Source organism: Salmo salar, chromosome 16, assembly GCF_965601325.2.
Source record: "Salmo salar chromosome 16, fSalSal1, whole genome shotgun sequence".
Lineage (NCBI taxonomy): Eukaryota > Metazoa > Chordata > Actinopteri > Salmoniformes > Salmonidae > Salmo > Salmo salar.
In genome coordinates, this window is record NC_138306.1 from 23929130 (window position 1) to 24001218 (window position 72089).

The window sequence follows — 72089 nt, forward strand, 5'->3', positions numbered from 1 at the left end:
TCTATAAGAGCAGGAGTGCAGCTGTGTGGAACCTCAGTAGAGACCAGCCCAGAGATAGTCCTTCACCAAGCAGAGAGAGATTCCAAAGATGGCATGACTACTGTCACCGGTCAGTCATCCCTATAAATACAACTTGGACTAAACTCACCAATGAGTTATACTTACTCCTACTGTTTACTCACCCAGTGAGTACAGTACACAGCTGCTACTGTTACTACTAAACCCACCCAATTCCATTTATTCTGCTCTCCCTGTAGGCCATATGAATGGGCAACCCCAGGGTGACCAGTGGATCAGGGCCCAGGCAGACAGAGGCTCCATCACCCTGAAGGCACAGAGCTGGTTTGAGTCTCTGAAGCTGGGCAGCTGAGGCTTCACTCCTACACCTAGGCCCCATTCCAACACTTCCAAAAATGTCCTACCTACTTCCTGTCTACCTACTGAACTAAGTCCTCAGGGACAAGTGTAGACATAACTGTCCTTTATGTTGATAGTGACTATCTCACTGACTGTGACTGTTGGGCAGAGTCCAACCACCGTTCTTTCTCTGTTACTGCTAAGCTGACATAGGAGAGACAAAAAAAGAGAAATTTGCCAATGTGGAACTGGGAGACAGATCAGTGATATGATGAAATGAATCGCCCTTTGGGGGTCTTGACACATGCAGACGGAGAACCCCATGAGAGCAGATTTAAACAAATTCAAATCTAATTGATTTCTGTTCTCAATCAATAGTTTCATTAGTGAATATCATGATGAAGGTAAAATCACATCTGTAGCATTGACAACGGTTACTAGGCTTTATTACGTGTCTAAATGCAGTTGCAAAACATGATCACGGTTAGTAGAGGTAACTCAGTCATTATGTTTCTGCTTTAGCCAACTGTTGTCATGAGATGGCTCAAGCATAAATCTAGTGGCAGCCAGGCTAGTTCAGTCATTGGCTGTTTCTGAATAGCCGCGCTTGCATTTTAAATAAGTTTGATAGTATGTGAAATGTAAATGTTTTAGCTTTCTTTTAATGGCAGGATGTATATTCATTTTGGCTTTTCATCTAGTAGAATTCATTGCACACTATTGAGGAAGATAATTGCCTTGTTTGTTATGACAAACCAGGAGAACCTCACTCTTAAGACTTTCTGACCGTGGGGTTGAAACTGCAAAATGCACAAAATGTTTTTAGATGCTTGGTAGAAGAATGTGACCAGTGTTTGTTGTTGCCTTTATTTTAAACTATTCATGGAGGGTTCAATTTACTGTGAATAAAAAATACTGGGAAAAGTGTTGACATCAACACTGACAATGAAATCATAGAGGCAATTTTGTATTTGAATATTATTACAATGCAAAAAATATTTGCTGTATGATGTAAATTAAATAATCCATGTTGTAATGCATATAAAACATCTTTATCCTTTTTCCCACTCAGTTGAAATGTTTTGATGTAGAAGCTTTACATAAATGTATATACTGCATTGATGTTCTGATAAAAATTCAACAATATTTCCTTGCCTAAAAATAATCTGTTGTGGTTATTCGTCTTTGGTCATTCGAGTCAGGTGCTTGACATTGAGCTAGAGTTAAAGGTGCAGTGAATGGTAGGGATTTGGTTTACCTTAAATTGGTAGTTTGAATGTATGTATAAACTCTGTCCTCATGTGTTTGTTTGTCTGCATGGACTGTGTACTCATGTTGTGTAATTGTAGTCCTCTCCACAGGCCTTTATCAAATTCCTATTTTTGTTATTTACATTTACGTCATTTAGCAGACGCTCTTATCCAGAGTGACTTACAAATTGCCAGAGCGACTTATTTCTACCTGGTGCTGGCTTGTCTTCCTCCTAGGTGTTCTGGTTCTAGTCGGATCATCTGATTGGATACGGCAGTCATAGCCAAACTAGTAGGGGGCTACATTGGTACTGTGCTCCCACTGCTCAGGACTGCAGTCTCATGCCCTGGAAACATGAGTAAGGTTGTTGGGGTGTTTGACATGGCAAACTGTAATTCTACACATATACAGCAAGCTATGGAAGCATTACCTAGTCCATGATGTTGCAGCGACTGATGTCCAGAGGGAGGAGAGGAGCTGCTACTGGGCCACTCCAGACTACAATCAGACATGTTATCACAGTAAAAGGCTCTGCATGGTCAATCCAACTTCTGCATTGGACATACAGCATTCACTGCGATGCGGCCTCTGCAGAAGTCAGAGCAAACACACTTTTTGCACTTTGCAGAACTGTTGTGAAGGAAGTTGTCAAGGAAGTGAGTTTGTTTATACAGGACCTCCCGCCCCCACCTACCTTCAACCAATCAATGCGGAGCGATATGGAGCCTACGCATTGTCACAACATTTTGGAGGTGCACGGCGATGCAGTACGGAGCTCGATTTGGTTTCTTCAAGCCTCCAGAGGCTCCGCAATTGCGTCAACCTCCATGAGGAGCCTCCGGATTAGATTTTCGGAGCTCACTGCAACTAGTACAAACACATCACGCTAGTCAGTCAATGCGTGTACAGTACATGTGTGTGTATTTACTTGTATGACCTTACATTGAGCCACCCTCATGATAGATAAGTCGATGCGGCTGCAGTTGCTCAGATTCAGCTCCCTCAGTTTAGAGGCAGAGAGCCCTTAAGTCAGGTATCACTGCCCCTGTTATTCACCCTGCAACAAGCCTACACACACACACACACACACACACACACGCAGTCAGGTGATGCAACCGGATGTCATCTAAAGTAGAGAGTACACACACAAACACCTACTGCAGTGTGAGATGTTGAGGTAGACCAGGTTTTGGAGGGCGCCCATAGACTTGGCTGGCGTCAGTCATCCTGGGGCAGTCAGCAGCGTGGAGTGTAGTGAGGCCTGGAGAGCTCCGACACAGAGCTCTCCAACTGACGTCTGTCATACGACTGCTACCTACAGGAACACACAGATATACTGTCAGAACAACACACATCATAACAAACTGTGTGTGTGTTGATAATGCCCCTGAACCCTCTGTCTTGACTAATCACATCTTCAGAAACAAACTGACCATCTCCTTTGGCTGAAGAGCTATAATCATTGGCTGATCACTTAACAGTGACCTGTGCCAGATACAGCACTGTATAAGGCCAAAAATGTGTGGATTTCCAAAGTTCCAGGGTTGACCCACAACATGGCCCACAAGATGTTTCTCTCCATGCTGCTGGATGCTGCATCATGGTTTGATGTCACAGACCAATCACATATAGACCAATCACATGAAATAAGGCGTGTAGCACGTCACTCAGTCACCCAATCAGATTCCCTGTAGACATCACCCCGGCAACGAGACTCACCACAACGATATTTGCCAAGACAATCAACGAACACTTATACACAGATATGGAACATGAGTCGTGGCACACACACACTCACCATCCACTCTGAACTTGGTGAGGTTGTCTGAGAGATGGGCCGTGTCCCATAGGGAAATGGCAGACAGAGAGTGATACTTGGAGGCTAGCTCCAACAGGAGGAAACCAGACAGTGACAGGCAGAGGTCCATTCACTCACAAAATACACAGGTAGACAATGGTGGTTAAAGAAGGTGGTACTACTCCCTAGAAAGAGAACAATTATTGGCCAGAGCCTAAATGAGTTGTCTGGTAGCTCCATACATACCAGCACACAGTTGTCTGACAGAGTGGGCATGTCAATGAGGACTTCTGCTGCAGCAGAGGGCAGCCTGCTGCTATGTACCTGAAACCATCCACTGAGATCTTTAGGGACGAGAGAGAGAGAGAGAGAGAGAGCACACACACACACACACACACACACACACACACACACACACACACACACACACACACACACACACACACCACACACACACACACACACACACACACACACACACACACACACACACACACACACACACACACACACACAATTAGAGAGCAGTGGGGTGAGAGAGAGGGTGAATATGTGCATGTCGTAATTTTCAACAAACAAGTTAGCTGCAGCCTTTCTGTCTCTCTCTCGCAGCAAAGTACAACCACTTAACCAGCTGGAAAAATGCTGGCCCTGGTGAGAGTCCATGTTCATGCTGGAGTACATGTGCGTGTGGGTGTGTGTGTTGTAATTTAAAACCAGTGCGTAAGCTGTACTCTCTCTCTCTCTCTCTCTCTCTCTCTCTCTCTCTCTCTCTCTCTCTCTCTCTCTCTCTCTCTCTCTCTCAGAGCCAGAGAGAGAACCTTTTTCATTCCCCAGGGTCAACATACAGACTTGAAGAGGAGCACACAAACTGACTCTAGTGCAGCCAGGGGGCTGAGGACACAGATGTGTTGTTGGAAAACTCATGTGGATATAGTTAAAGCAGATAGAAGGAGACATATGGATCAGAGAGGACCGCAGAAACTGTCCTGAGTGCAGCCAGAGAGATTGAGGTGGATGAGCTTGTGGCAGCCCTTCCCTTTGGCCAGGTACTGTAAGCCTTTAACAGTGAATCTACCTTCCAACAGCTCCTGGACAGACAGAGGGGGTTTAAGATCAATATGTGAACAGTGCTGGGCCACATCTGGCTGTGTGTTAGCCTCATATTCATACTGGATGTTCTGAAGGCACCTCTAAAGATCTATGATTTGTAACAAGTAATTGGACAAGTAATACTCCATAGTATTTATAAAGCCAATGTGTTCTTGTATCACCTGCAGCCTGTTATCAGCCTGATTTCACTAATTCAAGTCTTCTCACTTTCTTCAATTTGTGTAGGTGTGGGTGTTGGGGTTATAACAATATATGACTGATTATTTGACTTCTGGTAGGGTTGCCCCAGGTGAACGACCAAGGTAGGATGGCAAGAAAGGGGCGAGCGGGGTGGTGGAGGGATGTGAGGTAGGCAGTTGTAAATTGGCTGTGGCATTTGATTGGGAGAAGCTTTAGACCTTGAAAATCAGGAGGAATCCCATAAGAACAGCAGAGGAAGGCTGGACAGAGAGAGAGGAGGAGAGGAGAGACTACCAGAGAAAGAAGGGAGTGTAGGTATGTGTTGACAGCAGCACTGACAGTCAGATGGTTAAAAGTCTTTGGAAATAAACTGAAGTAAGACTTTATTTCTGCAGGTTCGTTCTTAGCCAGCTCTGTGAAGCATTTTCCACAGATTTCTTCTCTGTGAGCTCATAGGGTTTAACAGAAAACAGAGCCTATGGAATTGCTTTCAAGTGTAAAATGTTTTGGAAATAAACACCTATGGAGAGGATACAAAGACACATGGTCCAGGTCCCTGTTTATCAAAGGCTGTTTTGGTCAGTAGACAGCTCATTATTTAACATCTTAATTTTGACACAAAGACCTGAACGGCCTTCCATACCTTTTGGGGTTGACACACAAAGCCTGGTTTGGTTTTTCTCTCTCTCTGTTGCTCTCATTCTTTGTTTCAGCTTGCCAGATTATCTCACTACATAACTGGGATAACAGTATTGGGCAATCGTAACTGGCGTACGGATGAAGTCGGAAGTTTACATACACCTTAGCCAAATACATTTAAACTCAGTTAGGTCAGTTAGGATCACCACTTTATTTTAAGAATGAATAACAGTAGAGAGAATCATTTAGTTCAGATTTTATTTCTTTCATCACATTCCCAGTGGGTCAGAAGTTTACATACACTCAATTAGTATTTGGTAGCATTGCCCTTAAATTGTTTAACTTGGGTCAAATGTTTTGGGTAGCCTTCCACAAGCTTCCCACAATAAGTTGGGTGAATTTTGGCCCATTCCTCCTGACAGAGCTGGTGTACCTGAGTCAGGTTTGTAGGCCTCCTTGCTCGCACAGTTCTGCCCACAACCTTTCTATAGGATTGAGGTGAGGGCTTTGTGATGGCCACTCCAATACCTTGACTTAAGCCATTTTGCCACAACTTTGGAAGTATGCTTGGGGTCATTGTCCATTTGGAAGACCCATTAGCGACCAAGCTTTAACTTCCTGACTGATGTCTTGAGATGTTGCTTCAACATATCCACATAATTTTCCTCCCTCATGATGCCATCTATTTTGTGGAGTGCACCAGTCCCTCCTACAGCAAAGCACTCCCACAACATGATGCTGCCACCCCCATGCTTCATGGTTGGGATGGTGTTTTTCGGCTTGCAAGCCTCCCCCTTTTTCCTCCAAACATAACGATGGTCATTATGGCCAAACAGTTCTATTTTTGTTTCATCAGACAAGAGGACATTTCTCCAAAAAGTACGATCTTTGTCCCCATGTGCAGTTGCAAACTTTAGTCTGGCTTTTTTTATGGCGGTTTTGGAGCAGTGGCTTCTTCCTTGCTGAGCGGCCTTTCAGGTTATGTCGATATAGGACTCGTTTTACTGTGTATATAGATACTTTTGTACCTGTTTCCTCCAGCAAGGTCCTTTGCTGTTGTTCTTGGATTGATTTGCGCTTTTCGAACCAAAGTACCAAAGAACGCGTCTCCTTCCTGAGTGGTAAGACGGCTGCGTGGCCTCATGGTGTTAATACTTGCATACTATTGTTTGTAAAGATGAACGTGGTACCTTAAGGCATTTGGAAATTGCTCCCAAGGATGAACCAGACATGTGGAGGTCTACAATCTTTTTTCTGAGGTCTTGGCTGATTTCTTTTGATTTTCCCATGATGTCAAGCAAAGAGACACTGTGTTTGAAGGTAGGCCTTGAAATACATCCACAGGTACACCTCCAATTGACTCAAATAATGTCAATAAGCCTATCAGAAGCTTCTAAAGCCATGATATCATTTTCTGGAATATTCCAAGCTGTTTAAAGGCACAGTCAACTTAGTGTATGTAAACTTCTGACCAACTGGAATTGTGACACAGTGAAATAATCTGTCTGTAAACAATTTTTGAAAGAAATGACTTGTGTCATGTGTAACAGAGTAGGTTCCATCCCTCTCTTCGCCCCAACCTGGGCTCGAACCAGGGACCCTTGCACACATCAACAACTGACACCCCACGAAGCATCGTTACCCATTGCGCCACAAAAGCCGCGGCCCTTGCAACGCAAGGGGAAACCCTACTTCAAGTCTCAGAGCGAGTGACGTCACTGATTGAAACGCTATTAGCGCACACCACCGCTAACTAACTAGCCATTTCACATCGGTTACACATGCACAAAGAAGATATCCTAACCGACTTGCCAAAACTATAGTTTGTTAACTTCTTCGGGATAGGGGGCGGTATTTTCATGTCCGGATGAAAAGCGTGCCCAAAGTAGACTGCCTGCTACTCAGGCCCAGAAGCTAGGATATGCATATAATTGGTAGATTTGGATAGAAAACACTCAAAAGTTTGTAAAACTGTTAAAATAATGTCATGTCTGTGAGTATAACAGAACTGAAATGGCAGGCGAAACCCCGAGGACAAACCATCCCCCCCCCCCCCCCCCCCCAAAAAAAAAATCATCCTACCACTGATTTCAATGGCTGGCACTTTTATAATAGGTCGAAATCGTGCCCGATTGCAGTTCCTTGGGCTTCCGCTAGATGTCAACAGTCATTAGAACAAGTTTCAGGCTGGTTTTTGGAAAAATGTGCCAGAAATTGTCGTTTTTCTAGGTGGCTCCCATTTTGGCTGCAGTGTTTCCAAGCACGTGAATGAGAGTGCGTTCTTTGGTATTTTTCTCCGGTAAAACAATAACGATTCTCCATCTTAAATTGTATCATTTATTTGCGTATTAGGCTACCTAAGATTTGATTATAAATGTTTTTTACTTGTTTGGATAAGTTTATTGGTAACGTTTGGGATTCATTTTGTATGCATTTTGAAGGAGGGAAACCGAATGGATTATTGACTGAAGCGCACCAGCTAAACTGAGTTTTTATGGATATAAAGAAAGACTTTATCGAACAAAAGGACCATTTGTAATGTAACTGGGACCTTTTGGAGTGCCAACAGAAGAAGATCTTCAAAGGTAAGGCATATATTATATCGCTATTTCTGACTTTTGTGTCGCAACTCCCTGGTTGAAAATGATTTGTTATGCATTTGTGTGCTGAGCGCTGTCGTCAGATAATCGCATGGTTTGCTTTCGCCGTAAAGCCTTTTTGAAATCTGTCAAGGCGGCTGGATTAACAACAAGTTAAGCTTTATTTTGATGTATTGCACTTGTGATTTCATGAAAGTTTAATATTTATAGTAATTTTTTATTTTAATTTGGCGCTCTGCAAGAAGTTACCAAGAAATTTGTGGAGTGGTTGAAAAACAAGTTTTAATGACTCCAACCTAAGTTTAGGTAAACTTCCGACTTCAACTGTATAAAAGCGATGGCCTGGAATTTAAGTGACTATCCTACTTTCAGTAGGGAGAGAGACAGACAGACAGACAGACATACAGAGAAAGAAAGAGGAGAGAGAGAGAGAAACCAAGAAAGATAGAAAATAAAGAAGCGAGAGAAGAAAGAAAGAAGCAAGAAGAAAGATAGAAGCGAGGGAAGAAAAAACCATCTCATCCTGGTGAAGGACAACACAAGGTTTACACTTTATTCAAACCACCTCTGTGTATTCCATTACAGTGTACATTAAAGTCTTAAAGTAACTCTAGTCCTATCACATATCACACTCATATAGCATTGTAAGACTATATAAGCATGCATATACAGTTCCTTGCGAAAGTCTTCACCCCCCTTGGCATTTTTCCAATTTTGTTGCCTTATAACCTGGAATTAAAATAGATTTCTTTGGGGTTTGTATCATTTGATTTAGACAACATGCCTAACACTTTGAACAAACAAGAAACAAGACAAAAAAACGGAAAACTTGAGCATGCATAACTATTCACCCCCACCACACCAAAGTAAATACTTTGTAGAGCTAACTTTTGCAGCAATTACAGCTGCAAGTCTCTTAGGGTATGTCTCTATAAGCTTGCCACATCTAGCCACTTGGATTTTTGCCCAATCTTCAAGACAAAACTGCTCCAGCTCCTTTAAGTTGGATGGGTTCCTGCTGGTGTACAGCAATCTTTAAGTCATACCACAGATTCTCAATTGGATTGATGTCTGGGCTATACTAGGCCATTCCAAGGCATTTAAATGTTTGCCCTTAAACCACTCGAGTGTTGCTTTAGCAGTATGCTTAGGGTCATTGTCCTGCTGGAAGGTAAACCTCTGTCCCAGTCTCAAATCTCTGGAAGATGAAAACAGGTTTCCCTCAAGAATTTCCCTGTATTTAGCGCCATCATTCCTTCAATTCTGACCAGTTCCCCGTCCCTGCCAATGAAAAACATCCCCACAGCATGATGCTGCCACCACCATGCTGGTGTTCTCGGTGTTCTCGGGATGATGAGAGGTGTTGGGTTTGTGCCAGACATAGCATTTTCCTTGATGGCCAAAAAGCTCAATTTTAGTCTCATCTGACCAGAGTACCTTCTTCCATATGTTTGGGGAGTCTCCCACATGCCTTTATTTTTTTCTTTAAGCAATGTTTTTTTTTTCTGGCCACTTCCGTAAAGCCCAGCTTTGTGGAGTGTATGGCTTAAGTGGTCCTATGGACGTTTCAGCTTCTTCACAGTTATCTTTGGTCTCTTTGTTGCCTCTCTGATTAATACCCTCCTTGCCTGGTCCGTGAGTTTTGGTGGGTGGCCATCTCTTGGCAGGATTGTTCTGGTGCCATATTCTTTCCATTTTTTAATAATGGATTTAATGGTGCTCCGTGGGATGTTCAAAGTTTCAGATATTTTTTACAACTCAACACTGATCTGTACTTCTCCACAACTTTGTCCCTGACCTGTTTAGAGAGCTCCTTGGTCTTCATGGTGCCGCTTGCTTGGTGGTGCCCCTTGCTTAGTGGTGTTGCAGACTCTGGGGCCTTTCAGAACAGGTGTATATATACTGAGATCATGTGACACTTAGATTGCACACAGGTGGACTTCATTTAATTAATTATGTGACTTCTGAAGGTAATTGGTTGCACCAGATCTTATTTAGGAGCTTCATAGCAAAGGGGGTGAATACATATGCACGCACCACTTTTCCTTTTTTTTTAATCTTTTTTTTTTAAACAAGTCATTTTTTTCATTTCACTTCACCAATTGGGACTATTTTGTGTTTGTCCATTACATGAAATCCAAATAAAAATCATTTTAAATTACAGGTTGTAATGCAACAAAATAGGAAAAACGGAAAGGGGGTGAATACTTTTGCAAGGCACTGTAGCCCCTTATAACAAACAAGCCCTCAGAGTTCATTAGATGGCTCATAGACAATGTCATCCAATAACATCTAAAAATCAAACAGGGTCACTTAACAAACAACAATATGTGCAGTGCCTTTGGAAAGTATTCAGACCCCTTGACTTTCTCCACATTTTGTTACGTTACAGCCTCATAAAAAAATTTATGAAATATTTGTTTTTCTTCAGCAATCTACATACAGTACCCCATAATGACAAAGTGAAAACAGGTTTTAGAATTTTTTCAAATGTATTAAAAATGAAAAACATAAATAATTTATTTACATAAGTATTCAGACCCTTTGCTATGGGACTCAAAATTGAGCTCTGGTACATCCTGTTTCCAATGATCATCCTTGAGATGTTTCTACAACATGATTAAATTCAGTTGATTGGACATGATTTGGAAAGGCACACATGTCTATATAAGGTGCCACAGTTGACAGTGCATGTCAGAGCAAAAACCAAGCCATGAGGTCGAAGGAATTGTCCATAGAACTCCGAGACAGGATTTTGTCAAGGCACAGATCTGGGGAAGGGTACCAAAAAATGTATGCAACATTGAAGGTCCCCAAGAACACAGTGGCCTCCATCATTCTTAAATGGAAGATGTTTGGAACCACCAAGACTCTTCCTAGAGCTGGCAGCCTGGCCAAACTAAGCAATCGGGGGAGAAGGGCCTTGGTCAGGGAGATGACCAAGAACCCAATGGTCACTCCGACAAAGCTCTAGATTTCCTCTGTGGAGATGGGAGAACCTTCCAGAAGGACAACCATCTCTGCAGGACTCCACCAATCAGGCCTTTAATGTAGAAAATGTGTCCCTATTTTTCATAGTAATGACATGTTATTTAAAGAATGTAGTGTTATCGGTAAAGATGAATGGTGACTGTAAATCACATTATACGACAAGCAGTTCCCCCTCCACCCGAGTCCCCATGTGGTCCTGATTTCACTGTAGCTTTACACCTAAACAGTATTGGGAAGTATACAACATATGGAATAAAGGGAAAAGGAATGATTCCCTGTAGTCCTCTTAATGTAATGTTGTAGATAATAGTAGTGGTGCTGTATAATCAAGCAATGTCTAGTTTTAATAATCTGACTTCAACTGTCAGTCTGAGTGGTGATGAGCTTCAGAACAGTGGCATACCATCAAGGCTAAGCACTTGGTTTACTAGGTGTTTGTACCTGTGCAAAGTTTGTACCCATTATCAAAAGGGAATGAATGAAAAGCATAAACTAAAGACGTTCTTTCTGTTCTACCGTTAATTCCACCCCTGGAAGATAAGATAAGAGGGTGGTTTGTACCCGTGAGAAGATGTTGCCGTTACTCATGTTAATGTTGGAACAATGGCAGGTTCAGCTCCTGTAGGTTTCTGCGTTCACCTGGGAAAGAGGGGGGATACAGAAAGAGAGAGAGGTGAGATAGAAAAGCAGCAGAAGGAACATTAGAATGTTTCCAGATGTGTATTCTTTATTTGAAATAATATACTCAGGTGCAAATACATATAAACACACACCAACAAACGAATCGCTGACTGTGAGGAATGTTTACAGGGAGGGACTGATTTCTGCCATAACTTGTCTCATCAAGTTTTACAAGGCTGTTCTTATCTGGGTAATGTCGCACACATTGACTTCATGGTTTCAGCTGAATTTACTGTCACATGAAAGTAAAATAAGCAACTGCTAAATGCAGAAAGAATGTGTAAATCAAACAATATTCGAAATGTTGCAATTTAACCATTGTGTTGCTTTATGTCCCAGTCACTCACACTGTCTGTTTTCTCTCTGTCCCAGTCACTCACACTGCCGGTTTTCTCTCTGCCCCAGTCACTCACACTGTCTGCTTTCTCTCTGTCCCAGTCACTCACACTGTCTGCTTTCTCTCTGTCCCAGTCACTCACACTGTCTGTTTTCTCTCTGTCCCAGTCACTCACACTGTCTGTTTTCTCTCTGTCCCAGTCACTCACACTGTCTGCTTTCTCTCTGTCCCAGTCACTCACACTGTCTGTTTTCTCTCTGTCCCAGTCACTCACACTGTCTGTTTTCTCTCTGTCCCAGTCACTCACACTGTCTGTTTTCTCTCTGTCCCAGTCACTCACACTGTCTGCTTTCTCTCTGTCCCAGTCACTCACACTGTCTGTTTTCTCTCTGTCCCAGTCACTCACACTGTCTGTTTTCTCTCCGTCCCAGTCACTCACACTGCCGGTTTTCTCTCTGTCCCAGTCACTCACACTGTCTGCTTTCTCTCTGTCCCAGTCACTCACACTGTCTGCTTTCTCTCTGTCCCAGTCACTCACACTGTCTGTTTTCTCTGTCCCAGTCACTCACACTGTCTGTTTTCTCTGTCCCAGTCACTCACACTGTCTGTTTTCTCTCTGTCCCAGTCACTCACACTGTCTGCTTTCTCTCTGTCCCAGTCACTCACACTGTCTGCTTTCTCTCTGTCCCAGTCACTCACACTGTCTGCTTTCTCTCTGTCCCAGTCACTCACACTGTCTGTTTTCTCTGTCCCAGTCACTCACACTGTCTGTTTTCTCTCTGTCCCAGTCACTCACACTGTCTGCTTTCTCTCTGTCCCAGTCACTCACACTGTCTGTTTTCTCTCTGTCCCAGTCACTCGCACTGTCTGTTTTCTCTCTGTCCCAGTCACTCACACTGTCTGTTTTCTCTCTGTCCCAGTCACTCACACTGTCTGTTTTCTCTCTCTCCCAGTCACTCACACTGTCTGCTTTCTCTCTGTCCCAGTCACTCACACTGTCTGTTTTCTCTCTGTCCCAGTCACTCACACTGTCTGTTTTCTCTCTCCCTACCCCTCCATTCTCCCCCTCTCGTTCTCCCTCTCTCTCTCTCTCTGCAGGAACAGCAGCTGAATCCCATTATATCAGACACTGTCAACATGCAATCCTCCACTCCCATTTTCCAATAAAACCTCCACTCCACCCACTGCTTCGCTCCAGCTATCCCGAGCGAGAGGCAGCCCCAGCTGGGCTCAGGATGCGTGTGACCTCCCCTCTCCTCCTGGCTCTCCTAGTACTCCTGCTGCTCCCACCACCCTCCCAGCTGAGGAAGGCAGGCCAGGGCAGGCGGCTCAAAGTAGGCAGACGCCTCCTCAGACAGGACAGGTATGGATGGATTCTAGGTTGTTTCTCTCATTTTATATCTTACTCGTTTGAACCACTATGCTTTATTGACTTTATTAGATATTATAAGTAAGTCTATTTAGATGAAAATATTATCTACATTAACTATGCTAAAATGTATTGTTGTCATCATTAGGGTGAGAGGTCGGGGGCGCCAGGGCAGGTCAGGAGACTCCAGGCATCAGGTCCCTGAATGCTCAGAGTACAGCGACTCTGAAGACGTCTTCGTGGACTGCCAAGGGAGAAAACTTTCCTCCATCCCCACTGCCTTATGTAATTATAATGCGCTGGATTCTAGCTTATTTACTTTATGGTTTTACTGCCTATAAAGATCAAATAGGGCCAGATTTAGCCTACTCCTGGACAAAACATTACTTTCAATGGGGATTCTTCACTGAACACGCTTTTTAGTCCAGGACTGGATTAATCTAGTACCAGGTCACTGGCGAGGGCCAAGTGTCTTGAAAAGTGCTTTCAGTATCTAGTCTTTTTGGCGCGCAAAACGTTTTGTGGATGGTACTGCGCTGCGTACAGAACCACCGCACACTCAACGTTATCGAGATACATTGAGTTTCCTTTTATATCCACAGAGGGTACTTGAGAAGACTATGAGACCATATGCCTACTGGTAAAATGCACATGAGGGGCTACCTCAGGGCTACTCTGGGAAGAGCAACTTTCAGTTAGTGGTATAGTAACCGAAAAAGGTTGGGAATCACTGGCCTAGGTTATCCTACACAAATGCACACAGAAGCCTAACTCTGTGTCCAATCTGACGCACAGAAACATGTGAAAACATTCTCTCATTACCTTGATACTTTCTCTGTTAAATATTTTAGACCCTGCTGTAAAACAAGCAACAACAAAAAAGCAGAAAACAAATGTAGGCATATTGGATTGGATCCAACGTGGATCAAAGGTCTTCACTGGCGCGATGAACAAAACATAAACATATTCTGGACATTCTTACGAACACCATTTTCCTGCACTGACTGTTTTTGCATCAGGTGCTAAAACACAACAGCTGTTTGCCACTTGACTGTCATTCAGAACAATATTTCCTGGATCAGCTGATGATGTTCGACAATATCACTAGGCCTAACTGAACAGCTGGATATAACGCACATCCAACAAGTAGGTCTATTAGCCTTGCATAGCCTATTGAAGAACCACGCAAGTTAGGTGACTTTCGGTTGGAAGCATTCGATTTTGCAAATCGCATACATCATTTTGGATTTGTGTGCCCATAAAAACAGTTTTTATGGCGTAGTCTAAAATACTAATATGTATTGATAAAGTGGTGCTGCCATTAATTCAACTTCTCTTAGACTCAGCAATACTTTTGTCCCGCTGATGGCCCATAAGGGGTAGGTTTCTGAACATTTCACACCTATAGTCTATTGGTCAATCTGCATTGCAGGGCAGTCAAGATTTAATTCAGTCTCCTTTTCATTAAAAAAAAATTGCAACTGTTGCAATTTGTTGATACCCCCCTGTTGATACCCCAGCTAGCACAGTGGATTTGGGCCGATTCCGGCTGAGAGTCGGCGCACTTGGCTGAGAGTCAGACTCGGCCGACGTCATGTGGTCCGAGTCTGGGCCGCCTTAGGCAGTATTACTTATGGCTAGAATGCGGGGATTGAGCTCGGGCTGATTCCGGTGTGAGTTATCTGGCCTAAATGTATTACTTGGGGCTCGGACCGATTCCGGTGTGAGTTATCTGGCCCAAATGTAGTACTTGGGGCTCGGGACGATTGTGGCTACTCTCTGGCAGATGATTACACAGGCTGCTTTATATAATTAACATTTCATTATTTATTTATTTTTCCATATTTTCTGTCATCAGAAAATAAAATGAACATTTAAATTAAATTCTTTAAGAGTCCTGTTTAAGAAGGATTTTAGTATTTGGATACTTTGTGCAAGGCAGTTGATAAGCATTAAAACCTTTGTGGACGGGGCCTCCCAAGTGGTGCAGCGGTCTAAGACACTGCATTGCAGTGCAAACTGTGTTGCTACTGATGCTGGTTTGATACCCGTGCCGGCTGCGACCGGGAGACCCATGAGGCAACGCACAATTGGGTTAGGCCGGCCGGGATGTCCTGCGGGCCAGGCACATGCACGCTTCCTCTGACACATGGGTGCGGCTGGCTTCCGGGTTAAGCGTGCATTGTGTCAAGAAGCGATGCGGCTTGGCGAGGTTGTTTCGGGGGACTCACGGCTCTCGACCTTCGCCTCTCCCGAGGCCGTACGGGAGTTGCAGAAATGGGACAAGACAATTGGATATGACGAAAAGGGGGTAACGAATAAACAAATACAATTATTTAAAAAATGTGTGGATGAGTATAATTTGTATGTATAATAGTCATTTTTAAAATGACTAAACCGGGTAATTTTGTATACATTTATTTAAAATTGCATTGGGCCGCTTCTGGGGGGATTCTGGTAAAATGCCAGCAAAGTCGGCTGAATTCCGGAAACGGCCTGATGTACTTGTGCCGACTCTGGGCAGTGATTCATTTTGATTCCGGGCCAATTCAATCAGTTCCTGTCCCCCGGGCCGATTCCTCATTGCTAACTGGGACAGACTTTACATAGGTTATTGATGCCGATCAATGTATTAGTAGCCTTATGGATTACATTTTTCAAGTTATTCATCCAACCCTGTTTTATTTATTCCATCTAAAAGGAAGGCAACGAATGCAGCGCATTTGTATTTATTTATTTTATAACATTTTCTGACAATACGAACAAATGTATTTTTTGGGGTAAGTGAACACCTTCCTAATATTGAGTCGTCGATAAAGGAGTTTACTTCTGCTGCAACCTTCACTGTAACAAAATATAACACGTTGCCTCTGTGCTTTGCTTGAAAAGTGTTATGGAAATGAAACATAATATCATGATCATTCTTATTGTCAGCCTGGTCACGGGCTCCAGACCACCTCCTGCTCGCCCGTAACCGTATCCGGGCCCTCCACAATGGGGCCTTCTCTGGCTTCGAGGGCCTGAGGAGCCTGGACCTGCAGCAGAACCGGATCTCAGTGTTGGAGGAGGGGGTGTTCCTGGGCCTGATAAAACTCACCACCCTTCTGCTGCAGCACAACCGTCTGGGCACGCTCAGCGAGGAGGCTCTCATCCCCATGCCAGCCCTGCGCTACCTGCGTCTCCATGACAACCCCTGGAGCTGCCGCTGCACACTCGACAGTCTGGTTCGCACCCTGCAGGTGCCCAGCAACCGTAACCTGGGGAACCATGCCAGGTGGGTGGGAAAAGAATGTGACACAGGGCTCAACAGAGGTGTCCCAAATGACATCTGTAGGCATTGGTCTAAATAAGTGTACTATACTTTATATAATGGACAACAGAAATCTGTGTTCTCATCTTCATGTTGCTATAGCACCTCCCTGTTTAAAAATAAAATGCTCTACTGAACACAACCTAGGTGTGCGGAGCCAGTTGCGCTGAGGGGCAGGAAGCTGAGACAGGTGGACCCAGAGCTGCTGTGTCTAGAGCTGGAGCCTCCCAGCGACCCCCCAGACCCGCAGGACTCCACATACCCTCTGCAGCCCATCCCCATCAGGGGCAAGCCTGACGCCACCACCTCCTGCCATACCTACCTGTTCCCCACACCCCGACTGGACTGCAGAAGCAGAGGTGAGGTCACAAACTATCCGACCCACCTGGTTCAAATACTTGAGGTGCGCTTTATTTACACTGAACAATAATATAAACACAACATGCAACAATTTCAAAGATTTTAACAGTATCTGAAAATACAGATATGCATGTGTTGGTCACAGATACCTTAAAAAAATGTAGGGGTGTGGGTCAGAAAACCAGTCAGTATCTGGTGTTACCACCATTTGCCTCATGCAGCACGACACATCTCAAGATGTTGCTTGTGGCCTGTGGAATGTTGTCCAATTCCAATTCAATGGCTGTGCGAAGTTGCTGGATATTGGCGGGAACTGGAACACGCTGTTGTCCTCAATGGGTGACATGTCTGGTGAGTATGCAGGCCCTGGAAGAACTGGGACATTTTCAGCTTCCAGGAATTGTGTACAGATCCTTATGACATGGGGCCAGGCATTATAATGCTGAATCATGAGGTGATTGCAGCTGATGAATAGCACAACAATGGGCTTCTGGATCTTTTTTGTTCAGTGTACCTTGACCAGCAGGTAGGGTGGGTGGTATTTGCACTTTTAGGACTATTCCATTGGTTTCATTGTACGATTTTACCTATCTATGTGTAGGCAGACCTGTTTACAGACTGGTTGCTTTTATGCTAGGAAGCGAAGCAGCAGGAGCATTAACAGTTGGCAGCTGTAGGTTGTGAATATCTTAACCAAATCAGCATGTTTTAGTCTTTCAGTATGTATTATCCAACCTTGTGTTTTTCTGGAAATTCACTACAGATGTGGATGACCATAATTACATCAATTTACTTCGTCAGAGGGCAGGTTAGAATGAAATCAAGAGCATGTGTACATGTGAGTTTGTGTGTAGAGATTGGTATTTTATTGGTATTTTATTAGGATCCCCATTAGCTGTTGTAAAAGCAGCAGCTACTCTTCCTGGGGTCCACACAAAACATGAACATGACATAATGCAGAACATTAATAGACAACAGCTCAAGGACAGAACTACATAAATACATATAAAATGAATGAATTATCCTAGCCTACATGTCAATACATACACACAAACTATCTAGGTCAAATAGGGGAGAGGCTTTGTGCCATGAGGTCGTTCTGTCCCTGAATAAGGCAGTTAAATTTGTTCTTAACTGACTTGCCTAGTTAAATAAAGGTAAAATAAATAAAAAAAATATATATATTAAAGGTGTTGCTTTATCTGTTTTTTTAAACCAGGTTTGCTGTTAACTTGAGCAATATGAGATGGAACAGAGTTCCATGCAATTATGGCTCTATATAATACTGTACACTTTTTGAATTTGTTCTGGGTTTGGGGACTGTGAAAAGACCCCTGGTGGCATGTCTGGTGCGGTAAGTGTGTGTGTAAGTTGACTATGCAGACAATTTTGGATTTTCAACATGAATGTTTCTTATAAAAAGAATAAGTGACGCAGTCAGTCTCTCCCCAACTCTTAGCCAAGAGAGACTGGCATGCATAGTATTTATATCAGCCCTCTGATTACAATGAAGAGCAAGACGTAGCGCTCTGTTCTTGGCCAGCTGCAGCTTAACTAGGTCTTTATTTGCAGCACTTGACCATATGACTGGACAGTAACCAAGATAAGATAAAACTAGAACCTGCAGGACTTGCTTTGTGGAGTGTGGTGTCTGCTTTATTACGGACAGACCTCTCTCCATCTTTTCAGCCATTGAATCTATACGTTCTAACAATGACAGTTTACAATCAAAGGTAACGCCAACTCTTTGTTAACGCTTTCAGTGACTTTATTAGCTGTGGTTGCTGATGCGTATATGGTTAAATCATCAGCACACATGGACACACATGCTTTGTTTAATGCCATTGGCAGGTCATTGGTAAAAATAGAAAATAGTAGAGGGCCTAGAGAGCTGCCCTGCTGTACACCACACTTTACATGTTTGACATTAGAGAAGCTTCCATTTAAGAAAACCCTTTGAGTTCTATTAGATAGATAGCTCTGAATGGCAGAGGTTGATTAAGCAATAAGGCCCGAGGACGTGTGGTGTATGGCCAATGTACCACGACTAAGGGCTGTTCTTAGGCACGACGCAACGTGGTATATTGGCCATATATCACAAATTCCCAATGTGCCTTATTGCTATTATAAACTGGTTACCAACGTAATTGGAGATGTAAAAATAACTGGTTTGTCATACCCGTTGTCAGCCAATCAGCATTCAGGGCTCAAACCACCCAGTTTATAAAAAGCCATAACACATACGTTTTTTCAACAACAGGTTATGGTCAATAATGTCAAATGCTTGACTGAAATCTAACAGTACAGCTCCCACAATCTTCTTATTATCAATTTCTTTCAACCAATCATCAGTCATTTGTGTCAGTTCAGTACATGTTTAGTGCCCTTCTCTATAAGCATGCTGAAAGTCTGTTGTTAATTTGTTTACAGAGAAATAGCATTGTATTTGGTCAAACACCATTTTTTCGAACAGTTTGCTAAGAGCTGGCAGCAAGCTTATAGGTCTGCCGTTAGAACCAGTAAAGGCCGCTTTACCACTCTTGGGTAGTGGAATTACTTTGGCTTCCCTCCAGGCCTGAGGACAAAGACTTTCCTCTAAGCTCAGAATAAAGATATGACAGGTTGGAGTGGTTATAGAGTCAGCTACCATCCTCAGTAGCTTTCCATCTAAGTTGTCAATGACATGTTTGTCATTATTGATCGATAACAATCATTTTCTCACCTCTTCCACACTAACTTTACAAAATTCCAACTTGCAATGCTTTTCTTTCATTATTAGTTTTTTTATGCATCAATATGATGGCTCACTGTTCATTATGGGCATTTCCTGCCTAAGTTTGCCCACTTTGCCAATGAAGTAATCATTAAAATGATTGGCAACATCAAATGGTTTTGTGATAAATAAGCCATCTGATTCGATGAAAGATTGAGTTGAATTTGTCTTTCTGCCCATAATTTCATTTGAAGTACTCCAAAGTTTTTTTCCCATCTTTCTTTATATTATTGATCTTGGCTTCCTAATACAGTTTCTTCTTCTTTTTGTTGAGTTTGGTCACATAATTTCTCGATTTGCAGTAAGTCAGATGTGCAGGCAGACTTATTAGCCACTCCTTTCGCCCCATCTCTTTCAACCATACAGTTTTTCAATTCCTCATCAATCCATGGAGCCTTAACAGTTCTAACAGTCCGTTTCTTAACAGGTGCATGTTTATAAATAATTTGAAGAAGCAATTTCATAAATTCATCAAGTGCAGCCTCTGGATGCTCCTTATTTATCACATCAGACCAACAAATATTTTGAACATTATCCACATAAGAGTCACAGCAAAACCTTTTGTATGATCTCTTATACACTATTTTAGGGCCAGCTTTTAGAACTTTGGCTTTCCTGAATATAGTCACTATATTGTGATCACTGCATCCAATGGGTACGGATACAGCTTTAGAACAAAGTTCTACAGTATTAGTAAAAATGCTATTGACACCTGTGGATGATCTTGTTCCTGTAGTGTTGGTAAACACCCTGGTAGGTTGATTAATAACCTGAACCAGATTACAGGCGCTGGTTACTGTGAGAAGCTTCCTCTTGAGCAGACAGCTTGATGAAAACCAGTCAATATTCAGGTCCCCAAGAAAGTAGACCTCTCTGTTTACATCACATACATCAAGCATTTCACATATATTATTTAGATACTGACTGTTAGAAAAGCCTTTAGATGTGCCAAGTGAACCTGTAACCACAACACTTCAATAACACTTGACATAAGATCTTCTCTGGGCATTACAGGGATATGGCTCTGAATATATAGAGCAACACCTCCCCCATAAGAATTTCTGTTTCTGAATTTGTTATATCCTTGTATTGCTACTGCTGTGTCATCAAATGAATTATCTAAGTGAGTTTCAGAAATGGCTAATACACTGCTCAAAAAAATAAAGGGAACACTTAAACAACACATCCTAGATCTGAATGAATGAAATAATCTTATTAAATACTTTTTTCTTTACATAGTTGAATGTGCTGACAACAAAATCACACTAAAATAATCAATGGAAATCCAATTTATCAACCCATGGAGGTCTGGATTTGGAGTCACACTCAAAATTAAAGTGGAAAACCACACTACAGGCTGATCCAACTTTGATGTAATGTCCTTAAAACAAGTCAAAATGAGGCTCAGTAGTGTGTGTGGCCTCCACGTGCCTGTATGACCTCCCTACAACACCTGGGCATGCTCCTGATGAGGTGGCGGATGGTCTCCTGAGGGATCTCCTCCCAGACCTGGACTAAAGCATTCGCTAACTCCTGGACAGTCTGTGGTGCAACGTGGCGTTGGTGGATGGAGCGAGACATGATGTCCCAGATGTGCTCAATTGGATTCAGGTCTGGGGAACGGGCGGGCCAGTCCATAGCATCAATGCCTTCCTCTTGCAGGAACTGCTGACACACTCCAGCCACATGAGGTCTAGCATTGTCTTGCATTAGGAGGAACCCAGGGCCAACCGCACCAGCATATGGTCTCACAAGGGGTCTGAGGATCTCATCTCGGTACCTAATGGCAGTTAGACTACCTCTGGTGAGTAAATGGAGGGCTATGCGGACCCCCAAAGAAATGCCACCCCACACCATGACTGACCCACCGCCAAACCGGTCATGCTGGAGGATGTTGCAGGCAGCAGAACGTTCTCCACGGCGTCTCCAGACTCTGTCACGTCTGTCACGTGCTCAGTGTGAACCTGCTTTCATCTGTGAAGAGCACAGGGCGCCAGTGCTCTTGGTGTTCTCTGGCAAATGCCAAACGTCCTGCATGATGTTGGGCTGTAAGCACAACCCCCACCTGTGGACGTCGGGCCCTCATACCACCCTCATGGAGTCTGTTTCTGACTGTTTGAGCAGACACATGCACATTTGTGGCCTGCTGGAGGTCATTTTGCAGGGCTCTGGCAGTGCTCCTCCTGCTCCTCCTTGCACAAAGGCGGAGGTAGCGGTCCTGCTGCTGGGTTGTTGCCCTCCTACGGCCTCCTCCACGTCTCCTGATGTACTGGCCTGTCTCCTGGTAGCGCCTCCATGCTCTGGACATTACGCTGACAGACACAGCAAACCTTCTTGCCACAGCTCGCATTGATGTGCCATCCTGGATGAGCTGCACTACCTGAGCCACTTGTGTGGGTTGTAGACTCCGTCTCATGCTACCACTAGAGTGAAAGCACCGCCAGCATTCAAAAGTGACCAAAACATCAGCCAGGAAGCATAGGAACTGAGAAGTGGTCTGTGGTCTCCACCTGCAGAACCACTCCTTTATTGGGGGTGTCTTGCTTATTGCCTATAATTTCCACCTGTTGTCTATTCCATTTGCACAACAGCATGTGAAATTTATTGTCAATCAGTGTTGCTTCCTAAGTGGACAGTTTGATTTTACAGAAGTGTGATTGACTTGGAGTTACATTGTGTTGTTTAAGTGTTCCCTTTATTTTTTGAGCAGTATATATGAATGTTATCTGATGTTAGCAAGATATTGATATCATGAACCTTATTTCCAAGGCTACATATACTAATATGGGCTATGTTCAACCTTTTCCTGGGTATCTTATCAGAGATAGAAATAATATGGAAAAGAGCAAACAAAGCAAGAGAAAAAAATATACATTCAGCCAGGGGCGAAAATCTGAAATCAACTTTGGAGAGGACAATTACATGAAATTTTCTCAAGAGCAATTCCTGAGGGGGACACCAAAAGTAGTGCTGTAACACATAGCCTACATTGTAATATGGTAAATGTATATTGAGGAACCAAAGAAATAAGGTGTTTGCCGTATTCCTAACTACCGGTACCCAAAACTACACAACTAATCACAACAGCAATACCATTGCCTTTAACAAATCTTAGTTCAGTCACCAGTTTAAGTTGAGAGTGGGGGTATCCATGGCATTTTCCAATTACGTTCCTATTTTACAAGTCAAAAAAATTGAGAACCTTTCATAATGTTGCCAAACAAAGACTCAACAAACTTACCTGAGACTCCCTGTCTCTGCCAGTCTGTCCCTGCATATCTGTCCCCAACTCTGCTGTCTGTGTGCCATCTTTTGCCTGCTCTGCCTAATGACATCATTGTGAAACATTTCCATTAGAATTTAATTTCTTTCTTATGAACATTTTATCAACTAGTCTTTGAGATATTAGGCTACTAGAGTTCTTACTATGCGTTTTGGTGTATTGAAAAATACTCTGATGTCCGTCTTTTATTTTTCTGCCATTTTTCTACCTTGCTGGCTGGCTGACTACACACACAGTGTGTAGGTTATTTACAGTAGGAGATGGGCTTCTATCATCTTCAATCATTCTATTTGGGCTTCGATCTAAAAGGTAGCTAGCAAATGTGAAACGGATTAAAATGACAAGAGTTGACAGCTGTATGAGTTCACCATTTACACAACATATGCTGCAACCTTTTATAATTTTAATAGTTTGTTTCATATTGGCTGGCTTCCAACAATAGCTGAATTTGCAAAGCTAGCGAGCACCAATTCAGTTTCAGTGGTGTTTGCTATAATCTTTGCTACCCGGGTTAAATAAAGGTGAAATAAAATAAATAAATAAAAGTTCCCTTGCGACAATTTAGCTTTTGCAACGAGACCATTAAATATATTTAAGACAATGGTAGAAGAGAGTGTAGTTCTGTTCAGTTTGGATTTCAGTTTATCGCTAACCTTATCACAGGGACTTTGAAGCACTAACTTACATCATCTGCATGCTGATCTTGGAATAAATTGACGATAGCAAAGATTCCATCTTTGACGACGCCACATAAATGGAATAGGTACTAGCTAGCTTAATAGTTAATATTTGCGCACTAGCTCTGCATATTCAGCTAGTGTGTGTGCGCGATTGACTGGATTAACCTCACGTCAGTTACGTGCATTGAGTGCCTTTCAGACAGTATATACGACCTCTCTGTTACCTAGCAAGCTAAGGAACTGGCAGTGGATCAAACCATTGTGAGGCAAAGGGTGGGGGGGTCGCAATCTTTTGAAACTTAAAAACGCGCTATTAAGTGTCTATAATCAGCACAATTGCTTTCATTACGTTTATTCATATTATTTAAATTACATAGTTATGTTTCAGTGATATATTGGGGGGGACAAATCATTTTTTTCCCAGGATGGGGGGGTCGTGTCCCCCCCGGGATTTCCGCCCCTGCATTCAGCAGTCTATTAATCAATTGGTGTGTGTGTGTGTGTGTGTGTGCTGTCCACCCTGGGTGGACAATGAGCCTGTCATAGCGGATATAAGCAATGTCCCCACACGCTCTGGCAGCTTTCATGGCTGGGATAAGTTCTTTCCTCTTCTGGCACACAGCTTCAGGATGGTCCTTGTTGGCTCTTTCCAGAACAGCTATCTTGTCCTTGAACTTCAGGAACCTCATGAACTTGACCACTATCCGCCTGGGCATGTCACCTGGGCCGGTGGTGAGTTTTCCAGTCCTGTGGGAAGGCTCCTCCTCAATCTTCCTGTGGTCCATCTTCAATTTCTCAGTGATCATTTCCCTCACTTTGTCCTCAGACTTCGTCCAGGTCTCATGTGGAGATTCTGCAATTCCGTCCACAAGAATGTTATTCCGCCTTGATTGTCCCTCAAGTCTGATTTATCCATCATTGTTATCATGGATTCACACACAGAACTGATGTCCTCTCTCAATGACTTACAGATTGCTGTCATCTTGCCGTTCTCCTGTTTCACCTCATCGAGCTGACCCTGGGAGAACTGCAAGCTTGGACCTCAATCCAAGATGGCGTAGCAGTCGGACGTGTGTCTTTGTCTTGCCCTGTCCTGTCCCGTGTATATATATTTTTCTTTGTATATATTTTGTATATATTTTAATCTCATTTTCCATCTATGGACTCAATATACTCTCCTGCAACCCACCTCACCAAATGTGGTACGGATCTGCTATTTTTATAGTTTAGAACCGGAACCCCCTTCAGGTGCTAGCCAGCTAACTAGCTACTAGCTAGTGGTCAGTTAGCCACTGCTAGCGGTCCTCACCGTTAACTCGGACATCAGCCAGCCTCAACCCAGTCAATTCCTGCCAGTCTGCACAGAGCGATATCAGCCCAGAGCATATCGGACAAATTTTTCTCTACCACATCTCCGGATTCCTACCGCAAACTGAACCTTTACACCGGATAATCGCTGCTATCCGAGTGGCTACTCCTGGCTAATGTCTCTGTCCCGAAGCAAGCACCAGTTAGCCTGGAGCTAGCCTCGCGCTAGGCCCATCTCCCGGCTAGCCAAAGAGGTCCACCAGCCATTTCTTGGGCTACAATACCTCTTTTGCCAATTGGCCTCGACCCTTTACTGCTGACACGGAGCTCCGCCGATCCATCACGACTGGTCTGCCGACGTGACCGTCCGAGGTGGTCTCAACAGGCTCTTCCATTGCGATATTGCCAGATGCCCATCTGCTAGCCCTGACCCGCTAGCTGTCTGAATCACTGTGTCTCCAGCTCTCCTAGCATAGCAGCGACTACGGAATTGGCTCCCTGACTCATCTAGTGCTACTCATTGGACCCTATGATCACTCGGCTACACATGCCTCTCCCTAATGTCAATATGCCTTGTCCATTGCTGTTTTGGTTAGTGATTATTGTCTTAATTCACTGTAGAGCCCCTAGCCCTGCCCAATATGCCTTAGATCGCCCTTTTGTTCCACCCCCACACATGCAGTGACCTCACCTGGCTTAACTGGTGCTTCTAGAGACAAAACCTCTCTCATCGTCAATCAATGCCTAGGTTTATCTCCACTGTACTCACATCCTACCATACCCTTGTCTGTACATTATGCCTTGAATCTATTCTTCCGCGCCAAGAAATCTGCTCCTTTTACTCTCTGTTCCGAACACACTAGACGACCAGTTCTTATAGCCTTTAGCCGTACCCTTATCCTACTCTGTTCCTCTGGTGATGTAGAGGTTAACCCAGGCCCTGCAGCCCCCAGCACCACTCCCATTCCCCAGGTGCTCTCATTTGTTGACTTCTGAAACCGTAAAAGCCTTGGTTTCATGCGTGTTAACATTAGAAGCCTCCTCCCTAAGTTTGTTTTATTCACTGCTTTAGAACACTCCGCCAACCCTGATGTCCTAGCCGTGTCTGAATCATGGCTTAGGAAGGCCACCAAAAATCCTGAAATTTCCATCCCTAACTATAACGTCTTCCGACAAGATAGTATAAGGGCACAAGGCGAGACCCAGATGCAGACATTGGAAGCGGATGATTAGAGTCCAATATGTTTATTAACAATCCAAAAGGGGTAGGCAACAGAATGGTCGTGGACAGGCAAAAGGTCAAAACCAGTTCAGAGTTCAAGAGGTACAGAATGGCAGGCAAGCTCGAGGTCAGGGCAAGCAGAATGGTCAGGCAGGCGGGTATGGAGTCCAGAAAAACAGGCAAAGGTCAAAACCGGGAAGACTAGTTAAGAGAATAGAAAAGCAGGCACACGGGAAAAACACGCTGGTTGACTTGAACATACAAGACGAAAACACAGGGATAAATACACCAGGGAAAATAAGCGACACCTGGAGGGGGTGGAGACAATCACAAGGACAGGTGAAACAGATCAGGGCGTGACAGAACTGCCAAAGGGGGCGGAGTTGCAATCTACTGCAGAGATAGCCTGCAGAGTTCTGTCATACTATCCAGGTCTGTGCCCAAACAATTCGAGCTTCTACTTTTAAAAATCCACCTTTCCAGAAACAAGTCTCTCGCCGTTACCGCTTGTTATAGACACCCTTCAGCCCCGAGCTGTGCCCTGGACACCATATGTGAATTGATTGCCCCCCATCTATCTTCAGAGTTCGTACTGTTAGGTGACCTAAACTGGGATATGCTTAACACCCCGGCCGTCCTACAATCTAAGCTAGACGCCCTCAATCTCACACAAATTATGAAGGAACCTACCAGGTACAACCCTAAATCCGTAACCATGGGCACCCTCTTAGATATCATCCTGACCAACTTGCCCTCTAAATACACCTCTTCTGTCTTCAACCAAGATCTCAGCGATCACTGCCTCATTGCCTGCGTGCGTGATGGGTCCGCCGTCAAACAACCACCCCTCATCACTGTCAAAACCTCCCTAAAACACTTCAGTGAGCAGGCCTTTCTAATCGACCTGGCCCGGGTATCCTGGAAGGATATTGACCTCACCCCGTCAGTAGAGGATGCTTGGTTGCTTTTTAAAAGTGCTTTCCTCGCCATCTTGAATAAGCATGCCCCATTCAAAAAAATAGAACTAAGAACAGATATAGCCTTTGGTTCACCCCAGACTTGACTGCCCTTGACCAAAAAGAGCACCTCCTCCCAGCTGCCCACTGCACTGAGGCTAGGAAACACTGTCACCACCGATAAATCTACGATAATCAAGAATTCAATAAGTATTTTTCTACGGCTGGCCATGCTTTCCACCTGGCTACCCCTACCCCGGCCAACAGCTCAGCACCCCCTGCAGCAACTTGCACAAGCCCCCCCCCCTGCTTCTCCTTCATCCAAATCCAGACAGCTGATGTTCTGAAAGAGCTGCAAAATCTGGATCCCTACAAATCAGCTGGGCTAGAAAATCTGGACCTTCTCTTTCTAAAATTATCCACCGAAATTGTTGCAACCCCTATTACTAGCCTGTTCAATCTCTCTTTCGTATCGTCTGAGATCCCCAAAGATTGGAAAGCTGCCGCGGTCATCCCCCTTTTCAAAGGGGGAGACACTCTAGACCCAAACTGTTATAGACCTATATCCATCCTGCCCTGCCTTTCTAAAATCTTCGAAAGCCAAGTTAACAAAACAGATCACCGACCATTTCAAATCCTACCATACCTTCTCCACTATGGAATCTGGTTTCCGAGCTGGTCATGGGTGCACCTCAGCCAAGCTCAAGGTCCTAAACGATATCATAACCGCCATCGATAAAAGGCAGTACTGTGCAGCCGTCTTCATCGACCTGGCCAAGGCTTTCGACTCTGTCAATCACCGTCTTCTAATCGGCAGACTCAAAAGCCTTGGTTTCTCAAATGACTGCCTCGCCTGGTTCACCAACTACTTCTCAGACAGAGTTCAGTGTGTCAAATCGGAGGGCCTGTTGTCCGGACCTCTGGCAGTCTCTATGGGGGTGCCACAGGGTTCAATTCTCGGACTGACTCTTTTCTCTGTATATATCAATGATGTCGCTCTCGCTGCTGGTGATTCTCTGATCCACCTCTACACAGACGACACCATTCTGTATACATCTGGCCCTTCTTTGGACACTGTGTTAACAAACCTCCAAATGAGCTTCAATGCCATACCACACTCCTTCCGTGGCCTCCAACTGCTTTTAAATGCTAGTAAAACTAAATGCATGCTCTTCAACCGATTGTTGCCTGCACCCGCCCGCCCGACTAGCATCACTACTTTGGACGACAGTTCTGACTTAGAATATGTGGACAACTACCTAGGTATCTGGTTAGACTGTAAACTCTTCTTCCAGACTCACATTAAGCATCTCCAATCCAAAATTAAATCTAGAACCGGCTTCCTATTTCGCAACAAAGCCTCCTTCACTCATGCTGCCAAACATACCCTTGTAAAACTGACTATCCTAACGATCCTTGACTTCGGTGATGTCATTTATAAAATAGCCTCCAACACTCTACTCAGCAAACTGGATGTAGTCTATCACAGTGCCATGCGTTTTGTCACAAAAAACCCATATACTACCCGTAGCACGTGCTCCAGCAGGTTTATTTCACTGGTCATCCCCAAAGCCAACAAGTCCTTTGGCCGCCTTTCCTTCCAGTTCTCTGCTGCCAATGATCGGAACAAATTGCAAAAATCACTGAAACTGGAGTCTTATATCTCCCACTCTAACTTTAAGCATCAGCTGTCAGAGCAGCTGACCAATCACTGTACCTGTACACAGCCAATCTGTAAATAGCACACCCAACTACCTCATCCCCATGTTGTTATTTATCCTCTTGCTCTTTTGCACCCCAGTATCTATCACTCCAGTGTTAATGCTAAATTGTAATTATTTCACCTCTATGTCCTATTTATTGCTTTACCTCTCTACTCTTCTACATTTGCACACACTGTACATAGATTTTTCTATTGTGTTATTGACTATACATTTGTTTATGTAAACTGCGTGATGTTGTTTTTGTCGCACTGCTTTGCTTTATCTTGGCCAGGTCGCAGTTGTAAATGAGAACTTGTTCTCAACTGGCCTACCTGGTTAAATAATGGTGAAATACATTTTTTTTTTTTAAAGCTGTTCTTTAGGTCCTGGACCTCTCTGGTCAGGTCGTCCATTATTTTATTAGTTGAATCCACTTGTATTTGGACAAAACACATGAAGCTATTTTCTTGGTGTTGTGACAACTGCTTGTAGAACTCTTTTTGATCGTTTAAAAGATTCTTCACCTGTGATAGACAGACACCACTGTCCTCAACAGTACTCCCGTTGGCTTTGGTCTTTGTCATGGTAGCTAGCAATGTAGGTTACGCTGCTACTCATCGCAGTTCCGGACAGGGCAGGTCACAGGAAAGACTGAAAACAACAAACAGCAGGGATCTAGACAGCCACAAACCCGGGACAATCCGCGGTCCCAGCCACAATGGCTAACCGCGTCGCGGGCTGCGTTCAAGCCCTCAAGAAACCCCGCTAGCTTGATAGGCAGCTAGCTAGCAGCTAGGCTAGCTGCTTCGTCAAATAGCTTCTCAGACCCGGCCTTGGTCGGCAGGATTACTGGCCAGAGAGTAGCAGTCCCAGCAACTGATGCCAACTGCTTCGCTGGATCCAAACTAAAAAGTTAGCAAGCTACTAATAAACTTTCCAATACACTTTTAAAACAACAAACTTTCCAAGATAACCAACCGAGCTCTCCCTCATTCCGCGTTCAACAGGAAGTGACGAAAAGAGATGTATGTCAAGACGTGGGTTCATGGTTAAACACTATGGCCATGCCTGGTACATGTGTATCTGCATGTGTATGTTTAATACTTAGTTCCCGTTCTAAGAACACAACAGGACAGATGAGGGAAATCACTCCATTTTGTATGTCAGAGAATGTTCGTAAATATCTACCTAGACCACGTCACACCACAGGAATGACAAACCCCCATTCCTCTGAGGATTCATACAATTAGAGACAGAGCTGGAAAGAGGGAGATCACGGCTGGCAGATGTCCAATTTTTCAGTCTCTATCACTCTCTTCGACTTAATCCCACGGTTTTATATACAGTCGTGGCCAAATGTTTTGAGAATGACACAAATATGAATTTTCACAAAGTCTGCTGCCTCAGTGTCTTTAGATATTTTTGTCAGATGTTACTATGGAATAGTGAAGTATAATTACAAGCATTTCATAAGTGTCAAAGGCTTTTATTGACAATTACATGAAGTTGATGCAGAGTCAATACTTGCAGTGTTGACCCTTCTTTTTCAAGACCTCTGCAATCTGCCCTGGCATGCTGTCAATTAACTTCTGGGCCACATCCTGACTGATGGCAGCCCATTCTTGCATAATCAATGCTTGGAGTTTCTCAGAAGTTGTGGGTTTTTGTTTGTCCACCCGCCTCTTGAGGATTGACCACAAGTTTTCAATGTGATTAAGGTCTGGGGAGTTTTCTGGCCATGGACCCAAAATATCAATGTTTTGTTCCCCGAGCTACTTTGTTATCACTTTTGCCTTATGGCAAAGTGCTCCATCATGCTGGAAAAGGCATTGTTCATCACCAAACTGTTCCTGGATGGTTGGGAGAAGTTGCTCTCAGAGGATGTGTTGGTACCATTCTTTATTAATGGCTGTGTTCTTAGGCAAAATTGTGAGTGAGCCCACTCCCTTGCCTGAGAAGCAACCCCACACATGAATGGTCTCAGGATGCTTTACTGTTGGCATGACACAGGACTGATGGTAGCACTCACCATGTCTGCTCACGACAAGCTTTTTCCCGGATGCCCCAAACAATCGGAAAGGGGATTCATCAGAGAAAATTACTTTACCCCAGTCCTCAGCAGTCCAATCCCTGTACCTTTTGCAGAATATCAGTCTGTCCCTGATGTTTTTCCTGGAGAGAGGTGGCTTCTTTGCTGCCCTTCTTGACACCAGGCCATCCTCCAAAAGATAAATGGTTGATTTAGGTGCAATCTTACTGGCAGCAATATCCTTGCCTGTGCAGCCCTTTTTGTGCAAAGCAATGATGATGGCACGTGTTTCCTTGCAGGTAACCATGGATGACAGAGGAAGAACAATGATTCCAAGCACCACCCTCCTTTTGAAGCTTCCTGCCTGTTATTCGAACTCAATTAGCATGACAGAGTGATCTCCAGCCTTGTCCTCGTCAACACTCACTCCTGTGTTAATGAGAGAATCACTGACATGATGTCAGCTGGTCCTTTTGTGGCAGGGCTGAAATGCAGTGGAAATGTTTTTGGGGGGATTCAGTTCATTTGCATGGCAAAGAGGGACTTTGCAATTCATCTGATCATTCTTCATAACATTCTGGAGTATATGCACATAGCCATCATACAAACTGAGGCAGCAGATATTGTGAAGATTAATATTTGTGTCATTCTCAAAACTTTTGGCCACAACTGTACAGTATCCCCGTCCCTCTTCCCCATCTCGCTCTGCATATTTTCCTGTCTCTTTATAAGGGATCAGTGATCTATTTGCCAAATCAGCTTAAAATCAAATCACATTTTATTGGTCACATACACATGTTTAGCAGATGTTGTTGCGGGTGTAGCGAAATACTTGTGTTTCTAGCTCCTACAGTGCAATAATATCTAACAAGCAATATCTAACAGACTACAATCCCTCTGAAACAGTAACGTCTTTATTCATAAAATTAAGTAAACCACTATAAATCCAGGACTGAGCCATTGTCAGGGCACCAGGAGATGCTTTGCACAGGGCAATCAGAGGACAGAGTTTCAAACTGTCCCCCTACCAGTTTTCCATCTGTCCCTCCTCCAGGGTTTACCTTTGGGAGTCCCAGTCCTGCCTATATAGTAATTAATCCAGGATAACTGGAAAACCATTCGTTCAGGAACTCCTTGGATATTATCGATACTAAGCTGTAAAATTCACATTTTCCCCAAAGACCTGAAGCGGGTCTTTAAAGTGGCAATCAGAAGTTGAAACAATAACAAAGCAAACTCCTGCCCGTTTTTGTAAAAAACTGAGAAATGGGGCTGGAGAAATAGAACTACTCTCAAATTCAGACCGAGCTATGGATGCAAAGACTGACTATCCATGATATAAAAATGATCGTTTCTAACATGTTTTAGGCTATATCGTGTCTGATTTACATTTACTTTATTTACAAACATTGGAATAAAACAAGCCTATATTTGGGGTTCTGATGGGGTTCGACAGTTGAACTAAGCTCATGAGGCATTTAGAAGTTATATTCAAGAATCAATGGATACATATCATTAATTCACAAGTCCAAAAATGTATGTAGCAATTACAGATTGCCCCTTTAACTACAGCCATCTTGTTCCATGCCGATCTGTTAGAGAGGAAACTTTGGAAAAACAATTGTGACAGAGACTGACTATCACCCATCAACTCTCTGTTATCTCCCCCATTCCCCTCTCGGTCTCTAGATCTGGCAGAGGTTCCTGCAGAAATCCCAGGGGACATGGTACACATGGACCTGTCCCAAAATTCCCTCCGGCGCCTGAAGGCCAGAGACTTTGTGGAGGCCAGAAGCCTAAGGTCACTCAATCTCAGCAACAACAACTTGGAGGACATGGACACAGGTGTGTGTGTGTGTGTGTGTAAGTGAGTGAGTGTGTGTGTGTGTGTGTGTGTGTGTGTGTGTGTGTGTGTGTGTGTGAAGTGAGTGTGTAAGTGAGAGAGAGAGATAGGGGAAGAGAAAGATAGTAAGAAAGAGGCAGAGAGACAGAAACCCTGATTATCATATCAGCCTGTTATGAGTGGTAGTCAGACAGGTGGAATATTCCATAACCAGATCATGGATAAATGAAAACCGTATGTTTACTATTCACTGTGATATCCAGGAGAAACATAAACACAGTTGTGTATCCCATCAGCTGATGAATAACATATGGGAGGTTTGAAGCATTCACGTTGCCAGAGAACTAATTCTGTTTTGAATTTATTATATAATGCTCATCCACAGGACAGTCTTGAAGAAAAAAAAAAGGGAAGAAAATATTATATTGAACTCAAATATAAATCGCAACATACAACAATATTTAAGATTTTACTGAACAGTTCATATAAGGAAATCAGTCAATTGAAATAAATAGATTTGGCCCTAATCTACAAATTTCACATGACTGGGAATCCAGATCGGTTGGTCACAGATACCTTAAAAAAATAGGCCTCATGATCTCGTCACGGTATTTCTGTGCAAATTGCCATTGATAAAATGCAATTGTGTTCATTGTCTGTAGCACATGCCGGCCCATACCATAACCCCACCGCCACCATGGGGCACTCTGTTCACAACGTTGACATCAGCAATCCGCTCGCAAACACAACCGCAGACCACGTGTGTGGCGTTGAGGCCAGTTGGACGTACTGCCAAATTCTCTAAAACGACTTATGGTAGAGTAATGAACATTCAATTATCTGGCAACAGCTCTGGTGGACATTCCTGCTGTCAGCATGCCAATTGCACGCTCCCTCAAAATTTTAGACATCTGTGGCATTGTGTTATGTGACAAAACTGCACATTTTAGAGTGGCCTTTTATTGCCCACAGCACAAGGTGCTCCTGTGTAATGATCATGCTGTTTAATCAGCTTCTTGATATGCCACACCTGTCACGTGGGTGGATTATCTTGGCAAAGGAGAAATGCTAACTAACAGGGATGTAAACACATTTGTGCAGAAAATGAGAGAAATAAGCTTTTTGTGTGTATGGAACATTTCTGGGATCTTTTTATTTCAGCTCAGGAAACATCGGACCAACACTTTACATGTTGCGTTAATATTTTTCTTAAGTGTAGTTTGACCTTACTAATGACGATAATCATACTTCTCTCCTTCTCAGCCTCCCTGTCTGGCCTTCTCCACCTCCATGAGTTGGACCTTTCCAACAACAGACTGCACTTCTTCCACTTTGGTGTTCTAGAAGACCTCTATTTCCTGTCCCTGCTAAGGTTGGGGGGAAACCCCTGGGTCTGTGACTACAGGTGGGTAGCACTACTATTAGAGTTACCTAACAACTAACTACAGGTACAATGCATTTGACCGTGAATCATTCAATGTGTCAATGTTTCAAATGGGCCTGTCCCTTGTAAATAAACCATGAAATAAATAGATAAATGAATATTCCAGCATCCACTACCTGGTGTACTGGCTACGTCTGCACCCAGGGGTGACCTACTCTGGCCTGCTGTGCCACTCCCCTTCTGAGCTCAGAGGAAAGAGTGTGGAGGACTATGTCCACTCCTACAACAGAGCCTGCAGCCAGACAGAGCACAGTCAGACAGAATACGGCCAGACGGATCCGGACTTGTGGGTAACATCTATGGAGCTGCAGGAGGAGCGAGAGGAGATGGAACCGGCACATCTGAGAGGACCGCAGAAATACCACGTCACCAGGTTGAATTAAACAACTACCCCAGGATGGAATGACTGACATCTTTAAATACTTTGTCTTCCTTTTATAGAGCATTCAAATTCATTCTGTATCAGATGGTAAACTTGAACTTTGTTCAATATTGTTGTTCCTGCTTTGTCCCCCCAAAAAAATCAAAAAACAAGAAATCAAGAAATAACAATCCAAGTAGATATATTGGAGTGAGCATGTGTGAGAATCCAGAATATAAATGTGGTGTGTATAGACAGTATATAATTTGGAAAAGAAAATGGTATTTACAGTATTAGGTATATTAGGATGAGCTATATCTAGAATACAATATACACATACATAGTGAGTAAACAACAGTATATAAACAGAATATGAGGTGACCAGCATTCAATACATTTTTTGGGTGGCAGGTAGCCTAGTGGTTAGAGCGTTGGGCCAGTAACTGAAAGGTTGCTGGATCGAATTGACAAGGTAAAAATCTGTCGTTCTGCCCCTGAACAAGGCAGTTAAACCACTGTTCCCCGGTAGGCTGTCATTGTAAATAAGAATTTGTTCATAACTGACTTGCCTAGTTAAATAAAAATAAATAAATAAAAATGGCTCTACATAAATGGGGCATTAGTCTGTAGGCCTTGATTTACTGCAGGTCTACTCAAACTTTTCACCCATACTGTTTATGCCATTTGCACTCCCATTGTGAGTCAATCTGAATCCATTTCATTTTGAGAGCACAGAGCAGAACAATCTCTCTGCCTCCATTCCTCTTGCTATTTTCCCACAATTATATTAAGATTTTGCCATTACAAAAATACTAAAAATACTGACTAAACTGTCTGATGTGTCAACACAGCATTTAGGAGCCCTGCTCCTTTCCCAAACATAGTCATGGCCCAGGAATATTTATTTGGCAAGATGCTTGATTTAAAAAAAAAAGCATAGTAATCTCTGCCAAGAAATAATACTTGGTGCCATAGCTACTCTAACTGCTAGATTCCTACAGAATGGTTACAGACAAAACAGTCCTGTATAATATTATTATAGGTACGCATTTATCTTATATAACCCATTTCCTAGCATATCCCCACACTAAACATGAACCACTGCTGATTAGTTTCCCTGCGGTTACAACACCCCTGGCCCTACAAATCAAAATCAAGTCACTAAAAATGTGCTTTGCTAGCAGGCATAAAACATACAGGGGAACTTGTTATTATGGTGTAACTGCTTTCAGAAATGGGTCCAATGACACTCTCATCCAGAGAAATAGAGCCATTCCATCCACAAACCCAATTCAAACGAAAATCGTTTTTTAAAAGTGCGCGAACGCTGGAAATAGAATGCATATAGTGTGTGATGACGGCCCATGTACAATTAGCACAAGATGCTGCGCGGTGAAACACCACTTCCCATTCATTTCAATGGGAGGAAAGCGGTGAGAAGCGGTGAGAAGCGGAGAGGGCGGGGGTCATTTGGGCGGTGCGAAGGTGGCGTGGGAGGCGGTGAAAAATTCACTTTTGCCAACTTTATGCAAATCACCAGCGGCGACCGCTGGGCGATGACCAATCATATCGAGTGGTTCCCATGACGAATGTGACCCAAGGCTGGAGACTTTCTTTAGCAAAGATGGCTGACAAAAATACTAGGATGGAAGCAAATGTAAGTGATTATAACGGCATAACGAATCATGCAAAAAAATGTGCAGTTGACAGGAATATGTTAGTTAATGTAGAGACAAACGATTATGCATATTTTTTGGGGTCATAAAGTTTATTTACGAAAATCGCGATTTAACAAGCTAGCTGACTGGCTAACATTAGCCAGCTAGCTTTATGGGTGTTGTGGCATGAGTATGAAATTGTAATTCTGGTTGTTTAATGTTGTATGGACTCCTGAAACAACCAGCAAACCAGGCTGCTGTCTTGTGAAACAGTGGATGTAAAGAATCTAGCTAGCTAAAGCATTTACTGCACATTTAATGTACAATTGTTAGCTTGCCTTGCTGATATTTGCCATGCAATGCAGATAGATGAAATAACGTAGCTATCTAACTATTTTCTTGCTTATTGTGCAGTGGAGAATAAAAATACCTGTATGCCTATGGATGTGTAGCTAGCTATGTAGCTGATTTGTGTATGGACCCAAAAACATTTGGTATACATATTAGTTCAGAACCTAGCTATGAACCTTGGGCTCCCAGTCGACCCGAAGGTTATCTTAAGAGCGGGTGAGGTGGCGATGACGGGACTAGGGGTTGGCATCCTCTCTCACATCAAAACATACCTGCAGACGAGAGACAGATGGAAAGAGATATATCATGTTTAAGCCTTGTTTTTTACATTTTTTATTCTAACAGTCAGTCATCAATCATCAGGAGGTGAAATGCAAAACTGACCTTGGATCATTAACTCTGGGACTACTGCATCTCTATCTGTATTTCAATGTAAAGCATCTCTTTAATAATACTTCCTGTTGACCTGACCAAGTGACCTCTCACCTCGGATCATGCTGTTCCCTCTATGTAGCCAGTTCAGATGTGGGAGGGGTTCACCGACACAGCTGATATAACCTAGAGGATTTAGGGAGGGAGGGATGAAGCGAAGGAGAGAGACTGTTATTGAGAAAATAAGGTAGTTAAAGAGACAGTGTTCAACAGGAATATGTGCGTGTGGCCTCACCTGGTGTCCACACTAAGTGGCTGCTGAGTACTTTATACTGAAAAACATGCAGACACGAGGACAAACAATATAGCATATAAATAATGAAGTGTCTTACTGTTCTCCATGGTTGGACCCTCTTGCCTATTCTTTGAAGGTGGAAGGAGCCACAGTTATACACCTGAGCCTGCTTACTGCACAACACAATCAGATTGATACATGAGTGTGTAGGTGTGGGTTATAGGGTGTCTAATTGTTCTACATTGTTTTCAATATGGGTGACTTAAAATAACCTGTTTTGTTTTTGTACATGCATCACACCCTTACCCAAACAGCACCCTCACCTGAGAAGTAGAAATCAAAGGGAGAAAAAGGGAATTGAAACTGCAGTTGACATAGCTAAGTAAATGGAAGAATACTCTTATTGCAATGTCGATGGCTCTTAAAAGAGCCTTTGGTTGTGCGTAGTGTAGTCTATGGCGTTGTCAGGGAACAGCACCCTCTTTGAAGAAGGAGGTGAAGATCTCCCGCACAAGGATTGCCTCTCTTGCTGTGTTGTTGGACCCCATCCTTGAAACATCCTGCAGAGCAGCAGACTTCTCCTCTGGCACATGGCGGTGAGCTGCAGATCCTCTTCTGGACCTCGTGTCCATCCTCATGAAGCTCCAGGAGGCAGTCCCAGATGGCCCTGGTCACCCAACCTTGCAGTGCCCTACACGGTAACTGTAGGTCATCATTTTGAAAGAATCTCCAGTTACAAGGTATCTGTAGGAATATGGAAGATAATGTGATGTAGATTTTTTTACATCACCAGGTAATTGTAGATTACTAAAGTATAATATTCCTTATAACAAATCATGATAACATTGGATAGATAGATGCATGTGCACACACACACACACACGTGCAGCATGTGACAATAACAGGATAAAGGATAGCATCACAAATTAATACCACTTGAAACTTGATCATTTGAATCAGCTGTGCAGTGCTAAGGCAAAAACGTGCACCACTTTGAGTCCCCAGGACCAGGACTGAGAACCACTGCTCTTCATTGGGATCTCTTCATCTGTAGACAGGCTTTCATAGCTCTCTTTATCCGAGGACAGAAAACCTCACAAGAAACAGACTTCATTATACTGAAATTACACTACACTGAATATTATGGTACTATTATCTCCATCCTAACTTCTAAGGACTGGAACTACACAAGTGCCTGCCCCATCCAGAATAGCCTACTCTCTCACTGACAGTTGGGGCTGCTATCCTTTCATCCTCCTCCATGGTTGTTAGCTAGCTACCTACAAATGCATTTGGAGTTTTGTTTTTTACAGTGATAAATACACCAAGATAGCTAGCTAATATGAAGTTAGGTAGCCGGTGATATTTCATTCACTTAGCTAGCCATCTATACAGTATGTAAAGATGGTTAGATAGCTAGCTAGCCAACTACCTAGCTCATTTAGCAGCTCATTTGAGTTAGCCTGCACTGTAGCTAGTTAACTAATAATATATCGTGTTTTTTTTTTTTACATTTTCAAAATGTATTTACTTACTTGAATAGGTTCTCCCAGCTATGTGGACAATTGTAAACAGGGCAACAAAGCGTGTTTGCCACCAGAGCGTTTTAGAGCATATTACTATTGAACTATTTACCCATTTAATAAACAGACCATCATACAAACTTGCTATGATGAATTCTTGACGCACAATCGAACGTGCTGCCAGCGCACCCACAAGCGAGTCACAATGTGCGGTTTTTAAACTGCACGCGGCAATTTACCGCTTGCAAGTGTTCATGCCCCTGAGAGAAAACACTGTCCGCTAGCGTCAACGGTGTTATCGCACGTAAAATTAGAAGTCTATTTTTCTCGAGTCTACACGGAGCAATGCTGGTAAAATAAACGGAATCATTGCGTGGGTCGTTTGAACAAAGGGAATTAAGCCAAAACCACACCATCAACGGGATCAAAATTGCGTGCGAGAGTAGTGTCAAAACATACACTGCGTAGCGTATGCCAACTTCATTGTTATGAGAATCCATAATAAACAGTTGTATTTGTTATGCTCTCTATGTAGCCCTTGTGAATTATTGTTGTGTTCCTTTTGACTCACTTTATACAGAGGGGATGGGGGCAATCTGCAGGGGGCTCTGCCCCCCCCCCCCCCCCAGGAAAAACCTCAACATTTGAAAACTCATTTCCTGCCATTCTAAAATATTTAGAAATTCACTAACACATGGGATGAACATTTCATTAATTTTTTTACAATAATTTCTAATAGTGTATTGTATTACATTGCTCTGTTTTTTATATTTTACCTTTTCTTGTATGTAATGGCAGAGATTAGGGATTAATAAAGTACAACCATAACCGTAATCATATAAACAGAAATCTATGCATTGTTATATGAAGACAAGTCCAGATATTGTGGCCAAGGTTAAGCAATCTGTTGTTTTTACTTACATATTTACAAGTAAACTTGGATGGGCAGCAGGGGCATTTGCTCTGCTCTGCTCTCCTCTCCAGCCCTCTCCTCCTCTCCTATATTCTCCTCTCCAGTCATTTCTTCTCCTATCCTCTCCCCTGCTCTCCAGTCATCTCCTTTCCTCTGCTCTCCTCTCCTATCCTCTCATCTCCTCTCCAGGCAATGAGATGTGTTTTGGCTTGCCATTCTTCAAGCAAAGGATCCAAAGGCCTTTTTGCGCTTATCATTGACACTGATAAAAGACTGGCATATTCCTTCAAGGTCCAGTTTCTCCTGGTGCATGTGACACATGGCCACATTATTTAGCCTTCTTTGACTCATCGACGATCTAAGCCATGTCTTAAGACTCCTCAGGGCACTAAAACTCCTCTCAGCCTCTACAGAGGAGGCAGGGATGACCAGCAGAAGCCTTACTAAAGCTTCCACCTGACTGAAGAGACCTCTCACCTCTGGCACCATTTCTCAAATAATGCTAGCAGCTGCTGCAGCTTGTGGAATCCAGCTTGATCAAACCTCTGAATTGAGGTTTCACTGTGTCCAAGGCGTTGTAGAATTGGGCTCTGTACAGACTGGGCATCCGGATGGATATGGACTGCAGCCTGACCAGTGTAACGCTTTGTAGGTTTGCGGATATAAGACTCTTAACCATCAATATTTGCATGATCTGATATCGCCGTCTTGGTGTTGTTCCTAAGACTTCATAATTAATGTTTCTCCAGGACCATCATTGCAACTGACCTGTAGTTAGTTGGTTACCCCAGTCCAAAGACAGAATATTCCTTTGCCCCCCACCCTTTGATCTAACCCTAACCTGTGCCTAAACCTAACCTCAGCGGGGCCTGTGCCTAAACCTAACCTCAGCGGGGCCTGTGCCTAAACCTAACCTCAGCGGGGCCTGTGCCTAAACCTAACCTCAGCGGGGCCTGTGCCTAAACCTAACCTCAGCGGGGCCTGTGCCTAAACCTAACCTCAGCGGGGCCTGTGCCTAAACCTAACCTCAGTGACACCTGTGCCTAAACCTAACCTCAGTGACACCTGTGCCTAAACCTAACCTCAGTGACACCTGTGCCTAAACCTAACCTCAGTGACACCTGTGCCTAAACCTAACCTCAGTGACACCTGTGCCTAAACCTAACCTCAGTGACACCTGTGCCTAAACCTAACCTCAGTGACACCTGTGCCTAAACCTAACCTCAGCGGGGCCTGTGCCTAAACCTAACCTCAGTGACACCTGTGCCTAAACCTAACCTCAGCGGGGCCTGTGCCTAAACCTAACCTCAGTTGTGCCAACATTAATTATGTCGTAGGAACAACACCAACACGGCGATATCAGATCAGTCATCAATATTTGCTCCTTTTCTCACTCACCTCCACGTCACCTGCTCTCCCTGCCCTGTTAGCGTCCTCATGCTTACTCTCTCTCTCTCTTACTCTGAACGCACCAGAGTGAACATGAAATAAATATTATCAGTAAACAAGTGGTGTTTCTTGCCATGATGTTCAGGAATGGATTACTAACCATTTCTGATCTGAATGGCAATGATTATTATATCAAGAAAAACGGACTCTTCTCTTGTACTACTGTATACATCTATCATCTGTTGGTACTCATTTTCTCACTGCTCTCAAAATTCTTTTCTGAGGCCCAAAAAACTGACGAATGTCACTGCCACCCTTCCTCTTGCTCATGATGTCACTCACTGTGAATGAAAGCTGACTGTAATAAAACTGCTTGCACTTGAATCAAACAAACACTAATAATGCTATTTATCATAAGCAAGTACAGCTATACAGTATACTATACAAATATGCAGTAATTGAAAGGTACTACTGTCTACATAAATTACACATGCAGCGCACAATAAATGATTGACACTTTACTCAGACTTCACATGGGCTTTCTGACAAATATAACGTAATAAAGACATTAACGTTAGTTGAATACGCCCTTGAGCAACATTATTTGTCGCTGGGTGAATGTGTGGCTAATTAACTTTCTATGTAACTTAGCTATGATAGCTAACGTTAGCTATGGTTGATTGATTAGCACTCGTAAATCGGCCTGTTTTCACCAAAAACGTTTGTTTCCACTCCATGCAATTACTGACACTTTTTAGCAAAATATTATTTATTTCCACAATTACAGTTCCAGCGCAAAATGACGTATTGACGTTGACGTTAAAACTAGCACAATCGACAGTGTTATAGCCTACGTAACATTCATATTACATTCTAGGTTTCCCACGTTTGAATACATTTGAAAGTAATGAAATAGAGAGACAGTAGTGTTTGACATAGATTGTACCTACCCACAGCAGTCGAGCAACGTCTTCTGCTGGGGCCCGGCAACTCCACTTGGACAAACCACACGCAGAACTGCAGTACGCCGTAATACTAGAACCGGTAGTAATAAAGGCAATTTGTTAAGTTTAGTTATGATTATTATTACATTTGCTAATGATTATTTCTGACGGCGGTGCGTGGTTGCCTGTCGTAGCATAACAAATGTTTAATTTATTTATATTTTTTATATCAATACATTGAGCATATTTGAATATTTGGGGGGGGGGTCCCCAATATATATTATAATTACGGCCCTGTTATACAGTATGTCTAACGGGAGCCACCATACCTGCCTGCTGTTAGGTTGGCTCAGGAACATGAGGAGAGTTGTAGCTAATACACCCTAGCAGTTAACGAATTTAGCTAGTCTCTCTCTTTCTACAAAACAGTATTCTCTCTTGAATGGAGATCCTCGAGTTTCCCAGCCTAGGCTATATGCTTGTGCAAGAAATCAACAAAGATGAGCATAAAGTTATTGTTTTCAAATATGTATTATTGGCACTGGCGGCTAAACTTATCAACACTAAATAGACACTTTTAACCTATACATGTAACAATGCACAAATAGTCTATTTTCTGGCAATTTATCCGCTCAATTTACCAGCATTGCTTCATGTAGACAAAAGACAAATAGACTTGATTTCGCATTTGAAGCGCATGATGCCCACAGCCCGTCTGTTTTCTCTCATTCACTAACTTACCGTGCAGTTTAATTCCACCGTGTACACATGAAAAAGTAAATATACTGTAGAAAAAAATATGTTTGTGGAAAAAGTTTTTGTAGAAACACTAACTCAATAAACATGATACGGTCATGATACAGAGAATAATAAATAGTCACAGTTAGTCAAAGCATAATCAGTCATACTAAACAGCAGAAACTAGCCTGGATAAATAATTGTATTAACTAATAACTTTAAGCCAACCCATGCAGTGAGACACATCTCCTTCGGATAGTGTTGATCAGGCTGTTGATTGTCACCTGTGGAATGTTGTCCCACTCCTCTTAAATGGCTGCGCAAAGTTTCTGGATATTGTCGGAAACTGGAACACGCTGTCATACACGTCAATACAGAGCATCCCAAACATGTTCAACGGGTGACATGTCTGGTGAGTATGCAGACCATGGAAGAACTGGGACATTTTCAGCTTCCAGGAATTGTGTATAGATCCTTGCCACATGGGGCCATGCACTATCATGCTGAAACATGAGGTGATGGCAGAGGATGAATGGCATGACAATAGGCCTCAGGATCTCGTCACGGTATCTCTGTGCATTCAAATTGCCGTGAAATTGTGTGTAGCTTATGCCTGCCCATACCATAACCCCACAGCCACCATGGGTCACTCGGTTTACAATGTTGACATCAGCTAACCCCTCACCCACACTGCCATCTGCCCAGTACAGTTGGTTCTCTGTGTCTCCGGATTCACAGACACCCAAATATCACTTATGTATATTTTGACATGGCCTATTGATTGACATGGCCACAATATTTCTCTTAAAGTTTGTGCAATAATTTTCCATTTACCTTGAAACATATGATCATTATCATTTTTTTGACATTGCTGTGTCTCAATAGGAGCTAAGTGCAATGGTCAGGTCATTCTGAGGAAGACGTTAGTCATCTGTTCGCATCCTGTACAATCGATTAACCCGAGCAAAAATAAATACATCTCTGCTTTATATTGTTGAGTGCTCCAACTCCTTTTTACCTCAAATTAGTATTTTTTGACGTTTTTCCTTGGTAAGGCATTCTTATTTATAAAATACAGTTACAGTGGCTTGCGAAAGTATTCACCACCTTGGCATTTTCCCTATTTTGTTGCAATACAACCTGGAATGAAAATACATTTTTGGGGAGGTTTGTATCATTTGATTTAAACAACAGTCCTTCCACTTTGTAGATAACATATTTTTTCTTGTGAAACAAACATGAAATAAGACAAAACAAACTTGAGAATGCATAACTATTCACCCCCCCCAAAGTCAATACTTTGTAGAGCCACCTTTTGCAGTAATTACAGCTGCAAGTCTCTTGGGGGTATGTCTCTATAAGCTTGGCACATCTAACCACTGGGATTTTTGCCCATTCTTTAAGGCAAAATTGCTCCAGCTCATTCAAGTTGGATGGGTTCCGCTGGTGTACAGCAATCTTTAAGTCATACCACAGATTCTCAATTGGATTGAGGTCTGGGCGTTGACTAGACCATTCCAAGACATTTAAATGTTTCCCCTTATACCACTCGAGTGTTGCTTCAGCAGTATGCTTAGGGTCATTGTCCTGCTGGAAGGTGAACCTCCGTCCCAGTCTCAAATCTTTGGAAGACTGAAACAGGTTTCCCTCAAGAATTTCCCTGTATTTAGCACCATCCACCATTCCTTCAATTCTGACCAGTTTCCCAGTCCCTGCCGATGAAAAACATCCCCACAGCATGATGCTGCCACCACCATGCTTCACTGTGGGGATGGTATTCTTGGGGTGATGAGAGGTGTTGGGTTTGTGCCAGACAGCGTTTTCCTTGATGGCCAAAAAGCTCAATTTTAGTCTCATCTGACCAGAGTACCTTCTTCCATATGTTTGGGTAATCTCCCACATGCCTTTTGGCGAACACCAAACATGTTTGCTTATTTTTTTCTTTAAGCATTGGCTTTTTGTTCTAGCCACTTTTCCGTAAAGCCCAGCTCTGTGGAGTGTACAGCTTAAAGTGGTTCTATGGACAGATACTCCAATCTTCCCTGTGGAGCTTTGCAGCTCCTTCAGGGTTATCTTTGGTCTCTTTCTTGCCTCTCTGATTAATGCCCTCCTTGCCTGGTCTGTGAGTTTTGGTGGGCAGCCCTTTCTTGGCAGGTTTGTTGTGGTGCCATATTCTTTCAATTTTTTAATAATGGATTTAAATGGTGATCCGTGGGATGTTCAACGTTTCAGATATTTTTTTATAACCCAACCCTGATCTGTTCTTCTCCACAACTTTGTCCCTGACCTGTTTAGAGAGCTCCTTGGTCTTTATGGTGCCGCTTGCTTGGTGGTGCATCTTGCTTAGTGGTGTTGCAGACTCTGGGACCTTTCAGAACAGGTGTATATATACTGAGATCATGTGACACTTAGATTGCACACAGGTGGACTTTATTTAACATATTATGTAACTTCTGAAGGTAATTGGTTGCACCAGATCTTATTTAGGAGCTTCATAGCAAAGGGGGTGAATACATATGCATACACCACTTTTCCATTTGTGATTTTGTTTTGATTTTTTTTTAAACAAAATAGGAAGAACACCAAGGGGGATGAATACTTTTGCAAGGCACTGTATATAAGATTCAGAATTGAGATTGAAGAAAGTATTGCAAGAACAGGTTGAAACATTTCTTCTGTCCCTTTCTACTAGCCAAGGTATATGAGGGATACTATGGAAGAATTCACATATAGCTGTTTTAATGTATAGCTAATAAGAGTCTCTTGCATTTTAACCAAAATATAAATGCACTACAGTACATGTCCAAAAGTAAGTGGACACCTGCCTGTCAAACATCTCATTCCAAAATCATGGGCATTATTTGGAGTAACCCCTTTGCTGTTATAACAGCCTCCACTCTTCTGGGAAGGCTTTCCACTAGATGTTGGAACATTGCTATGGAGACTTGCTTCCATTCAGCCACAAGAGCATTAGTGAGGTCGGGCACTGATGTTGGGTGATTAGGGTCGGCTCACAGTCGGCATTCCAATTTATCCCAAAGGTGTTCAATGGGGTTGAGGTCAGTGCTCTGTGCAGGCCATTCAAGTTCTTCCACACTGATCTCACAAACCCTTTCTGTATGGACCACGCTTTGTACACGGGGGCAATGTCATGCTGAAACAGGAAAGGGCCTTCCCCAAACTGTTGCAGAAAAGTTGGAATAACAGAATCGTATAGAATGTCATTGTAGGCTGTAGCGTTAATATTTCCCTAGCCCGAACCATGAAAAACAGCCCCAGACCATTATTCCTCCTCCACCAACCTTTACAGTTGGCACTATGCATTCAGGCAGGTAGCGTTCTCCTGGTATCCGCCAAACCCAGATTTGTCCATCGGACTGCTAAATGGAACTGCCAGATAACATGTTTCCACTGCTCCAGAGTCCAATGGCAGCAAGCTTTACATCATTCCAGTCGACGCTTGGCATTGTGCATGGTGATCTTAGAAACCCATTTCATGAAGCTCCCTACGAACAATTATTGTGCTGACGAACAGTTATTGTGCTGACGTTGCTTCCAGAGGCAGTTTGGAAATCGGTAGTGAGTGTTGCAGCCGAGGACAGACGATTTTTACGCGCTTCAGCACTCTTGCAGTCGCGTTCTGTGAGCTTGTGTGGCCTACCACTTCGCTGCTGAGCCGTCGTTGCTCCTAGATGTTTCCACTTCACAATAACAGCACTTACAGTTGACCATGGCAGCTCTAGCAGGGCAGAAATTTGATGAACTGACTTTTTGGAAAGGTGGAATCCTATGACGTTGCCACGTTGAAAGTCACTGAGCTCTTCAGTAAGGCCATTCTACTGCCAATGTTTGTCTATAGAGATCACAAGGCTGTGTGCCTGATTTTATACACCATTCAGCAATGGGTGTGGCTGAAATAGTCTAATCCACTAATTTGAAGGGGTATCCACATACACTATATATACAAAAGTATCTTCTAAATTGCCAAAATGGCACCCAATGAAATTCCAGAGGCTTAAACTGTAGTTTGCCTACAGTAACTCTGTAGGCTATAATGATGACTCTGCAACACATGGTGACAGTAGTTGCTAGTGATGGGATGATTGATTCCCAGAGCTCCGATGCCGTTTTCAAAGCACTACTGATCCGACTCAATGTACCGATGCTTGTTTCAAAGTAACAGCATCACGTAATAAATTACGTCTGAAGCTTTGTTTGATCACGTGGTTTTTGAAACCGTATTTTGCAAAATACTAAATCCCACTGATTTCGCTGTGGTTCCGCTGCTTTCTTCGATTCTAAATTGCTCTTGACTTGACACCATACTTACAATGTAGTTAGGATTATTTCATGTAGTGTCACCTGAACGGTAGTTTAGCAGGTAGAGTTGAAAATTGTTTTGCGACACCATACTTTCTACAAATTGTTGTTCAAACAATTCATTTTATTTAGTAAAGTATAAGCTTCTATCCTAAATAATGCCATACATTCAGTTTTTGACAGCAAAAAAAACGGGATTCACAACAAAAAATGGAAGCATGATGGAAGGTGCGAACCTGTAACGGTAACTAATAGGAGGCTAACCACTGCGCCTCAGAGATTTAATTAATATTGTTTAAAAAACTTCTACTGTATATGAACATCAAACACTGCTTTTCATTACTGACCAGCAGATGTCACTAAAGTGTCAAAAGCTCAGAGTAATTAACCGTTTTTCGGCACAATTTGGTGAAAGCCCCAAAGGCTTCAGAAAGCCTGTTGCCTATCACTAGTAGTTGCCTACAGTTCTGCCTCCTCTTGCGGAGTGCGAGTCACCAAATTCAGCGTCAGCTCCGTGGCCTCTTTACGCTTATTCCAGATTAACTTTTTAGACGCCCTGCCAGTGCCCACAAAACACAGTCATCATTAATTCAGTGAGCTGGCAGGCAGGCAGGTAAGACTGCTCCTGTACACCTTCATTCAATCAGCGGGGTAGAACATGAACCAGGGGCATTATCATTCATTAGACCATTATGTGCCTCAGTTATCTTGTTGAATAGAAGTCTCTGAATATTCTATTCAGCACTTTAAAAAAAAATCTGCAACACTTTAAAGGTTTCACTCTCCTCAATGAGCTATTCCCCCCAGATACTCAGCTATTCAGATAGCACAAAGGCAGTCAGGGGTGATGTTACGTTTGATAACGGAGCTCCGAGGCATGCGTCGAAATCACTAAGCAGTTGACTTCAAATCAGTGAGCCGATGCATGTATCACTTTATCAGAGATACGTCATCAATGACGTCCGAAACCTCATTTGATCATGTGCTTTTTCGAACCGTGTGTTGCAAAATCGAGACCCCACTGATTTCGGGTGGTCCCGGCGCTCTCTTCAATTCCAAGCTGCTTTCAAACACTGACCTTTACTGGACACCATAATTACAAATATAGTTAGAATGTTGGACAAAACGTTTCACCTGACAGATAGCAGCAAGTAGAGTAGGGAGTTTTATACAACGGGTTGGTCTAATCCTGAATGCTGATTGGTTAAAAGCTCATTCCAGCCGGTGTCTATTTCACAAGTTACCACCGGCTAATTCTATGATGTTGAAATGCCTATTTACTCTGTTCCATCTGACTGTACAATCCACTGTCTCATCAGCCCAGCCAGGCAATTTATAAACTTGATCTCCACTATAAAAATCAGCTAGAAATCATCTCACATTTCCTTTAGACTAACATTTATCAGCAGAGATTTGTATATACCTTGCTGTCTGTCTCTCCAACATTTGCAACATTGTTTCAAAATTCAAATTTGATCTCTAACTGTCCCATAGTAATGAATGTGTCAGGAGTCATAACGAGACAGACATGCAGGCAGTGTTTCTCAGCCAGTCGAAATCAGGAATCAGCTGGCATAATTTTTATGGATATATATAAAGAAATGTAAACTGAAACAAAATGAAGTGCAGCTAGTTTGCAGTCTTTCCAGCTTCACTTTGAAGTGATTGTGTTAGCTGTATTGTTGTCTAGGTCCTCTGAATAACAGTGTCCTGACAAGAGAGCACATTTTCTATGTCAGGCGAAATCGCACCTCATTAGCTCATTGTTATGGATGTATCCAAATAAATGTCACTAGAAAACAGCTTGAACAAAAGCAAATGCAGCTACATTGTTGTTATTTGGCTGCACTGTTTGATGTGACTGTAAGTTAGCCATAGTTGACTAGCTAGCAAGCAAGGGATAAGAACGTTGCCATCCAGTATGGCAATGGAACATTTAGAACGTACGTCTGGGTTGCTTCCAAAAATACAGAACAACTGTGTCTCACGTCTCTGGCAACCGAACCGATAGAACGAACGACCAGTCGGCTTGGGTAGCAACCCGATATTTGTGTCGGGACTATATCTTGTTGAAGGATGATATACTATGAATAAGTTCATCAAAATAACGGTTTTAATGAAAAATGTCAATCATTATTTGAATATGTTGGTAAACTGTTGTATAAAAGTGATAATGCCCTCGAACACCCGTGACAATATATCCTCCAAACACCGGCTTCTCAGGCATTATCACTTAAATGGAACATTCAGGGTCGTGAGGGTATGAAGACTAATCTTGTTTTAGGCATAGTATTTTGGAAATTGTTTTATGTGTAACCACACTTTCTAAACTGTTGTTCAAACAATTTGTTTTATTTAGTATAGTATAACTTATCTGTAAGATGGTGCAGGAGAAGAAGGCAGACGTTTTACGTGCCCCCAAACGATTGTGTTTTGTTCGTTTACTTGCGTTGTTTGTAACTTATTTTTTTACTTATTTTGTACATAATGTTGCCGCTACCGTCTCTTATGACCGAAAATAACTTCATCAGGACTGCGATTACTCACCACAAACTGGCAGAATAAATTTTTTCCTTTAACGAGTCTGACAAGCCCGACGCAAACGATATACTGCTTTCTCGAGAACAGGCCCAGATCCCCGTGATTTGCGTAAAGAGGAGGCGGAGAAAAAAGGTCCGGAGGGTGGGCTGCCTTCTGAGAATTCGCTTGACCTCATCTTTACTAGATGCTGTTCTTCCACTAATCTCATCGCAACTCCCCTCCAAGTCTCCGACCACTACCTTGTATCCTTTTCCCTCTCGCTCTCATCCAACACTTCTCACTCTGCCCCTACTCGGATGGTATTGCGCCGTCCCAACCTTCGCTCTCTCTCTCCCGCTACTCTCTCCTCTTCCATCCTATCATCTCTTCCCTCTGCTCAAACCTTCTCCAACCTATCTCCTGAATCTGCCTCCTCAACCCTCCTCTCCTCCCTCTCTGCATCCTTTGATTTCCTCTGTCCCCTATCCTCCAGGCCGGCTCGGTCCTCCCCTCCTGCTCCGTGGCTCGACGACTCACTGCGAGCTCACAGAACAGGGCTCCGGGCAGCCGAGCGGAAATGGAGGAAAACTCGCCTCCCTGCGGACCTGGCATCCTTTCACTCCCTCCTCTCTACATTTTCCTCTTCTGTCTCTGCTGCTAAAGCCACTTTCTACCACTCTAAACTCCAAGCATCTGCCTCTAACCCTAGGAAGCTCTTTGCTACCTTCTCCTCCCTTCTGAATCCTCCTCCCCCTCCCCCCCCCCCTCCTCCCTCTCTGCGGATGACTTCGTCAACCATTTTGAAAAGAAGGTTGACGACATCCGATCCTCGTTTGCTAAGTCAAACGACACTGCTGGTCCTGCTCACACTGCCCTACCCAGAGCTTTGACCTCTTTCTCCCCTCTCTCTCCAGATGAAATCTCGCGTCTTGTGACGGCCGGCCGCCCAACAACCTGCCCACTTGACCCTATCCCCTCCTCTCTTCTCCAGACCATTTCCGGAGACCTTCTCCCCTACCTCACCTCGCTCATCAACTCATCCTTGACCGCTGGCTACGTCCCGTCTTCAAGAGAGCGAGAGTTGCACCCCTTCTGAAAAAACCTACACTCGATCCCTCCGATGTCAACAACTACAGACCAGTATCCCTTCTTTCCTTTCTCTCCAAAACTCTTGAACGCGCCGTCCTTGGCCAGCTCTCTTGCTATCTCTCTCAGAATGACCTTCTTGATCCTAATCAGTCAGGTTTCAAGACTGGGCATTCAACTAAGACTGCTCTTCTCTGTGTCCCGGAGGCTCTCCGCACTGCTAAAGCTAACTCTCTCTCCTCTGCTCTCATCCTTCTAGACCTATCTGCTGCCTTTGATACCGTGAACCATCAGATCCTCCTCTCCACCCTCTCCGAGCTGGGCATCTCCGGCGCCGCCCACGCTTGGATTGCGTCCTACCTGACAGGTCGCTCCTACCAGGTGGCGTGGCGAGAATCTGTCTCCGCACCACGTGCTCTCACCACTGGTGTCCCCCAGGGCTCTGTTCTTGGCCCACTCCTATTCTCGCTATACACCAAGTCACTTGGCTCTGTCATATCCTCACATGGTCTCTCATATCATTGCTATGCAGATGACACACAATTAATCTTCTCCTTTCCCCCTTCTGACAACCAGGTGGCGAATCGCATCTCTGCATGTCTGGCAGACATATCAGTGTGGATGACGGATCACCACCTCAAGCTGAACCTCGGCAAGACGGAGCTGCTCTTCCTCCCGGGGAAGGACTGCCCGTTCCATGATCTCGCCATCACGGTTGACAACTCCCTTGTGTCCTCCTCCCAGAGTGCTAAGAGCCTTGGCGTGACCCTGGACAACACCCTGTCGTTCTCCACCAACATCAAGGCGGTGACCCGATCCTGTAGGTTCATGCTCTACAACATTCGCAGAGTACGACCCTGCCTCACACAGGAAGCGGCGCAGGTCCTAATCCAGGCACTTGTCATCTCCCGTCTGGATTATTGCAACTCGCTGCTGGCTGGGCTCCCTGCCTGTGCCATTAAACCCCTACAACTCATCCAGAACGCCGCAGCCCGTCTGGTGTTCAACCTTCCCAAGTTCTCTCACATCACCCCGCTCCTCCGCTCTCTCCACTGGCTTCCAGTCGAAGCTCGCATCCGCTACAAGACCATGGTGCTTGCCTACGGAGCTGTGAGGGGAACGGCACCTCCGTACCTTCAGGCTCTGATCAGGCCCTACACCCAAACAAGGGCACTCCGTTCATCCACCTCTGGCCTGCTCGCCTCCCTACCTCTGAGGAAGCACAGTTCCCGCTCAGCCCAGTCAAAACTGTTCGCTGCTCTGGCACCCCAATGGTGGAACAAGCTCCCTCACGACGCCAGGACAGCGGAGTCAATCACCACCTTCCGGAGACACCTGAAACCCCACCTCTTCAAGGAATACCTGGGATAGGATAAAGTAATCCTTCTAACCCCCCCCTTAAAAGATTTAGATGCACTATTGTAAAGTGGTTGTTCCACTGGATATTATAAGGTGAATGCACCAATTTGTAAGTCGCTCTGGATAAGAGCGTCTGCTAAATGACTTAAATGTAAATGTAAATGTAAATTCGTAGGTGATCGAATAAACCCCCACTTCCTTCCATTCTGCGAGCAAATGTGCAATCTCTGGAGAATAAAATAGATGACCCACGCGGAAGATTAAACTACCAACAGGAATTTCAAAACTGTAATATCTTATGCTTCACAGAGTCGTGGCTGAACGACGATACTATCAACATACAAATGGTTATACGCTGCACCGACAGGAAAGAACAGCGGCGTCTGGTAAGACAAGGAGCGGTGGACTATGTATTTTTGTAAATAACATCTGGTGCACGATATCTAAGGAAGTCTCGAGCTATTGCTCGCCTGAGGTAGAGTATTTCATGATAAGCTGTAGACCACACTATTTACCTAGAGAGATTTCATCTGTATTTTTTGTAGCTGTTTACATACCACCACAGTCAGAGGCTGGCAATAAGACAACATTGAATGAGCTGTATTCCGCCATAAGCAAACAAGAAAACGCTCACCCAGAGGCGGCGCTCCTAGTAGCCAGGGACTTTAATGCAGGGAAACTAAAATCCGTTTTACCAAATTTATATCAGCATGTTAAATGTGCAACCAGAAGGAAAACAACTCTGGACTACCTTTACTCCACACACAGAGACGCATACAAAGCTCTCCCTCGCCCTCCATTTGGCAAATCTGACCATAATTCTATCCTCCTGATTCCTGCTTACAAGCAAAAATTAAAGCAGGACGCACCAGTGACTAGATCAATAAAAAAGTGGTCAGATGAAGCAGATGCTAAGCTACAGGACTGTTTTGCTAGCACAGACTGTAATATGTTCCGGGACTCCTCCGATGACATTGAGGAGTACACCACATCAGTCATTGGCTTCATCAATAAGTGCATCGATGATGTCGTCCCCACAGTGACCATACGTACATACCCCAACCAGAAGCCATGGATTACAGGCAACATCTGCACAGAGCTAAAGGCCAGAGCTGCCGCTTTCAAGGAGCGGGACTCTAACCCGGAAGGTTATAAGAAATCCCGCTATGCCCTCGGACGAACCATCAAACAGGCAAAGCATCAATACAGGACTAAGATCAAATCGTCCTACACCGGCTCTGACGCTCGTCGGATGTGGCAGGGTTTGCAAACCATTACAGACTACAAAGGGAAGCACAGCCGAGAGCTGCCCAGTGACACGAGCCTACCAGACGAGCAAAATTACTTCTATGCTTGCTTCGAGGCAAATAACACTGAAACATGCATGAGAGCACCAGCTGTTCTGGAAGACTGTGTGATCACGCTCTCCGCAGCCGATGTGAGTACGACCTTTAAACAGGTCAACATTCACAAGGCCGCAGGGCCAGATGGATTACCAGGATGTGTACTGCGAGCATGCGCTGACCAACTGGCAAATGTCTTCACTGGCATTTTCAAGCTCTCCCTGTCCGAGTCTGTAATACCAACATGTTTTAAGCAGACCACCATAGTGCCTGTGCCCAAGAACACTAAGGTAACCTGCCTAAATAACTACTGACCCGTAGCACTCACGTTTGTATCCATGAAGTGCTTTGAAAGGCTGGTCATAGCTCACATCAACACCATTAACCCAGAAACCCTAGACCCACGCAATTTGCATATCGCCCTAACAGATCCACAGATGATGCAATCTCTATTGCACTCCACACTGCCCTTTCCCACATGGACAAAAGGAACACCTATGTGAGAATGCTATTCATTGACTCCATCTTAGCGTTCAACAACATAGTGCCCTCAAAGCTCACCAATAAGCTAAGGACCCTGGGTCTAAACACCTCCCTCTGCAACTGGATCCTGGACTTCCTGATGGGCCGCTCCCAGGTTGTAAGGGTAGGCAACAACACATCGCTGATCCTCAACACAGGGGCCCCTCAGGGGTGCGTGCTCAGTCCCCTCCTGTACTCCCTGTTCACTCATGACTGCACAGCCAGGCACGACTCCAACACCATCATTAAGTTTGCCGATGACAAAACAACGGTAGGCCTGATCATCGACAACGACGAGACAGCCTATAGGGAGGAGGTCAGAGACCTGGCCATCTGGTGCCAGGACAACAACATCTCCCTCAACGTGATCAAGACAAAGGAGATGATTGTAGACTACAGGAAAAAGAGGACTGAGCACGCCCCCATTCTCATCGACAGGACTGTAGTTGAGCAGGTTGAGAGCTTCAAGTTCCTTGGTGTCCACATCACCAACAAACTAACATGGTCCAAGCACACGACAAAACCTATTCCCCTTCAGGAGACTGAAAAGATTTGGTATGGGTCCTCAGATCCTCAAAAAATTCTACAGCTGCACCATCGAGAGCATCCTGACCGGTTACATCACTGCCTGATATGTCAACTGCTCGGCCTACATAGGGCAGTGCGAACGGCCAAGCTTCCTGCCATCCAGGACCTCTATGGTGTCAGAGGAAGGCCCTAAAAATTGTCAAAGACTCCAGCCACCCTAGCCACCCTAGTCATAGACTGTTCTCTCTGCTACCGCACGGCAAGCGGTACCGGAGCGCCAAATCTAGGACCATGAGGCTTCTAAATAGCTTCTACCCCCAAGCCATAAGACTCCTGAACACCTAATCAAATGGCTACCCAGACTATTTGCATTAACCCCCCCCCCTTTACACTGCTGCTACTCTGTTGTTATCATCTATGCATAGTCACTTTAATAACTCTACCTACATGTACACATTACCACAACTAACCGGTGCCCCTGCACATTGACTGTACCAGTACCCCCCCTTTATATAGTCTAGCTATTGTTGTTTTACTGCTGCTCTTTAATTACTTGTTACTTTTATTTCTTATCTGTAATTCTTTTAAACTGCATTGTTGGTTAGGGACTCGTAAGTAAGCATTTCACTGTAAGGTGAAACTTGTTGTATTCAGCGCATGTGACTAATAAAATTAGTTTTGATAAGCTTCTGTCTTAAACATCCAAAATAATGGCATAGATTGTTTTTTTATATTGTAAACTTGAAGGCAAAAAAAGGGAAGAATGGTGTAAAATGCGAACCTGGGATCCCAACTGATTTTTGGCTACTGAGTTTTAACAAAAACAGTGGGGATTTTGTTTTACATCTGATAATCAGATGCTGCTATATTGCTGACCAGCATATGTCACTAACGTGTATTGTGAAGAGATAATGAAGCTCCAAGTAATGAACTGGTTTTCAGCACATTTTGGTGAAAGCGCCGAAGCCTTCAGAAAGCCTCGGTTTCCCATCACTAGCAGTCAGTGACACTGGATACTAATATCAGCCTTCCAGGGCCTGTGCTACCTGAAACATTAGGCGGTGAAAGGAAATCCAAGGGTGTATTCATTTCAGAAACTGTTTACCGTTTAAGAACCAAAGGGACGGAAACAGAGCAAAACCAGAGTTTATTTTGGACAAGATCATGTAGGTCCCTCTGCTTTCTGTTCCATTTGCTTCCGTTTAAGAAAAGTTTTGCAACCAATCTTTTGACCAATCAGATCAGCTCTGAATGTGATTGGTCAAAAGATCAATTAGTGGAAAAAACATCAGAATTGGGCTGCCTGTATACCTGCAGCCATATTGATGTTTAAGCTGATGATTTACTTTGGAATGGAATAATCAATTGGAAGAGTGGTGTTCCATTCAAAATGGGACCCACTTATCTAATGGCTACACATTTCTGTGGACCTGGGTCACATTATCAGCTGTGTAATCAGCCAGCCAGAGAGCAGGGGTGCCTTCAGTATGACAAAACGTTGTGAAACGTTGATTTCAAAGGAAAAGTACTGTACTGAATGACCAGATGAAAAACGGTGTGATCATGGTGGCCCAGACGGAGATTGTATGGTGTGTGCTGCACGAGTTTTGTGATTTCAAATGGTCACAGTTATTGATCAGAGCACACAGAAAAAACGATAGAAAATGTACCTCAAAGGTTGCTGAAGAATGGTGTGCACCGTTTTGGGGAAATGTGTCATTTAGTACAAACCGTCACACAACGTAGTAACCATTGACTTGAACTGAATGCACCCCAGAGGTATATAACAAATGGAACCGAACAGAATAAAACTGAACATTTGCATATTGACCAGAATAGTACAGCAACCTTAATAATATTAAACCACGTGTGAAACTCATTCCACGGAGTGACAATTGTCTGTGGGTTCTCTCCCCCTTGTACTTGATGGATAAATTAAGGTCACTAACCAGTAAGGCACTCCCCTCACTTGGTTGTCTAGGTCTTAATTGAAAGGGAAAAACCTGCAGACACTCAGCCGTCCATGGAATGAGTTTGACACCACTGGGCTAAACTTTACACCTTGTTTGTCCTCAGGAAACCCTGTTCTGCGTGAATATCCTTTCAGTAACATTGAGTCCAACAGTTATGGAGGTGTGCCTGCCTCGTATGGAGATGCCTCAGGCCTCCTGAACTCTGGAGGTTTCCCAAGGTCTGGTTCAGACTCTGGCTCTGCATCCACGAGCTACCAGTTCAGTGGAGGGAAACCAGCCCCCAGCTTTGTCTCTGTGCAGAGATAACCAGTCCCCCAATCCCAGGAGCCTGGGCAGTACACACAACTTGTCTCCACTCCAACTAAACCAAAGCCTACGCCAAGCAGATTAAGCCTGACCAAGGGTGGAACTGTCCCAAACGAATATGAGCCAAGAGAAACCGTGGAGCAGGTAAACTACCCCAGCCATTCCAGCGTTTATCACAATCATGTTTCTAGCCATTCTGGCTCTGCCCAGACCGGAACCTCCACAGGGCATAAGCCCAATGAGTTTATCTCAGCTCCATCCGACACCTTTGTTCAAGAGCCTGAAAATGCTAGCACTGGTAAGGATGTCCAAACTCCCTACAACCCTTTGCATGAGAGGCCAGCACTGAGCAGCATTGTCAAGGATGTCAGTTTTGCAACCATTCATGATTTAAAACAATTTGTGATGTCTATGAGGAACAGCTTCCTTAAGCCAGATAGACCTTTCCAAACAATCTTTGACAACAATGAACAAGTCCCCAGCATTCAGCTGCCAAGCCAAATATCCAAAACCAACTATGTCTCTATTGATCAAAGGCTTGCCCAAAATGGCTACATTTCAACCTGGGGTTTGAGAGAGCCAGTTCGTACTGGATCCAACCAGAATGAATGGGTCACAACCATCATCCTACAGCCCCATGAGCCTCTCCAAAGCCCCAGTGCAAGGACATCTGTCCCTGATCCTCTCATCTATACCCAAGATCCAGATTCTCACAGTGGTTATTATGGCCATAAATGCCCTGATCCTGTACCCTTGTATCATTCTAACAAAGTCCCTGCAGGGGAATCTGTTTCAAAAACCTATGGAAGCCTTGCTAATGCTGGCTCAATCTTCGGAAATGATAGTGGTGCTAATAACAGTTTTGCGGCCCAGACTGAACAAGTCCCTAATGTCAAGCAGCCGTTCAAAGTGTCAAAAACTGGCTATGCCCCTACTGTACAAAGGCCTTCCCTTTCCCGTACTTCCTCTGGCCAGGATGGACAAGCGTTGTCTTCCAACAGTGATGGCTACCTGAGTGCCCCAAGACTCAGCCCCCCTCGCCCATTCATCCCATTCCCTTATCCCCTGGGTCATGGGAAGACTTCTCCATCTGAATTCTCCAAATCTGCACAAACTGGTCATGTCCCTATTGTGCAGAAACCTTCCCTGTCTAGACCTTTCTCTGTTCAAGGCTCTCCTAACAGTAGTGACTATGTGAGTACCTCAAAAGTTAATCCAGCTATCCAATTTCCCAAGCCCACAAGCTACCAGCCAGGTCCCAGGAAGATGTCTCCATCCGTCTCTGAGCAGCGCCAACAAATCCCCATTGAACAAGGAACCAAAAATGTAGCCTACAAACCAAGTAGCTTTCATAATGCCGACTCTAGCTTTGGAAGCTATGCAGCTGTCTCTATCAGTTATAATGCTCAGGGTGAACAAGTCCCCAATGTCCAGTGGTCAAGCAAAGCATCCCATACTGGCTATGCCCCTAATGTACAAAAACCTTCCCACTCTTCCACTGGACAAGGTGGTCCTTACAAAACTGGTAGCTATGTGAGCGACCCAAAGATCAGTCCCCCTAGCCAATCAATCTTATTTCCCAAGGCAACAATCTACCAGTCCTCTGGTCATTCAGTTTCTGAGCAGCAGAACAAAGTCCCAATTAATCAGACTCAGAAGCCCAAAGACATGACCTCCAGACCCGAGGTCCAGCTTCCTGCATCCAGTGGCTTTGGAAACTATGTAGGTGACTCTAGCAGTTTGGATGCCCCTAATGACAAAGTCCCCAATGCCCAGCAGCCAAACAAAGTGTCACAAACTAGCTATGTCTCCAGTGTACCAAGACCTGCACCCTTCAGCTCTTCTGGCCTAGATAGACAAGGCTTCTCTAGTCAATCCATCTTATTTCCCAAGCCCACTAGCAACCAGCCCTTGGGTCATGAGAAGACATTTCCCGTCTCTGAGCAACAGGTGAAAGTCCCCATCAGCAAGAAGCACGAACATGTGACCTGCGGAACCAGTGTCCAGCACCCTGTATCCAGTGGCTATGACTCTACCAAGACTGGAGGTTTTCCTCAGAGCAGTGGAAGCTGTATGAGCACTCAGAGAATCAGCCCACCCACCATCCCATCTAAAGGGAAAACAGTCCCTAACATTGTCTCAGAGCAACATGTCAAAGTCCCTGTTAAACAAGGGGAAAAAGAAGTGGCTTACAAACCCTGTGGCTTTGGAAATTACATTAATTATGTTGACTCCTCTTTTGGAGCTAATAAAGTTGACTCCAGCAGTTTTGATGTACATAATGAACAAGCGGGCCAAATCCATCAGCCCAGCAAAGTATCACAAATTGGCCATATCCCTCTTCGTCCTTATATTGGTAAAGGCCATATGAGTGCCTCAGGAGTTGGCCCCACTCAACCAGCCATCCCATTACCCAAGTGTTCTGGTCAAGGGAAGATATCCCTTTCCGGGTCTAAATACAGGGAAATTCTTGAGGGAAACCGGTTTCGTTCTTCCAGAGATTTGATACTGGGACGGAGGTTCCCCTTAAACCACTCAAGTGTTGCTTTAGCAGTATGCTTAGGGTCATTGTCCTGCTGGAAGGTGAACCTCCGTCCCAGTCTCAAATCTCTGGAAGAATGAAACCGGTTTCCCTCAAGAATTTTCCTGGCGAGCACATGGAGGGCTGTGCGGCCCCCCAAAGAAATGCCACCCCACACCATGACTGACCCACCGCCAAACCGGTCATGCTGGAGGATGTTGCAGGCAGCAGAACGTTCTCCAAGGCGTCTCCAGACTCTGTCACGTCTGTCACGTGCTCAGTGTGAACCTGCTTTCATCTGTGAAGAGCACAGGGCGCCAGTGGCGAATTTGCCAATCTTGGTGTTCTCTGGCAAATGCCAAACTTCCTGCACGGTGTTGGGCTGTAAGCACAACCCCCCCCGTGGACGTCGGGCCCTCATAAAACCCTCATGGAGTCTGTTTCTGACCGTTTGAGCAGACACATGCACATTTGTGGCCTGCTGGAGGTCATTTTGCAGGGCTCTGCTTCTCCTGCTCCTCCTTGTACAAAGGCGGAGGTAGCGGTTCTGCTGCTGGGTTGTTGCCCTCCTCCACATCTCCTGATGTACTGACCTGTCTCCTGATAGCGCCTCCATGCTCTGGACACTACGCTGACAGACACAGCAAACCTTCTTGCCACAGCTTGCATTGATGTGCCATCCTGGATGAGCTGCACTACCTGAGCCACTTGTGTGGGTTGTAGACTCCGTCTCATGCTACCACTAGAGTGAAAGCACCGCCAGCATTCAAAAGTGACCAAAACATCAGCCAGGAAGCATAGGAACTGAGAAGTGGTCTGTGGTCCCCACCTGCAGAACCACTCCTTTATTGGGGGTGTCTTGCTAATTGCCTATAATTTCCACCTGTTGTCTATTCCATTTGCACAACAGCATGTGAAATTTATTGTCAATCAGTGTTGCTTCCTAAGTGGACAGTTTGATTTCACAGAAGTGTGATTGATTTGGAGTTACATTGTGTTGTTTGTGTTCCCTTTATTTTTTTGAGCAGTGTATATATTTTTGCCTGCGACATAAGGCTATATCGGTCCGCTAATACAGGACTAGTAAAGGCCCAGTGCATTACTTTTGTGAATAAAAATATGTTTATTTTTATTACGATTTTTCAGGGGTTGCCGCAACACCCTCAGAAACCTTACTTCCCGCGGCTATGCCTGTAGTTCCAGGTTGTGGGCACGACTGTTTTCTATACTGACTATTGCCAACCCAGCAGTGGTGTAGTGGTGCTTGGAGAAGTGGGTATACTCTAACCTTGGACAAATCTTTCAAAGCGGCCCGCCCGGCAAAGAAAAGGCGCCCTGTGTAAAAAATTCTAACAGTGACCTACATTCTGAATTATAAAACCCATCATATTGGTCTTTCACAGTCAGGCCAACCCCAGCTTTACTGTGCAGTAGGCTAATAGTAGGCCTACTATTGAAACAGAAACTGGTTCAGAAATTCCCAGGTTTCAGATTTTCCCCAATGTTTCCAGGTTTTCGTTCTGTCATTTTTTTCTTTTTTACAGAAAAACAACAAAATTGTATGATCTACACTGCTCCCCATAAGCTTGACACCTGTAACAACGTAATGTATTTGGTACAAAAGACCATACAGGATACATTATATATCCTAACATCACTTTGTCGAGCAAAGACTCAACATCAAAACTCAAATGAACAGACAATGACTCTTCTGTTTCACCACTCTAGCAACCGTGTCTACGTTGCACCAAACGACGAGCGTCACAAACACCGGGAATCTTCCACTTCAGTTGGTCAACTTTACATTTACTGCAACCCCAGTAATAACTCCTTTCAATGGCGCCCTTTTCTTGAGAGAGAACGCCGAACACCTTCTCCCTCTGACCTGCAGAAACACAAACTGTTGGTGCTGACATCTTCAGGACAGGAATACCGGTTTACTTAACGGAGGAATAAACACACATGTTCATCATTGGTGTTTTAACCAGAACGGGGAAAATGCACTTTATTTATTTTCGCACATGCGCAGTCATACATCTCTCATAGGGCATGACTGTACCAGTGTAAGAACACAACTCAACAACATATTAGTCCACATGCCAACACAAACTATCACAAGACCACTTTGGTTACCCTCACCGATTTCAAAGTACCCAACTCTGTTTTCACCCACCCTGAACCACAAATGGATCAGCCAAAAGGCAAGGGTCCACTTTTTCCAAAAACTCATCTTTATCCTGACCCTCGGTGCAAGCCTCGGGCTCCGAGAACTTCACCACCTCTGATACTTCACCCTCATTCACTTTTATTTCTCCTCCTGCCTTCAGCTCACTTTCTACCATTCTTCTTTAACAATCCATCTCCCTTTTCCCCACCATTTTTAACCGACTCAAGCTCACCAGCTCTCTCTCCCTCTCTCTCATAATACTTCACTTCTCGTGACATATCTTGTTCTTGCTTTCTCAAGGGACGCCATGTCACAATATCCGTACAATCAGCACGTAGCGCTAAACGCTGCATCCCACATATAACGCAGCTGCTTCGTGTTGATGTTATTCTATATCAAAAGCTACCGCGACACTTCAATTTGAAACAAGATCACTCTCCGCCTTCCTTCTCCGACGTGCCTGCATTCAGCCACGCAAAAACAGTCTTGATCTGCCCAATTAGCTGATTCGCTTTCCACACACCCACCCACTCTCTCATACTCCGGTCGCCAACAGCCCATACTTGAAACTCATGATCAAGGAACTCCCGTGAAAGCAGTTGGGCGGCCATTGGGAAAAAGTGTACGGACGAGCTAAATTGTCATCTTCAACCTAGCTCGTAGCGTGTGTGCAAAATGCGTTAAATTCGTCATATTAATCTTTAGTTTGGCTAGATGATTCACTTTAAAGATCTGTATTTAGTATTTGAAGATCTGTTCATGCGTTTCACTGAATTTCCAGCATGGGCGATGGCAGTGTCATACCCAAGTTCGGTAGTATGAAGGCTTTGCTTGGGATAGTAGCTGGGGCTGGAGCCTCCTACGGGATTTATAAACTTCTCAGTGTAACTAGCTTCAAGGAAAATAAAAAAAGTGCCTACAGCGAAAGTCGTGGCCCCAAGAATAACTCACCCGGTGGTATAGTTCTGCAGCCAGGGAGCTTGTTAGCTAAGGTGTCCGGGTTGGATGTGGTTCGTGGAGGCGAAAGTCAGGCCGTGGATGTTGCATCAAGTAAGAACATTAGCTAGCAAGGTAACGTTGGCTAGCTAGCTAATAAACTAGCGAGCCAACTGAGCCTGTCATTTTGTCAAGCTTAAGTTACCAAGTCTTTAGTTAGCTAAGCTAGCTAGCCGGTTTGTTTAAATCATTAATGATCGTGTAGATAATCGAGCGTCTATATATATAATACTTAGCTAGGTAACTAGTAAAGTAGTAAATTCGTGCGGTGCCGTGGTTGAGCATAAATCAGTATTCCTAAGCTTAATTAGCGAATTAGCATGTTTAGTCCGCTAGCTAACTTGCAGCTTATATGTGTGTTGAAAAGGTTGCTGCTAGTCAGCTAGGTGACTAGGTGACTAGTCAGCTAGGTGACTAGCTAGCCTTGTTGACCGCATGATCTTGTTTTGCTGTTGACAAACATGCCAGCGAACTTGCCAGCTTGCTTGAGTAACTAGTGATTCATGGGAAGAGTACTGTATGTCCTGTTGTCTACATGCACTTGGCCAGTTTAAGACATTGCTTCTCTTCCTCAGGTGACATCATCTCTAGATCACCTGGAAGCCTGGAGCCACAACACCTGAAGATGCTTCTGTCACTTCTTCAGGGCAGCCCCAACCCCTCTGACAGAGCCCAGATCCTCATCACTTTAGGAAATACTGCTGCCTTCACTGTAAACCAGGTGAGACAGGCTTATCTAAAGCTTGTCTGTTGCCTCAATTCAAACTACTGTGAAAAGGTTTCAAATTATAATTTTCCAATTCACATGTTTGGCTTTCTAGTGGTGTCATTACTCTTTAGGGGCAGATCTGTATTTTCTTGTTATATTCAATTGGTGTAATATTTCTGAAATGTACCATATGTTAAGGGGTTCAAATACCTGTGTATAATCATTGTGCCCTGTCTGAGTATTGCACATACAAGCCAACTTAATTTTCTACCCCCTCTCCCTCCCAGGATCTCATCCGTGAGTTAGGGGGCCTTCACGTCATAGCTGGCTTCCTGTCAGATCCTGTGCCAGAGGTCAGAGTGCAGACTCTGAATGCCTTGAATAACCTGAGCATGAACCTTAGGAACCAAGAGCAACTGAAGGTAAAACCCACTAGATTTCTTTTAGTCTTTTCCTTGATTCCAAAGTAAAACATCACCCCTCTAGGCACTTATAGTACATCTGAAAGGATGGATGCATATCAGCAATATGGGTGATTCCTTATGAAACGAGAACAAAATAAGACCAGGAATTTTGGGGATTTTCACAAAATCTAGGCCTAATCCATGGAAGGGTCCTTTGAAGGAAGGATTGTTTACATATATTTTACATTTGTATCTTAACGCATAATTGAGAAATAATTCATTGAAGATGGAACATTTCTGACATTTTGGCCTTACCCAGGCCTCCTTTAAGGCTCTATAATGTTTCATCTGTAGGCACTTCAAAGGAAAAATTGGTGTCATATAAAGATTTACCGCTTGCTATGGAATATGAGTAGTATTTTGATTTCAATAAGTTTGCTTACGACAGATTTGTACCTTGTCAGCTCGGGGATTTGAACTTGCAACCTTTCAGTTACTAATCCAACGCTCTAACCACTAGGCTACCTGCCACCCCAATAATAATAATAATAATAATAAACAGCAGCAGTAAAAAAACAATAGCAAGGCAATATGCAGAGGGTCCCGGTACAGAGTCAATGTGCGGAGGCACCGGTTAGTTTGAGGTAATATGTACATGTAGGTAGAGTTATTAAGGTGACTGTGCATAGATAAAAATAAAAAAACAGAGTAGCAGTAGTGTAAAGGGGGCGGGGTCATTTGATTAGCAGTTCAGGAGTCTGATGGCTTGGAGGTATTTGTATTTATTATGGATCCCCTTCCTGGCGTCCAGCAAAATTAAGGCAGTTTATACAATTTTAAAACGTTACAATAATTCACAGATTTCACAACCCACTGTGTGCCCGCAGGCCCCAACTCCACCACTACCACATATCTACATTACTAAATCCATGTGTATGTATAGTGCGTATGTTATCGTGTGTATGCATGTGTCTGTGCCAATGTTTGTGTTGCTTCACAGTCCCCGCTCTGTTCCATAAGGTCTTTTAACTGCTTTTAAAAATCAAATGTTACTGCTTGCATCAGTTACTTGATGTGGAATAGAGTTCCATGTAGTCATGGCTCTATGTAGTACTGTGTGCCTCCCATAGTCTGTTCTGGACTTGGGGACTGTGAAGAGACCTCTTGTGGCATGTCTTGTGGGGTATGCATGGGTGTCCGAGCTGTGTGCCAGTAGTTTAGACAGACAGCTCGGTGCATTCAACATGTCAATACCTCTCATAAATAAAAGCAGTGATGAAGTCAATCTCTCCTCCACTTTCAGCCAGGGGAGATTGACATGCTATTAATATTACCTATCTGTGTACATCCAAGGGCCAGCCGTGCTGCCCTGTTCTGAGCCAATTGCAATTTTTCTAAGTCCTTTTTTGTGGCACCTGACCACACGACTGAACAGTAGTCAAGGTGTGACAAAACTAGGGCCTGTAGGACCTGCCTTGTTGATAGTGGTAAGAAGGCAGAGCATCGCTTTATTATAGACATCTCCCCATCTTAGCTACTACTGCATCAATATGTTTTGACCATGACAGTTTACAATCTATTTCCTGCTTTAGTTTTCGCTTGAAAGCAGGAATTAGGAGGATATAATTATGGTCAGATTTGCCAAATGGAGGGTGAGAAGAAGCTTTGCACGCGTCTCTTTGTGTGGAGTAAAGGTGGTCTATACAGTGAGGGGGAAAAAGTATTTGATCCCCTGCTGATTTTGTACGTTTGGTAACTGACAAAGAAATGGTCAGTCTATCATTTTAATGGTAGGTTTATTTGAACAGTGAGAGACAGAATAACAACAAAAAAATCCAGAAAAACACATGTCAAAAATGTTAGAAATTGATTTGCATTGATGGATGTGTTGACTTGAACAGCCTCCCCCCCCCCCCCCCCCTTGTTCCATGCTGGCTGAAGACCTAGCTAGCCAGTAACTAGCTAACATCAGACACAGGTGAAAGGGGAAACATATAAGTAACTTTGCCATCGATGAATGTGGTAAACTTTCAGTTATATTTGCTGATACCCTACAGCAGAGGTGTCAAACTCATTCCATGGAAGGCCTAGTGTTTGCAGGTTGTTGGTTTTTCCTTTCAATTAAGCCCTAGACAACCAGGTGAGGGGAGTTCCTTACTAATTGGTGACCTTAATTAATCAAGTACAAGGGAGGAGCGAAAACCCACAGACACTGGGCCCTCCGTGGAGTGATTTTGAAACCTGTGCCCTGTAGGCAAAATCTGGCACCAGTAGAGTAGCTACATAAACCACACCCCACAGCAAACATGCATTCTCTGATGTTGGTTACGATGCAGTACTTATTTAAAGTAGGTAAGAGAATATCATGTTGCCATTGGTGTGTTAAAATGAGAGAGTTAAGGTGATGTCACCCTATCCCCTTAAAAATCCCGCCTCCGGAATCAGTGTTTGACATGGGGGAGGGGACTAGTAACTTTATGATCAAACTTTATCAATGTAGAAGCAACAGTCATTTTTCATATTTTGGTCAGCATTCTCATGAAAAACATGATTTTGACTGTTCGTGACCTTTTTAAGACCTTCCATCCTTAAGTGTTTCTATACTCAATACTCCATTCAATACCTAACCTTCTCTTCAAAGAGGAGAGGGGTTTTAACTACATCAATTTCTTCAGTTTAATCAACGTGTCTGTCCTCTGTCTGTCAGGTGTACGTGGCCCAGGTGCTGGAACTAATCGAGATGTCTCCGGTGAACTCTGACCTCCAGATGGCTGCCCTCCGGCTGCTGACCAACTTGTCCGTCACAGATGACCACCACCAGCTACTCAGGGGGTCCATCACCCTCCTCCTTTCTCTGCTCGTTGTTAGCAACCAAGTGTTACAGGTACAGTAGGAGCCATTTATGGACTGTTGTATAGCTTGTGTATATTGGAACTCAACCCAAATGTGATTCAGTGTATATCTCAGTTATGATTGAGTAATGTATTCCTACTTTTTCTTTACAGATCCAAGTTTTAAAAGTGCTTGTGAATTTATCCTCCAATCCTGACATGATGGATGACATAGTGCAAGCTCAGGTAAGACCGACATACAAATACATTTACAGCCAAAACAGACACACGGTCATCAACTCTGATAGGGCCTCGTATTACGATAATTGTTCATTTAGCCTACCTTTAAGCTTGAGCTATCTAGTCACGATCCAAATCTGTTTTCTTTGAACTGTTGGTTCAGTTCAGCACCTGGGTCTTTGGGTGTGTACATATCATACCTAGTCTCATGAGCCAGACTGTCTTCCTTTAGTATTCCCCTAATGGGTGTCCTATGCCCCAGCCTCCATGGTCCTGCTGTGTCATTATTGTTTCGAGCTCTAAACTTGACACGAGCTGTGTTGTTGCTCTCTGCGTCCTTCCCAGGCTCCAGCCTCTGTGGTGCTGCTGTTTGACGTGCGGACCAGCTCGGCGGTTCTCCTGCGGCTGCTGATGTTTGCAGGGAACTTGAAGGCCTGGAGGCCTTCTGCCCAGGTGGCGGAGGCCCTGAGGAGGAGACAGGATGGCCTGTACCGGGTCCTGCTGGATGAGTCCTCTCAGCTCCAAAGCAAACTGATCCAGCTGCTCTCTCACCCCGATGGCGAGGTCCGAGCCCAGGTGGCCCGTGTCCTCTTGTAGACCCCCATACCGAACCTCAAATCTCGACACAACCTCTCTTACCTACATTATTAATTTAACCTCCAACTCCAACCCTGTTTTTCCCAACCTCAACTCCTTTAACCTCCAGCTCTCCCGATCTTCCTAATCCCAAATCCTCCTTAATCATGCCACCAAACATGCATCCTACTTTCAAACCTCCACCCTCTTACCTCTACACCCCAACCAGACTTAATCAATCTGCCCAGGCCTGCCCGTGCCTTCAAACACCACCCTGCCCTTCACCCCTTCTGCCAATTTCCACCCAATCTGTGTCTTACTTCTCCACTCCAAACCTCAACCCAACCATCATAAACCTCCACCTCAGTAAAATCCCCTACAGCCATTGGAAATCTATCCAATTCTCCACTGATCAGTGATCATAAGGGAAGGAGGCGAGGTGGAGAGGAAGCTATTTAATAGTATTGAGACTCGGGCCACCTCTCCCTCCCCTCCCACTCCTCCTTCACTTAGGCTGGAATTTTAGGCTGTATTTAAAGAGGCAGTGCTCCACTTCCAATGTGTCTTTCTCTCTCCTGAGAACATGTTGCCCACTTTCTCTTGAGGCATCCTGTTCTAGGCGAAGCCCCTTAACCTAAACCCACTGCCAAAACCTTTCAAGCAAAGAGAATGTGTCAGTAATATGCCCTCCAACACCTCACCCAACTAACTGCCCCTGCGTGGTGTGCTGTGCATATGTAATGGAGTTGGTTTGGTGAACCACACTTGCATGATGCGTAAACTTGCCGGAGAGCTGAAGACTTGCAATTGCTCCCCGACCTAATACCTAGGCTTTAGCAGAGTGGGCTAACACATCTTGTGGAGGAGACAAACTGGAGAAGCTGGCCAATCGTTACTGTACTTTGAAGTTACTTGATGCACACAATTTGAATGCCTTGTTGACACCAGTACAGGGATACACAGCTCCAGTCTTTGAGTGTCAAGTCTTGCCCTCTTAAACTATCAATCAGTAACTGATTTACACCTGGGAATCAAAGGTCAAGTTAGGTATATCTGAAATGTGTGCACTAGCAGCTTAACGCTTTCAAGCGGAAGTGGTACTCCCTGCAGACTGCTTAAATAAATTATAGGCTGAAACATTCCGTGACTTGAATTGTTTGTTTAAAGCACTGAGATAAGAAAGATGACAACCAGCTTGTCTCAGGCTTCCTATAAAATCATACAGCTTGTGAATGAGACTGAGCCAGATCAGACCTGAGAGGACTGGAGTTATGGACCCCTGATGCAGGTGTGTCACACACCGTAGACAGTTTACAGAGGAGCGAGGGAGACTACTGTCACTGATCTGTTTGTATGACTCAAATGTCAATGGGGTTTTCCCTGATCCAACGACATTCACATCATCCAAATGGGATTTTTTAGCATTGATCTCATAAGACATGAGCTGAGGCTGATTAGAAGTATAGGCTGCACTGTAGTAGGTTTCTCCAACTCCCAGCACCTAGTTCAGGTAACCGTGGCCAGATGGAAGACCATGACTGGTTCAGTGTTTCCCCTACCCATTATTCTCCCCCCTGTATAGTTGCTCTCTGTCTCAACACTTTTAGTGCCAAAAGGCCTGGATGTGGCTTTGGGGGCCTTTGCGCCCCACCTGGAAAGTCATCTAGGGGGAAGACTGGATAAATGGATTTTTTTTAGATAGGTGTGTGAGTGCTGGGCTGGAACGAAAGCCTGCACACCCAGAATTTCTCTGGGACTGGAGTTAGACCTCACTGGTCTGGTCTGTACAAATGCTGCAAAATTCTGATGTCGAGAGACTCCGTGTCAGACCCAAAACGATCTCTTCTCCCATGCTTTTGTGTTTTAGAGCAGAGATGGGAAGATGGATGTGTATTTTTCATCGGTGCCAACGGTAGCATCCCCTTGTGTAAAGCTTATCTACTACAGTTATTCAGGAAATATTTATTTTGGATTATTCAATTGTTTCTTGTTTTGGCCTTCTTAATGTATAGATTTGTTTTGTTTGTTTTACATTTGTGAGTAAATATGTTTTATTTTAAAGGTGACTGCCTCCAACTCTCCATGCCTCATTATTTGAGATTGTTATAAATGAAAAGTTGAGGTTCCTTTATTTCCACTAAAATACGCTGTGCAATCTATGCCCTCTAGTGTTGAAGCTGGTAAGTGGTTCAAAGCCAGCATATTATGGCACTGTGGGTTTCTCTGACCAAGAGGGAGGGGAAAGGTTTGTGCTCCCCCCCCCCCCACATAGCAAAGGATTATTCATGTTTTCATGCTAATACAACTCTTTCCACAAACAAAAGCAGCGAGATCACACATATTGGTTGTATTGTCAAAGTCAGACCATGTAGACCAGGAGCATAACAGTTGATTTATGCAGAAAGACATTTGTCAATCACAGTGAAGGCTCCTCGGAGGAGGAAGGGGAGGACCATCCTCCTCAGTGAATTTCATACAAATAGTGAAACATTAAAGTATACTAACATAAAACATTAAACTATACAAAATATATTCACGTCACCAAATAACTGCTTAAAACACTAATTGTCAATGAAGGTCTACAGTAGCCTCAACAGCACTCTGTAGGGTAGCACCATTGTGTAAACGGAAGACGGCTAGTTTCCGTCCTCTGGTCACATTGACTTCAGTACAAAACCTAGGAGGCTCAATTATGACAACTTCCAGAGGACACCCTACAACCTATCGGAGCTCTTGCAGCATGAACTTGTTGGATGCATTTGCAGTTTGTTTTGTCTGTTTCCGATTAGGGATATCTTCCCTTGACTCGACAGCTTGGGTAATGGGATGGCTGGTTGAGTGGGGCTCCCGAGGGGCGCAGTGGTCTAAGGCACTGCTTCTCGGTGCTAGAGGCGTCACCACAGACACCCTGGTTCGAATTCAGGCTGTATCACAACCGGACGTCATTGGGAGTCCCATAGGGCGGTGCACAAATGGCCCAGCGTCGTCCGGGTTTGGCCGGTGTAGGCCGTCATTGTAAATAAGAATTTGTTCTTAACTGACTTGCCTAGTTAAAGGTTAAATTAAATAATAAACTCCTGAGGCACTCACATGGGCTTTAACGATATAAGGATGGCGATGGATATGGCCAGTTTGTGATACTTTGCTGGGCTGATGGATTTGGGCAGTTTGTTCATTATGGATACCAAAACTGCTGGAGTAACCTCTATTAGCTCCAAAAGAGGAGTCAACATAATTCATGTAATTTCCAAAGCCACAGGGTTTGTAAGCCATATCTTTTGCCCCTTGTTTAGGGACTTTGACATGTTGCTCTGAGACAATGTTAGGGAAAGTTTGCCCTTTTAGATGGGATGGTGGGTGGGCTGATTCTCTGAGTGCTCACACAGCCTCCACTGCTCTGAGGAAAACCTCCAGTCTTGGTAGAGTCATAGCCACTGGATACAGGGTGCTGGACACTGGTTCCGCAGGTCACGTGTTTGGGCTTCTTGCTGATGGGGACTTTCACCTGTTGCTTAGAGAAGGGAGAAGTCTTCTTTGACCCAAGGCCTGGTTACTAGTGGGCTTGGGAAATAAGATGGATTGACGAGAGAAGCCTTGTCTATCTAGGCCAGAAGAGCTGGATGCGGCAGATCGGTACGCTGAAGACATATCCAGATTGTGTTTGTGGGCATTGGGGACTGTGTCATTATGGCATCAAAACTGCTAGAAGAACCTTAATAGTTTCCAAAGCGATTGGATGCAGGAAGCTGGACCCCGGGTCTGGAGGTCATGTCTTTGGGCTTCTGAGTCTGATTAATTGGGACTTTGTTCTGCTGCTCAGAAACGGAATGACCAGAAGGCTGGTAGTTTGTGGGCTTGGGAAATAAGATGTATTGGCTAGGGGGGCTGACCTTTGGGAAACTCACTTAGCCACCAGTTCTGTAAGGACCACCTTGTCCAGAGGAAGAGCTAGAGGGGGAAGATCTTTGTACATTAGCTTTCCTTGACCGCTGGACATTGGGAACTCTCCCCCGACGCTCAGTTTGGCTGGGCGGCCAGCTCTAGGAAGAGTCTTGGTGGTTCCAAACTTCTTACATTTAAGAATGATGGAGGCCACTGTGTTCTTGGGGACCTTCAATGCTGAACACGTTTTTTGGTACCGTTCCCCAGATCTGTGCCTCGACACAATCCTGTCTCGGAGCTCTACGGACAATTCCTTCAACCTCATGGCTTGGTTTTTGCTCTGTCAACTGTGGGACTTTATATAGGCAGGTGTGTGCCTTTACAAATCATGTCCAATCAATTGAACAGTGGTGGGAAAATTACCCAATTGTCATACTTGAGTAAAAGTAAAGATACCTTAATAGATAATGACTCAAGTGAAAGTCACCCAGTAAAATACTACTTGAGTAAAAGTATTTGGGTTTAAATATACTGAAGTATCAAAAGCAAAATTATAAATAATTTCTAATTCCTTATATTAAGCAAACCAGATGGCACCCTTTTATTGTATATATACAGTTGAAGTCGGAAGTTTACATACACCCTAGCCAAATACATTTAAACTCAGTTTTTCACAATTCCTGACATTTAATCCTAGTAAAAATTCCCTGTCGTAGGTCAGTTAGGATCACCACTTTATTTAAAGAATGTGAAATGTCAGAATAATAGAAGAGAGAATAATTTATTTGAGCTTTTATTTCTTTCATCGCATTCCCAGTGGGTCAGAAGTTTACATACACTCAATTGGTATCTGGTAGCATTGCCTTTAAATTGTTTAACTTGGGTCAAACATTTCAGGTAGCCTTCCACAAGCTTCCCACAATAAGTTGGGTGAATTTTGGCCCCTTCCTCCTGACAGAACTATTGCAACTGAGTCAGGTTTGTAGGCCTCCTTACTCACACACGCTTTTTCAGTTCTGCCCATACATTTTCTAT

At 44.0% G+C, this 72089-nt stretch overlaps 3 protein-coding genes and 1 long non-coding RNA gene across 6 annotated transcripts in view; 3 read left to right on the forward strand and 1 right to left on the reverse strand.

Annotated features, from left to right (window-relative positions):
- fam185a (family with sequence similarity 185 member A) overlaps positions 1 to 1522 on the forward strand; it is a 13030-nt gene extending 11508 nt beyond the window's left edge. Inside the window, exons 7-8 of the mRNA XM_014148378.2 lie at positions 1 to 109; positions 258 to 1522. The exon at positions 1 to 109 is cut by the window's left edge and continues 26 nt beyond it. Coding sequence (XP_014003853.2) covers positions 1 to 109; positions 258 to 370 — 222 coding nt within the window. The 3' untranslated portion in view covers positions 371 to 1522. The remainder of the gene's footprint in view (positions 110 to 257) is intronic.
- Positions 1523 to 4234: 2712 nt separating this feature from the next.
- On the forward strand, positions 4235 to 36687 carry LOC106573377 (leucine-rich repeat-containing protein 17). The gene is made up of 8 exons (XM_014148379.3): positions 4235 to 4455; positions 13046 to 13310; positions 13465 to 13601; positions 16251 to 16590; positions 16774 to 16985; positions 32630 to 32785; positions 34047 to 34188; positions 34334 to 36687. The coding sequence occupies exons 2-8, from the start codon at positions 13183 to 13185 to the stop codon at positions 34608 to 34610; spliced, it is 1392 nt and encodes a 463-aa protein (XP_014003854.1). The 5' UTR covers positions 4235 to 4455; positions 13046 to 13182; the 3' UTR covers positions 34611 to 36687.
- On the reverse strand, positions 36338 to 39407 carry LOC123727801 (uncharacterized). Of its 2 annotated transcripts, XR_014380865.1 has the most exons (5): positions 38800 to 39403; positions 37588 to 38008; positions 37362 to 37437; positions 37084 to 37155; positions 36338 to 36869 (listed from the first exon to the last, which is right to left on the reverse strand). It is a non-coding gene; the product is annotated as an uncharacterized LOC123727801 (long non-coding RNA). The 2 variants fall into 2 exon arrangements; XR_014380864.1 differs by having other exon boundaries at positions 37362 to 38008; positions 38800 to 39407.
- Positions 39408 to 61746: 22339 nt separating this feature from the next.
- Positions 61747 to 69238, forward strand: armc10 (armadillo repeat containing 10). Of its 2 annotated transcripts, none has more exons than XM_014148381.3 (6): positions 61747 to 62038; positions 62988 to 63133; positions 63409 to 63543; positions 66233 to 66409; positions 66531 to 66602; positions 66942 to 69238. In XM_014148381.3, exons 2-6 carry the CDS (start codon positions 63038 to 63040, stop codon positions 67191 to 67193), a joined length of 732 nt encoding a protein of 243 aa, XP_014003856.1. In that variant the 5' UTR covers positions 61747 to 62038; positions 62988 to 63037; the 3' UTR covers positions 67194 to 69238. The 2 variants fall into 2 exon arrangements, with proteins under 2 accessions (XP_014003856.1, XP_014003855.1); XM_014148380.3 differs by having other exon boundaries at positions 61749 to 62466.
- Positions 69239 to 72089: the final 2851 nt, after the last annotated feature.

What these genes read in the sequence shown, in the direction of transcription:
- armc10 (XM_014148380.3), top strand. Translation starts at nt 62,199, where the DNA reads ATGGGCGATGGCAGTGTCATACCCAAGTTCGGTAGTATGAAGGCTTTG. An exon ending in GGCCGTGGATGTTGCATCAA is followed by an intron (nt 62,467 to 62,987) that starts GTAAGAACATTA and finishes TCTCTTCCTCAG; the next exon opens with GTGACATCATCTCTAGATCA. An exon ending in CTGCCTTCACTGTAAACCAG is followed by an intron (nt 63,134 to 63,408) that starts GTGAGACAGGCT and finishes TCTCCCTCCCAG; the next exon opens with GATCTCATCCGTGAGTTAGG.
- LOC106573377 (XM_014148379.3), top strand. Translation starts at nt 13,183, where the DNA reads ATGCGTGTGACCTCCCCTCTCCTCCTGGCTCTCCTAGTACTCCTGCTG. An exon ending in ACTGGACTGCAGAAGCAGAG is followed by an intron (nt 16,986 to 32,629) that starts GTGAGGTCACAA and finishes CTCGGTCTCTAG; the next exon opens with ATCTGGCAGAGGTTCCTGCA. An exon ending in CCCTGGGTCTGTGACTACAG is followed by an intron (nt 34,189 to 34,333) that starts GTGGGTAGCACT and finishes TGAATATTCCAG; the next exon opens with CATCCACTACCTGGTGTACT.